This window comes from Nicotiana tabacum, chromosome 13 (assembly GCF_000715075.1).
Source record: "Nicotiana tabacum cultivar K326 chromosome 13, ASM71507v2, whole genome shotgun sequence".
Lineage (NCBI taxonomy): Eukaryota > Viridiplantae > Streptophyta > Magnoliopsida > Solanales > Solanaceae > Nicotiana > Nicotiana tabacum.
The window spans coordinates 22,602,303-22,671,011 of NC_134092.1; the positions used below are offsets into that span (position 1 = coordinate 22,602,303).

At 36.9% G+C, this 68,709-nt stretch overlaps 5 protein-coding genes and 1 non-coding gene across 6 annotated transcripts; 2 read left to right on the forward strand and 4 right to left on the reverse strand.

Moving 5' to 3' along the window:
* Positions 1-2,350: 2,350 nt before the first annotated feature.
* LOC107793422 (uncharacterized) lies at positions 2,351-6,892 on the reverse strand. The gene is made up of 4 exons (XM_016615766.2): positions 6,457-6,892; positions 5,338-5,594; positions 4,135-4,583; positions 2,351-2,708 (listed from the first exon to the last, which is right to left on the reverse strand). The coding sequence occupies exons 1-4, from the start codon at positions 6,573-6,575 to the stop codon at positions 2,451-2,453; spliced, it is 1,083 nt and encodes a 360-aa protein (XP_016471252.1). The 5' UTR covers positions 6,576-6,892; the 3' UTR covers positions 2,351-2,450.
* A 7,918-nt stretch (positions 6,893-14,810) lies between these two features.
* Positions 14,811-14,882, reverse strand: TRNAN-GUU (transfer RNA asparagine (anticodon GUU)). Its single transcript has one exon. It is a non-coding gene; the product is annotated as a tRNA-Asn (tRNA).
* An 8,466-nt stretch (positions 14,883-23,348) lies between these two features.
* Positions 23,349-24,549, reverse strand: LOC107777951 (uncharacterized). The gene is made up of 3 exons (XM_016598124.2): positions 24,267-24,549; positions 24,137-24,183; positions 23,349-23,660 (listed from the first exon to the last, which is right to left on the reverse strand). The coding sequence occupies exons 1-3, from the start codon at positions 24,445-24,447 to the stop codon at positions 23,529-23,531; spliced, it is 360 nt and encodes a 119-aa protein (XP_016453610.1). The 5' UTR covers positions 24,448-24,549; the 3' UTR covers positions 23,349-23,528.
* A 2,048-nt stretch (positions 24,550-26,597) lies between these two features.
* LOC107777952 (uncharacterized) lies at positions 26,598-29,743 on the forward strand. The gene has a single exon (XM_016598125.2). The coding sequence runs from the start codon at positions 26,617-26,619 to the stop codon at positions 29,695-29,697; it is 3,081 nt and encodes a 1,026-aa protein (XP_016453611.1). The 5' UTR covers positions 26,598-26,616; the 3' UTR covers positions 29,698-29,743.
* A 938-nt stretch (positions 29,744-30,681) lies between these two features.
* LOC142168017 (uncharacterized) lies at positions 30,682-31,692 on the forward strand. Its single transcript, XM_075228667.1, has 2 exons — positions 30,682-31,014; positions 31,135-31,692. Exons 1-2 carry the CDS (start codon positions 30,682-30,684, stop codon positions 31,690-31,692), a joined length of 891 nt encoding a protein of 296 aa, XP_075084768.1.
* Positions 31,693-36,881: 5,189 nt separating this feature from the next.
* On the reverse strand, positions 36,882-39,999 carry LOC107777954 (uncharacterized). Its single transcript, XM_016598127.2, has one exon. It carries the CDS (start codon positions 39,997-39,999, stop codon positions 36,916-36,918), a length of 3,084 nt encoding a protein of 1,027 aa, XP_016453613.2. The 3' UTR covers positions 36,882-36,915.
* Positions 40,000-68,709: the final 28,710 nt, after the last annotated feature.

Genomic DNA, 68,709 nt, shown 5'->3' on the forward strand with positions numbered 1-68,709 from the left:
ATTGATATTTTCTTTAAAGACATGTAAAAGAGAAATACGACAAATAATTTAAGATAGGGGAAATATTTATTAGTAATCAAGACTCAAGAATTAGTAATCAAGACTCAAGAGCCTTTAAATAGGTAGAAAGATGATGCATTATTAGTGTTATGAAATATTTAGTTTAACAACAAAAACGTAACTCCAACCAAACAAACAAATTAGTCAATGTCAGAAATCTCATCAATTGGTAAATGTTATAATTATGGATTATTAGTACAAAAGTCACAGTAATCAATAAAGTCACAAAGTTTACTAGCAAAATTAATTAAGTTTTGGTTGGTGGAATTGTATTTTCTAAAAGTTGAACACAACAAATTTTATTGGTATTTGTCCTAAAAAATAGAAAAGAAAAATTTTAACTCACAAAATTAAAACTCTGTATTAAAATTATTCAAAGTCGCAAGTCGATCTATATTTTTCTAAATACAAGAGGACTAAAAACAAATAACATTGGATCTTTGATTAATATTAATTACTATGTATATATTGTTTTCGTCAACAACTAAAAAATACACATGAATCTATCTATCTATATATATATATATATATATATATAATAATAATAATAATAATAATAATAATAATAATAATAATAATAAATATATATAAATGTGTTATGTAAATTGAAATAGAGGAAATAATATTTATATAATTTTTTAAATAATTTAACACTCACTGATATATATACACGCGCAAAGCGCGTACCCTAAAGCTAGTTGTTTAGCTATAACAATCGTGTGTCACGAGCTTTTTGCATTCAACTTGTTTTTCATCTTGTACAACAACAACATACCCTGTAATATCCCACACTGTGGGATCTGGGGAGGATAGTGTGTACGCAGACCTTACCCCTACCACACTGTGGGGTCTGGGGAGGGTATGACTTCTTGTAATAGAAAGATATATAGATATATTTTTTATGACTTGATATTGTAATAATCATGCTTTTTGGACAAAAATCTACTAATAATCATGCTTCACCCGGGTCAAAAGGTACTTTAAAAAAAAAGAATTTATTGAAAATACAAATACTCCTTCATTATCTTTTTGGACATAAATAATGGTGACTAGTTAAAAGAATTGGGAAAGAGACTGCTACTTATGTTGCTTTTTTATGATGATGAAAAATTGTCAAGAGTGGAAATAATGTAGGAGTTAAGTTATAAAAGATTTCTTACACGATCAATCTAATTTAATCAATTGTAGCAGGTCGGTTATTGTTTTTTTGAGGTTACTCATGAAATAATGTTTAATGATAGAGGTTTATCACTAATTGCTTTATAAGTGATATGATAATGTAGATTCTTTTGACACAGTCGTAGCAACAGCAACAACATACTCAGAGGCAAGTATAGTCTCGTAAGTGGGATCTGGGGAGGGTAGAGTTCACGTAGACCTTACCCTTGCACTTTAAAAAGGCAGAGAGACTGTTTCCGGTAAACTCTCGGCTCGGGAAGAGGAGAGGGGAGGGACAATCACAAGCAAGCCGATCTGACAACAGAAGCAAAAATACAAAACTAGCAATAGGTAATGCAATCAGAAAACCGAATTAACAAAAGACAACAACAAGTAGTAACAGAAGACTAGGGATAGGGCTGTGCATGGATCGGATTGTATCGGATTTAGCACATTTCGGATTCAGATTTCGGATTTCGGATTCTACAAAATACAATCCGAATCCGAATTAATATCGGATCGGATCGGATCGGATTTTCGGATTTTGGATCGAATTTTAAAGTTTGGATCGGATCGGATTTTCGGATTGAATTATTATGCCTTAAAGTTGCAAACTCATATGTATATTTTCTTTGTAAAAGAGGCGATACAATAAGAAAGATTCATGTTTTTGCAATTATGAGAGTACTATGGTGCCAATATAGCTAAATCCAGCAATTGTAAAGGTAATAACTTGGAGAAAGATGTAAAGGAAGTATTGACTATCCGAAATTAAAGTTTAATATTTATATATGCCCTAATAATTTCGGAGTTCAGATCGGATCGGGTTACAATTATACCAATCCGAATCCGATCCGAATATCCGAAATTTTAATAAACACAATCCGAAATCCGAAATTGAGCTGATCGGTTCGGATTTCGGATATCCGATCCAAATGAATAGCCCTAACTAGGGGTACGAAAGAAAAAAAAAACAGTAAAACTTAAATTCAACAATAAATTGCAAACTGTAATATATGTTTACTAACATTCACAACAAGCAGAGGATAAGTGAGGAAATGTAGGTTGCAGAGCCCCACAATGTAGTACAAGAACAGAAAGAGGAGATCAAAGAGAAGAATAAGACCTCATGTAATTGAATATAACATATTATTAACAACTATGATGTTTACAAGGGAACTAGCTAAAAGAATACATGTTAAACCTGCAGATAAAACACAAGTTTATGAAAGTTAAGGTAGTAAACCAAGTTGTCTCCGAGTTCTTCCAACGAATAAATCTCCAGATTTTATCATCCCTGGAAGGCGTCCAATCATCGATAAACAGTAAAACTGAGCTACAGCCTCTCTTCTGCCTAGAGCAATTAATGACAATGGCAAAGCCGGCTTATATACATTCAAGTTGTTGTCACTTGGATTCTTCATTAATAGTCTGATGTTCTTGGCAGCTACCACTGCGTGTCGTTGAGCCAAATATCCTAGTTTAAGTTCCTGGATTTTCAACACTACTAAGTCAGAATCTCTTATTGTAATAAAATGTATGCATGATATAACAACAAATACAAGTCATTCTCATTTATATTGTAGACTCACAGTAAACCAATGGAAAAATGGAAGTAAGAAGCAGTAAGTGAAATTGTCCTAATCGACCCTTCAAGTTTATACCATGTTTCTTCCCATTGCTTCTCAATTATAATACAAAGCTGGTTTTTGCATGCAATAAAGAGATAACATCAAAACGAGATATAGGTAAGCGAATCTTGGTGAGAAAAATGGACAAAAGCATAACAAGAGCTCTCTCCTAATATAGGACTCACTGCTTAAAACCAGAGGCGCACCCAAGATTTTAACACGACAGGGGTACCGGTATTCTGCTCCACTAGTACCCCTAAAGGCTTTTAGTGTTAAGGGTGTCAAGTAAGTTGAATTAACCAGTTTCAAGGTATACACACGCATATATATGTATACCAGTTAAGGTCTCGTAAGATAGAGTGACCTTCCTAGATCATGGAACCAGCTAGGACTGGAACGACTATCGACCAAGCTTAAGTTAGCTCCTTAAGTTCGTGCCTCTCCCCGAGATTCACTCACTTCCGGACAGACTCAGATTTCGATTCGCTGTATAGGGAGGGAAAGGAAAGACAGAAGGTTACATATATATATATATATATATATATATATATATATAAAAAGATTTTTAGAGAAGTTTACTAGGTCTGGTGACCCTTAAGCTTACAAATAGGTCCGCCTCTGCTTATAAGATCTAAAAGAAATTATGTACCACAAGCTGGTAGGTTGTGCAAAATGGAGATTATTTACAGAGGATGCATACATGGTGGCTCTTCGACCAATGTTTTGCTAATCCATTACGTGAGCGTACATATTCAAGAAAAAAGGTATAATGTAAGAAAAAAAAATGAAGTCTTCTGCACATAATGCAGAATAGCTCAAGTCATGACTAAAACAAGCATGAAACCATTGATTCCTTGAGAACAACAACAACAACATATCCAATATAATCCCATATAATAGGGTATGGGAAGGATAGTGTGTAAGCAGACTTTACCCAAACCTTGTGGGGATCGAGATACTGTTTCCAATAGACCCTCGGCTCAGTAAAGCAAAAGCGCAACAGTAATAAAAGGAAAAACGGGATTCCTTGAGAAGGATCTCGCAATATTTGGCACAAGAGCTCAATATAAACTCTTTGGTATTTCTTGACATAGCATTACCCCCAATCTGTTCCGGTTTCTACATTATAATCAGCTGTTTAAGGAGTGAGCTAATTTCCAGGGCAGTAAGGGAAACATGTTTCATTTTCTGTTACCATTATCATTTTATTTGTTAAAATAGTATCACAATCACAAATATGAGTTTTCAAATACAAAAGGGATTAGAGAAAGGCTTGAAAACTTACAGGGATATCAGTAATATCTCCGATACCAAAGACATTGCTTCGACCCTTAACTCGCAAATTAGAATCAACCATCAACCTTCCATGAATGTCCAAACTATCCTTCAACGCAGTTTCTTTTATCCATCCCGAACCAATTGGCTTCCCAATGCAAATAAAATGACACTCAGCATCTATAGTTTCTCCACCTGATGTTTTATAAACATGACCATCTTTTACAGAATTTACATCTACAGATTGCCCAAGAATGATTTCAACATTCCTTGATTTTAGCCAATTCACTACCTTTTTGCTTGCCCTTTCTCCAATAAATTCCAACAACATTGATCCCCGATGCACAATAGTTACCTTCTTATCGGGATAATCCACAACAATTTCAGCAGCTAGTTCTATGCCTGTTTGTCCTCCCCCGATTATTAATATGGAGCTGGCAGATTTTATCTTTTCATGATCTGTTAACCAAGAAAAACGAGTAAAACTGAAGCTGTTCATGAGCCCTGTAACCAGGAAAGAACAACAGCAACAATAACAAATACAGTGGATTTCCACAAGTGAGGTGTAAGGAGGGTAAGATGAACGCAGCCTTAACTCTACCCTGAAAGGGTAGAGATGCTCTTTCCAATAGACTCTCGGCCAAAAAAAGGATGAAAAGAAGTAATGGCAACAAGTAATAACAACAACAAGATAACAATTAAACGATAGGTAGTACTAGCAATCTAAGAATAAAAATATATCATACTAACACTAATACTATCGAATGAGGAAGACAAAGGGAAATGCTCTATTACCTACTAACTTTTACCCTAATTTTTGACCTCCACATTGTCCTATCAAAGGTAATGTCCTCAGTAAGTTTCAGTTGTGTCATGTTCCGCCTAATCACCTCTCCCCAAGACTTCTTTGGCCTACCTCTACCCCTCCTCATACCCACCAAGACTAATCTCTCACGCCTCCTAACTGGGGCTTCTGTGTTTTTCCTCTTAACATGTCCAAACCATCTCAACCTCGCCTCTCGCATTTCAACAGGAAAGGTACACAACAACTAAAACTCAATCGCAAACTATTCGAGTTTGATTGTATGAATCCTCTATATTCATTTTGCTTTGTTCGGATTCATTTGGTTCCATTACTAGCAAGGTTTTAAGGAAATAAAAGATCATCATGCAATCTATATATACAAGTATATCAACTGATCCATGACGTTACCTGTTTGGTATTGACTGAACTTCTCATCTTTTGTATAACCACCAACTTCTGAATGACCAGTAGCAATCACAACATAATCATATGCAACTCTGTCGCCTTTTGCAGTTACTACCTCCTTATCTGTGATGTCAACAGCAGCAGATGTAATGACATTTCCATGGGGAAGGTATTCGGAGTGACTAAAAATTGCTCTTTTGGCAAATGAAGGATCACACATTGACCTTAAAGCTGCCCAAGGAATCTCAAAATACTCCTTCCTGTTCACATTTCTTGCATTTAGTTAATTAGAACACACAACAACTAATAAATTAATTAACCATGTTATTTTTTTAAAGAAAAACGCCAATAATTGCTTCAGTTGGTAAAGTTGATTACATAATAAGCTGTCTATTAAGAAAATGGACCTTGCGCTTAATGCAACTCCAAAAACTATCTCATGAGGTGAGGATTGTCCAAGACCATATAAGGTGACGACAGATTATTCTCAACCAATGTAGGACACTTAACTCCTACGCAAGCCCAGTGCTGGACATTTGGAGTGGTGAACAACATATATGAGGGCTTAACATAGGGTAAATCGGCCCAACATAGGGTAACCCAAGAATAAGAATGGACCTGTTCTAATACTAAGAAGATGGACCTTAATTAGGCCTAACTCAACCCAAAAAATTAGCTCATGAGGTAAAAAATGCCAAAGATTATATAATGAGACAAACAACTTATTCCTTCAACTAATGAGGGACACATAACCCTATCGATCATTAAAAGAATACACAATATGTCTCAATCCCAAAATATTTTGTGTCGGCTGTATAAAATCCTTTGTATATAAAAACATACAATAATCAACTAAGCCTCAATCTCAAATTAGTTATAATCAGCATTTACCTGATGATAGAATGACCAAGGCTTATAGTCAGTTTGTATCTATTGGAGTCTCCTATACAATAAATTTAGCAGTGAGATTTGAACCTGTACTTCTCTAATATCAAGGGTATTAGAGAATGCCACTGAGTATATATGTGGGAGTCTCTAATTTTTTTTCCTATTTGCTAGTATAACTTTACGCGAAATAATAATAATGATAGAATGTGGAAAAAAGCAGAAAAGAATGCTCACGTATCGATGAGAAAAACATTGGCCTCGTCTTGAAGAGTTTTTGCAATAAGAGAACCAGCAACTCCACCTCCAATTATCACTACTTTTTTCTTCTCTCCCCCAGTATCCGCCATGCTCATGAATTCGTAAATACAGCATATAAACTAATCAAGCAGTATAATACCCAAATACCCAATACAGTTTTAAAGAAGGAACTTATACAAAATGGCCTCCAAAATATACAAATAACAGGATAAAGTTGAAAAATTTCCTGGCTTTTTTTTATCTCGGGGATGAGAAAAGACAGCCAGGAAACGTAAAAAAATCTTTGGTACCTAGATTTTTTTTGTTTCTGCTTATGAAATGGTTCTTGTTTTTATTTTTATTTTTGTAAGGTAAAGAAATGGGACACCGGCGAGGCTATCGCCGATACCACTGCTTTTTGTAGGGGGGTGAAGGATTGGAAGATAGATGAATAAATAGCGGTATAGATAATAGAGGTAAAAACGAATGTAATGGTAAAGAGTAGAGCGAGGGCCGAGGGGGGTGTTTGGTTTTGCATGGCAGGTCTTGCGTATTTCTCGGTAATGGTTTCATACCCACACAAGTTGTTCATCGATCCTTATTGTCAATCATCATTTCAATTTTATTTTATGGATAATTCTTGCCAAACCTTATTGATGAGACACAAAATCATGATAAAAACTTAACGTGCCTTGTATAATAATAAATTAAGATAAAGATGAGTATTGATTAATTATGTATAATAATAAATTAAGATAAAGACCCAATTCTCCCTTCGTAAGATGTCGTGACGACACCTAGTCTCTACGACTAGGTAAGCCTAACAAAGATGCGGAAATAACAAAAAATGGAAGCAAAACTTAACAACTAACTGTAACAAATAACTAAATAACTGATAACAATGCCGCTTGGCATTTACAACAACCAACACTCTAATAATACACATTATTCCCCAAACCCGAAACATCATAAGTCACAAGTTACAGTAGAAAAACTAGTATCTCTATACACCATAGTCTAAAAAAAAATAAGGAAGGTAAATGACATAGGAGGGAATGGAGGGGGACTCCGAGGTCTGCGGACGCGACAGATATACCTTGAAGTCTCCGTACAACGGCAAGCACTCTCAACTAGTAGCGGGGATAAGAAGTACCTGGATCTGCACACAAAACATGTGCAGAAGAGTAGGATGAGTACACCACAACGGTACCCACTAAATGCCAAGCCTAACCTCGGTAGAGTAGTGATGAGGTCAGGTCCGGGCCCTACTGGTATATAATAATAATAAGACAGGCGCTATAATAAACATGAAGTAAAAACGGAGAAGACAACAACAAGTATTCACAAAGCAATAACAACACCGCACAATGATATAACAATAGAGGCGCTCCCGAGATATCGTCTCGTAGTCCCAAAAGTAAATATACAGGGAGAACTCTCGAGGTACCGCCTCGTAGTCTCAAAAGTAAATATACAGGGAGAACTCCTGAGGAACCGCCTCGTAGTCTCAAAAATAAATATGCAGGGAGAACTCCCGAGGAACCGCCTCATAGTCTCAAAGTAAATATGCAGTACAGGGGGATCTCCCGAGTAAACGCCTCGTAGTCCCAAAGTAAATATGCAGTACAAGGGATCTCCCGGGATACCGTCCCGTAGTCCCAAAATAAATACGCAACTCAAATAAATGAATATAACAGTTACAGCAAGAAAACCTACAATTTAGGCTAAGTACAAGTCAAGAAAGAAATAGGACTTACTAAACATGCTGCAAAGAGTTCAAATAGGCAATTAGGACACGTAGACATGCTATTCTAGGCTAACAAGATAACTACACATGCTAATATACTCAGATAAGATGAAAACAGGCTATTACTCAATAAAAATCAGGGTTTTTCACAAATAGCCCGTGTATGCACTCGTCACCTCGCGTACACGACGCTCACATATCGTAACAACACCAAATCCAAAGAGAATTTCTCCCACACAAGGTTAGGCAAATCACTTACCTCGAACCAAGATTAATCAATCCGTAAAAATACCCTTTCCTCGATTATCTGACTCCGAATGGCCCAAATCTAGCCAAACACAATTGCATATCATAAATACAACTATAATAGGCTCATCTAATTAATGAAATCAATACTTTAACAAAATTCTGAAATTCGCCCTAAAAGTCGACTCAGGTACACGTCTCGAAATCGGGTAAAAATTATAAAATATGAACACTCATTCACTCACGAGTGTAACCATATCAAATTTACTAAAATCCGACACCAAATGGTCCTTCAAATCCTCAAATCAAACTCTCCAAATCCCTAGTCTCAACTCCCAAATTTCACCTTAAATACACATTAACTAGGTGGAAAAATAAATGGGAAGCAAGATTATTGATGAAAAATAAGCACAAGGGACTTACCTCAAGAAATCCCTCAAAAATGCTCTCAAGAAATCGCCAAACCCGAGCTCAAAATGTTAAAAATGAGCAAAAATCGCGAACCCTTGCATTTAAGTATTTTGTCCAGAAGTCTCACACATGCGGCCCATAGTCTCACATGCGACGCCCGCTCCTACGGAATTCTTCCGCTTCTGCGATCCCTCACGCCCTGGCCCCTTCCGCTTCTGCGCTCCATTTTCCACATCTGCAGATGCGCAGATGCGGTTATACCTCCGCACCAACGACCTCTGGCCTCTTCCTTCCAAACCGCATCTGCGTCCATTGGCTCGCTTCTGCGGGCTCGCACCTGCGGTCAATATTGCGCAGGTGCGATTACACAAGGTGCAACAACTTCAGTTATTCTTCCAAAACCAAATTTGATCCGTTATCCATCCAAAATCAACCCGAGGCCCCCGAGACCTCAACCTTACATACCCACTAGTCCTAAATCACCACACGGACTTAGTCGAGCCCTCAAATCATATCAAACAACGCTAAAAACACGAATCACCCTCCAATTCAAACTTAATGAACTTCAAAGTTTTGAACTTCCACAACCGATACCTAAATCTATCAAACCACGTCCAATTGACCTCAAATTTTGCACACAAGCCATATTCGACATTACGGACATACTCCAACTTCCGGAATCGGAATCCGATTCCGATATCAAAAAGTTCACTACCGGTCAAAATCTCCAAAAATTCGACTTTCGCCAATTCAAGCCTAAATTAGCTACATACCTCAAATTCACAGTCCGAACATGCTCTCAAGTCCAAAATTACCCAACGGAGCTAACGGAATCGACAGAACTATATTCCGGAGTCGTATTCACACAGTTCCGACTACGGTCAAAATCCTAAGACTTAAGCTTCCGTTTTTAGGGACTAAGTGTCCCAAGACACTCCGAAAAAAAAAGACCTCCCGGCAAGTCATATAAGTAGAAAAAGGTACGAAAAAAATAGTAAATAGGGGATCGGGGCTATTACCCTCAAAATGACCGATCGGATCTTTACATGATTTTAGTGAGAACAATGCACGTGTGATATATTCATTGAGCTGGTATGTGCAACAGACAAAAATTTTCTCATGAATTATTCCCCTAGGTCGTTTGGTACATGAAATAAGAATAATAATTAATCCAGGATAAAGTTTGGAATTAACTTTATCCCAGGTTTAGTTTGGGGTATTAGCTAATCTCAGGATAACTTTTATGCTAAGGGGTCGTTTGGTACGATGGTGGGATATCCTGTAGTGGGATATCACATGAAATTAGTTATCCCACCTTCTATATGAGATAGTTAATTCCATAATTTTACACCCACAATTATATCATGACCCCTTGCATGTTAATTAGCATTAGTAAAAGCTTATTCGCATCTAGTATTTACTTCATACCAATTGATGCAAGACAGATGTATTGCATATGCACATTTATTACTTCACCATAGTCAAAGGCAGATTCAGAATTTAAATTCTATGGGTTTACACCACTAGAAATCCGGGAAAAGCCGTCCACACAAAACTGACCCAAATAAGTCGGTAATGGCCAATAATCGTCCAAAACGCGACCATTTACATGTGGTCGGTAGTTTGAAGGTCAGAAGAGCATACCGACCACAGTCGGTCGGAAATTACCGACCAATATTGGTCGGTATGCTCTACACGACCATCTGGCAATTTAATTGACTTACTGACCAATATTGGTCAGAATGTCGGTGTTTTAAATATATTAATTTTGCTTACCGATCAATTTTGGTCGGTATTAAATATATTTTTTTTATAAATAATTACAATTTATAAATACCGACCAACGTTGGTCGATAATTTGGACAGGGCAGCCAACTTACCGATCAAAGTTGGTTGGTAATGTTGGATTTCTCGGAATTTAATGTGCATTAACCGACCCACATTGGTCAGTATTTTGCATTTTTTTTATCAGTTATCGACCAAGGTTGATCGGTTTTGTGGGATTAATTGTGGCAGAAAATGTTTGTTTTGGTAGCTACACCACATGTCAAATAAAAACAGCATACCAATACCCCCAATTCACTTCAAATAACCACCAATTCACCACATGCAACCCCTAATTCACCACAAATCTAACCAAACATCCAATTAATACTTTAAAACTAACAAATTAAAGTCCAATTAAATATCACAGTCCAAAACTAAGCAAAAACTAAGTAATTACAACAAGTTCAAAATTGTTCAATCTAATTCAAAACTAGTTCTATTAGTCTAGTTCAAAGTATTGGTCAAGGAGTATTTTCTACACCATCATCACCATCTGATGAACTTTCATCTACAAGACGGTATAGAGAACGATCTTGTAGAGGACGGGAGGAACGATCACGTGGAGGTCGAGCCTCTGGCGATGACTCACGAGACCAGGGCAACGGAAAAGCTCCATATAATATGAGGAGCAGAACTCATCGACACATATAGCCTCTTTAACCTAGGTATAATAGGCAAATAATGCATCGCCTTCACAACGACCATATTCCCGCTGGAAAGCCTTTTGAAACGAGGCTTTTCGCAGAATTTACAACTTTCTAAATTTGCATCATCTTTATAATATAACATGCAACCATCTTCACAACAATCAATTGTCATCGACGAAAGTCCTAACTTAGAAACCAATCTCTTTGCCTTATATAAATCACCAGGTAAGCTGATATTTGGGTCAACTAGTTCACTCATAAGGTCAATGAAAGAGTCCATGGCCGTTTGAGAAATATTCCAATAAAATTTGATACTTAGTAATCTAACTGCAACAGACAGCTCAGAGTGCAGACTTTCTTCACGTAGTGGACGACTAGCTTCCTCTAACTGTTCATAAAAACGTTGTGTATCATTATTAGGAGTTTGTTCAACATTTTCATTGGGCTCACCTCCGGAGTGCATCCCAAAAGCATCCGCAACCATATCCTGAATTCTAAAATCATGATTTCTATTCTCCACCAACCTACTACTTTCACCAACAACCATGTTATAAAATATTCCACGGCTACCATCGATCTCATGATTAGTCCACACAAAGTAATTCTCTATAAACCCCTTCCTATAAAGATGAAACTTAACTTCCTCCGATTTTTTAAACATCACACAATCGCACTTGACACAATGGCACCTGATTACTCCTTCAATTTGGTATGATGAATGTGACATTGTATGTCTAATAAAATCATCAATCCCTTATACAAAATCCTCCCACAATCCCCGCCGATTAGGATAATTTCTATTGTACATCCAAGTACGATGTTCCATCTATACAAATAAAAAAACAATATTGAGATATTTCCATAAGTATTAGAACTACTTAATTTATTTTACAATTATAAATTAATTAAATTATTTTTAGTTAATTAAGATAATTAATTTTTACTAATTACACCAAAATTAAATTAGAGTAAATACAATTAATTATGATTTATTCAATTTAAACATAAACTATAAGTTCAATTCATACCCAAAAGATTTAATAATTATCCCTAAAAGTTCAACTCACATCCAAAATGTTTAACCATTACCCCTAAAAGTTTAATTTATATCCTACAAGTTCAACCCATACCCTAAACAATTCAACTAATACCCTAAACAATTCAATTAAACTCACACAACATAAGCTCTATCCAAAAAGTTCAACACTTGCCCCTAAAAATTCAATTCATACCCTAAAAGTTCAATTCATAAGAACAAATCCTAAAAGAACAATTCAATTCAAAGTTAAACATTCAACTCCTAACTAAACTACTCAAGTCAATACAAACTTAAACATTGAATTTACACCCTAGTAATCAATTCTATTCAATTCAATTCAATTTTAACATGACCTAAACCCTAGATTTCAATAAAATTCAAATTTAAACAATCAATTAATTAATTCATAACGAAATAAAAAAAATATTAAAATTATACAAACAATGTAAGTTCAAATCGAAACCTATAATTTTTAGGAGGCGGAGGGGCAGTGGCGACAGTGGAGGCAGTAGCAACGACAGTGGCGACGATAACGACGGGAGGGGGGGACAGTGGCGACGTGGGGTGGGGAATGAGATTTGTGTGAGGGAAATAGAGAAGGAGTGGAGGAAGGGTGTTGTGTGTGTGAGGGAGGAGAGAGCGGGGAGTTGGAAAATTTTAAGAAGAGATTAAGAGAAATGAGGGGGAAAGCCCGTATTTGGGATCCGAAATTAGAATTACCGACCGACGTCGGTCGGTACACTTAAGTGACCGCGCGTTGACTGTGTTTGACCATTAACCGAGTCGGTCGGTTATTTTTTTTTAAAAAAATATATTTTTTGTGTTATTGTTTTTTAAAATATTATAAAATATAAATAATTATTATAAACTATAAGCATTTATTTTATTCTCTCTTTCTCTCTCTCACACACATATATACTATAAATAATTATAAACTATAAGCATAATTTTTATAAATAATTATATTAACTAATTACTTTTAATAAATTATAAGCATATATTTTATTCAGACACACACACACACATATAAAGGTATATATATGAGATGTTTATTTTATTCAAATTTCACATTTCATCTTATATATTCATTCGTTTTATAACTAATTACAAATCACATAGATTAATAAATATCGGTCAAGACGTTTTACCTTTTGTATTCATCTATCTAAGTTAATTTTCTAAGTTATAATTAAGTATATGAGTAATTTCACATACACACACACACACTATATTGTAATTGATGATCAATCACATACATTACTACGTACGAAAAATTTATCAATTGATGAATTGGTAAACCAATATTATTCTATTTTAAATATGTTTAGTCGATTGTTATATTAACTCATTTACTTAATGCTAATAACTTCTTTCGTTTCTTTAATTTGTGATCCATATATACATGTCAAAGAAGTTTAGTATTCTTCTATATTTCATTCATTCATCACTAATAATGCATGACATAGATTAATCGATATAGGTCGAGACATTTTGTTTTTAATATTCATCGATATAAGTCGAGATGTTTTGTTGTTAATATTCATTGATGCATCTAAGTAAGTTATAAGTTGATGAATTAATTTACAAATAGATATATTTGATGATGATCAATTATATATACTAATTAGATTATTGCTTCTTCACAAGTCTATCCCCAAAAGAACCCGACCTTGTGGCCCTAGCGCTTCACGTTTTTAGATGCGGCTATACCAATATATATACACACACACTTCGTTGTACTACTTTGACTATATATAGCTTGTTATAGTATATGTTAGTGTATTCGTTATTTGTATTAAAAAATAAAGTGTTAACAAATTATATTTATATTATTTCGATAGTAAATATTAATGCGATTCAAAAGTTTGACCATGTTTGACCCATGAACCGACCGAAATTGGTCGGTTATTTTTCAGAAATTACATCAATCGACCAAAGTTGGTCGGTCAAATCTTCCCCTGTAATAACCGACCGACTTTGGTTGGTAAATTCAACTATAAATTTTTATAAAATATTTAAAATAATAATATAATTATTAAAATTTAAAAATATGGGTTCACATTACCGACCGATGTTGGTCGGTAATCAAAAAGTTGCTTGACGAAGCAAGTCTGACCACTGCGGTCAAATGTTTGATCAATATACCGACCAATTTCGGTCGGTGTATAATTTAAAAAAAATATAAAATATTTTTTTGGTAGTTTCTGTCCGTTTTGGAAGGTGATTAACATCTTTTTGCCACTATCTTTCTTTCCGAAAAATGCAGCCCCTACCATTAGTCGTCTATGGAGATCTGGAATTCGGTATTGAATCAATCCAATTTTTTGTTCGGTCACTTCAACAGTCATAAAAAAAAATCTAATTCTATTGAGTACTCTTAACGAGCAAAGCGAGCCCCTTTATTCTGAATTTTGTAATTCAGAATCAATCAAATCTCCCCAAGTAGAATTTGAACCTACGACCAATCGGTTAACAGCCGACCGCTCTACCACTAAGCTACTGAGGAACAACATGTGGTTCTTATGCCTACTTGACGAAAGGGAATGAATCTGAGATTCTCCTTTTCATTTTCTCCAGTAGGGAATGTTCTCTCTTTATTCTCTTGAGAGACAAGAAAACATCCAGGTACTTGATAGGAAAACTACCATTTTTTTATTCCTCTTCAATGATCTGGAATTTCTGTGAGGAGAAAAAACTAGAAAAAAGAGATGTCACGACCCAAAAATCCATTAAAGGTCGTAATGGCGTCTAACACCACTGTCAAGCAAGACAACAATAATTGATCGACTTAATTACTCATTTTAGTATTTTTGAAATCATAATTTCCTTCAATTAAATAATATGAGATAAAATTTACAGAGTAAATAAAAATGTTTTCGCAACTACGATACCGAACAACCCATAAATACCCCCAAAATCCGGTGTCACCGTGCATGAGCATCAACTAGGATGTAAAATAAAATACAACATCTTTCCGGAATACAAATTAGACAGGAAAAATATAAATAACTCTGAAGGAGACTCTGCTGGCTGCAGATCATAACAAGGGATGCAACTCATCTAAGTTCCCGTAATAACCGCGTATCTGCGCTAACAAGGCCACTAGACATATATGTACCTGCACAAAAATGTGCAGCAAGTGTAGTATGAGTACGTAAATCAACGCGTACCCAATAAGTATCCAGTCTAACCTCAAAGAAGTAGTGACGAGAGGTCGACTCCGACACTTACTATGAGCTAACAATAAAATACTGGTGTCATAATTAAGCATGGATTTTCATAATATAACTGAAAACTCAATAACCGAAAATAATAAACAATCCTCTTACTAATAAAATTTCCGAATCTTATTTTCATCATTTAACAATTTATATCTCAAGCAAATGAAGCAATGTCAAGTATTATTAGTTCCAAAGAGTTATCATGCGCAAGTCATGCCGAGGTCGTACGGTCCGATCCAACATAAATAATTAAACTGTGCACTGCCGATGGTCGAACGACGCGAACCATAGATGTTTTTATTAACCTGCCGAGGCGAACGGCCCGCTCCCATGAGAGTAGTAAAAATTTACCCTGCTAGCGGAATATAATTGCACCACGGTTGAACATAAATTTCTCAAGTTATTATAATATTCCCCAATTCTTTTCACAATACGAAAATCAAATGAAAACTTTTCAAATTTCGAAATCCTTAATTTCAACTCTTTTCAAAGCAATTAATAAGCATACTCAAATCTCAACTCTTTTCAAGGCAAATAACAAACATAATCAAATAACGGTATCAACAAGGCATGGTGTAAACCTAAAACTATCCGGACATAGGCATAATTAGTAGCTACGCACGGACTCTCATCACCTCGTGCGTACGTAGCCCCCGCAAATAAGAGCACCCATAAATTCAATTCACTTATGGGGTTAATTTCCCTCTTACAAGGTTAGAAAAGAAACTTACCTCGCTTCGAAATTTCATAACCGGCTCCAAAGCCTTTCCAACAATTCAAACCGATGCCTATCGCTCCAAAACTAGTCAATAGATTTGCAAATCCATAAATATATACTCTAATACTTATTATAATTCAATTTACAAAAAATTTCAACTACGCTAGAAAAGTCGAAAAAATCACTTTCGGACCCACGTGCCCGAATTCCAAAAATTTTCGTAAATAATCATTACCCATAGCACCACGAACTCCTAAGAGATTTCGAACTATTTCTGATTGTCTGTTTTAATTAGCAAGTCATAAGCTTAACTGGAGCCACTCTCAATGAACTATAGTATAACGGAAGTTATCTGCTTCTAAGCACAGGTCTACATAAATACCAAAGGAAGGAGGAAACAATCTGATTAGGACCCAATTTCGGGCATATTAGCTGAAGCAATTCCTTGGGGATGCTTTGCCTCAAATCACTCAGAATGATTCAGCCACCAATTAGATCATGGTTTTTCTTTTTTCAAAAAAAAAATATACGCTACTTTATCGATTGCATATTTTTGCTTGAGTGATTTATTTGTTAATGATGTAAAGCTACTCATGAGATTCATTCCACAGGAACACAGTATTTGCTAAACAAAATGTTGGATTCCTCCCGATTGATTGCCTTAAAGAAGAGCACCAGGAGTGGTTTCCATCGTTAGCAGTCAATTGTGGATGCAGAGACGGCGGTAGCGGCAACTTCACTTCCTTCTTACAGGAACAGAGTGGAGGTGAAGGAAGGAAGTGAAAAGTGTTGAATTTTGATACTTCCATTAGTCTTCACATGAGAAAGAGCTGCTGGATTTGAGAGTTTGAGAATGGGAAAATGGGAAATGGGAAATGGGCGGTGGCTGTTTGCTGTTAGAGAGGCTTACGGGGTTAGATTAGAAGATCACAACCTTCTTTAATAAACGCTGAAATGCTCCCGGACGATCCGAACATACGCCATGTAATATGGCCAATATTTTGGCTAACGAAGTCCATCTCACATAAGCATAAGCATCTTTGCAAAGTGTAGACTTTGTTGGCAATATTCTTTGGGACCCAAAAATATTGCATTGTGTGGTAGACATAATTTGCACAAGTTGTATATCTTCTTTTACACCTAAGAGGCTAAGACTTTTTTGCCTATAAAAGGGAAGGCCATTAGTTCATTGTAAACACACCAACAAGACTTGACTCTTCATTTCTTGTTTCTTCCTTTCCTCCTTTATTAAGAGTGTTTTGTGTGAGAGTTGAGTGTTGGGAAGCACTTGTGTGAATATTTTTTTTGGAGTAATCTTGTGAGGTTATTCTCTTAGGGTATTTGGGATTAATTAGAGTGTTTACTTTAATTTTATACTCTCTTTTGTACTTTTATTGGTATAGTAAAATTGTTGCTCTCCGCTTGTGGACGTAGGTCACACTGACCGAACCACGTTAAATTTGTGTCTTCTTTATCTGCTTTAATTGCCGTTGTTATCAACTTCCATTGTCTTTGTTATTGTCATTATACCGTTATTTGGCTAAATTTCGCACTACTCGAGTTCCCGATCCTAACAAATTGGTATCAGAGCCGGATCTAACCAAGTTAGTTTCAATAGCCAAAATGACTCTAACAAAGACCTATGTTGAGAAATTTGACCGAAGTGCAAATTTCGGTATGTAGCAATTAAAGATGGAAGCTATCCTAATTCAGGATGGCTTAGACTTAGCGTTGCAAGGAAAGGAGAAGAAATCGGATAAAATGACGGACGAGCAGTTTTCCATGATAGATAAAAAGGCAAAATCAGGTATCATCTTAAATCTCTCAAATGGGGTTTTATGTGAAGTTTCTGTAGAAACCACAGCCAAAGGCATGTGGAAAAAATTGAAAACCTTATATATGAAGAGGACGGTGGAAAATAAATTTTACCTGAAGCAGAAGCTTTATACAATTTGTATGGGTGAAGGTACCTATATTCTCTCTCATCTTGACACCTTTGATTCCATTCTTATGGATTTGAGTAATATAGATGCTGAAATTAAAGATGAGGATCAAGCCGTGTTACTGCTTTGTTCTCTACCCCCATCTTTTAAGCATATAAGAGATACTATACTTTATGCAAAGGATAATATCTCTTATAAGGATATTAAATCTATCTTAAAATCAAAAGAACAGATAGATAGTGATATTACTGGGGAAGCTAGTGGAACTCAAGCGGAAGTTGGCTTGTTTGTTAGGGGCAAATCCGACTCCATATCCAGATACAATAATTTAGAGTGTCGCTATTGTCATAAGAAATATCACATTATCTCCGAATGCTATAAGCTGAAAATTAAAGAAAAGCATAAGGAAAGGAAAGGAAAAATGAGCACAAAAATATTGACACTGCCGAAGCAAGTGTAACTGTTGATGAGATTGAGGAAACTATTTTTTAGCAACTAATAATAGTTTCAAATCTAACAATGAGTGGATTTTAGATTCGAGTTGTTCCTATCATATGTGTCCAAATTGGGATTTATTTACCACATATGAATCTATTGGAGGTAGAGTTGTCTTGATGGGCAACAATTGGAGTTGTCTTGATGGGCAACAATGTTGCCTGCAAAGTTTTTAGAAAAGGTACAATCCGAATCAAAATGTACGATGGTGTGGTGAGAATTCTCACCGATGTTAGACATGTTCCTGACTTAAAGAAAAATCTCATCTCTTTGGGCATTCTAGAATCTCTTGGGTGTAAGTACACAAGTGAAGGTGGAGTTCTGAAAGTTTCTCATGGTGCTCTTGTGATTATGAAAGCACACAGATCTGGTTCGTTGTATACTTTATTAGAATCCACTGTTATAGGCTCTACTACAGTTTCGGTATCAGATAACTTGAGTGATTTTGATGGCGTTAAATTTTAACATATGCCCATTGGGGCTTTTGCGCAGATGGTGGAGCAAATTTACTATATCAGCCAAAATTAGGCTAAGGTGGAGATTTGTAATATGGCGAATATTTTGGCTAATGGAGTCCATCTCACATAAGCATAAATATTTTTGCAAAGTGTGGACTTTGTTGGCAATATTCTTTGGGACCCAAAAATATTACATTGTGTGGTGGACATAATTTGCATGAGTTGTATCTCTTCTTTTATACCTAAGAGGCCAAGACTTTTTTGCCTATAAAAAGGAAGGCCATTAGTTCATTTTAAACACACCAACAAGACTTGAGTCTTCATTTCTTATTTCTTCCTTTCCTCCTTTATTAAGAGTGTTTTGTGTGTGAGTTGAGTGTTGGGAAGCACTTGTGTGAACCCTTTCTTTGGAGTGATCTTGTGAGGTTATTCTCTTAGGGTATTTGGGATTAATTAGAGTGCTATTTACTTTGATTTTGTACTCTCTTTTGTACTCTTATTGGTATAGTGAAATTACTGCTCTCCGCTTGTGGACGTAGGTCACACTGACCGAACTACGTTAAATTATTGTCTTCTTTATCTGCTTTAATTGCCGCTATTATTAACTTTTATTGTCTTTATTATTGTCATTATACCGTTGTTTGGCTAAATTTCGCATTACCAGGGTTCCCGATCCTAACACGCCAAAGTCCGAAATCGTCATACGAACCTGTTGGAACCTTCAAATCCCGATTCCGAGGCGATTTACTCAAAAGTCAAACCTTAGTCAATTCCTCCAACTTAAAGCTTCCGAGATTAGAATTTTCTTTCTAAATCAACTCTGAACTTCCCGAAATTCAATTCCGACCATATGTACAAGTCATAATACTTGAAGTGAAACTACTCAAGGCCTCAAACCGCCGAACGACGCGCTATGGCTCAAAACGACCGGTCGGGTCGTTACAAGAGACCTGATTTTTTTCAGTTTCTGATTCCAGAATGTCTGCATCTATTGTTCTTGTTATAGATGAACTACATCTCCTGAATTACATCCCTCCTTGCATGCATTTGTTGATTCACTTCCCTCGACAACGAGAATTTAGAGTATATTGTATGGCCGCATAATATTTTATGATTTTTCAGAAATCTAAATAGTTGTGGAAGAGGGCGGAAGATACTTTATTATATACGAGGAACTCACGAAAATCTCTGAGGCTCAAGCATCCAATCAATTGAAATGAGGGTGAACAAAAAAAGAATAGGATCCCACCTTTCTTCCGAAAAAAGAGAAGGAGAAGGATAAGGATCTTCTTCGGTGGATCCCTCTTGTTCCTGTTTAGTCCCCTTCCAATCTTTTCACAATTACAGTTCACTGCGCCCGCGCGCTTTGACAGTGAGCGAGATCTTTTTTTGGTCGCTTTTGTTGACCGACCAACGTTGGTTGGTATTGCTCGGTCGGATTTTCCCTAATTTCTAGTAGTGTCAACTTTTAAGGTTTTAGTATTGAATCAATTTTGTTTTAAGGTTATGGGTTCATATCTGCTATTTTTACAATTTTAACGAATTGTTACATATAAATTTTTACTTCGCATTAAAAGTTATGAGTTCAATTGAACTCGTTATTGCACACTACATCACCCCTGGCCATGTTCATTGGTCAAATGATGTGTGCTCTCACCCATATCCTTTAGATAATCAAGGATCGTACCATCTTTGCATTTTTCACATTGGGCACAGTCAATGTATTAACAAGCCAGATTTTGATGTTTACATGAAACTATATCAATTTATCATGATTAAGTAAAAAATATATATGTACATATACATGTAACTTTGTATGGTTTAGTGTAAATAAAGGACGCAGATAAGTTTTTACTTGACTTACCTAAAGTTGAAAGTATCTACCCCAAATTTGGAGGTGTCTAATCTTGATTGCTGCGTGAAAAGACATAATTAAGCGAATTACTCTGTGAACGTACTTTTTCATCTTGCTTCTTTCCCTTTTGTTTTTCGGGGTGGAAAGATTGTCTGGCATGTGACTTTACCAATTTTTGGAGCTGATAATGTTGCTTTTTATTTGTTAATAAATACTTATCACTCTATAAAGATTACAGAATTGTTGAATATGTGCAAATGACTTCTGATTTTGCTGTAAAAAGTACCATTACATTAGCTGGTAAGATCATTAAATATGGTAATATTTCTAGCAGAAGTAGTTCCTAATTTGTTCGCTTGTAGTTTCTAACATTATTTTACTCGCGCTAAGAAAGGATATATGTTTTCTTTTATGCCATATTAACAGCTTATAAATTCATTAATTTTTTTAGTCCAAAATGAATTTTTAAACAATTTATAAACCATATGCTTGCATAAATATGCAAATTGAATAACAACTTTTGTTGATACGATGTTATGATTCATAAAAGCACCCACATTTGAATACTAGTAGAAGATCTTAGAGCTGCTTAACTCAAATTTGGAGGGAGAACATCATTCAAAACAGTATAATGGATTACAATTTACAAGTATGAGAATGAAGATTCAATTAGCTAAAATGGACATCTACATTCTTCCGTGTCTTTCTAGGAGTTTAATTTCTATTATGTAAGTGTACATTTCTTTTCCAGTAGCTGAATTACTATGGAATTTGTAGAGTTTCCACTAATGTTCTTTATATTAATGCTAAATAAAAGGAAAGTCAGCCGCACTAAGCTTCTTTTATGTTCGGGGTCCAAAAAATGGTCAAACCATATTGAGTCTATTATATGCAGACTTACTTTGTATTTTTGTAAGACGCTACCTGTTTCCCAGGCTTGAACCTTGACCTCGTGATTACACAGTGACAACTCTTACTTTTGCGCCAAAGCTCCCCTTCACTGGTAGACGCATATCCAAAATTAATCCTTAAAGCTTCAAATTGGAATGATCTTGACCTTGTTATGCTAATGAATTATTGGCTTTAGGCCTGTTCATGGATCGGATTGGATTGGATTGAATTTGGCATATTTTGGACTATAATTTCGGATTTGGTAAATTGCAATCCGAATCCGAACCAAATTAAATTCGGTTCGGATTGAATTTTGATATTTGGATCGGATAAATATTTCGGATTACGGTTCGGATTGTAAGGCTTATATATTAAGATGCTAAAATAAAAGACTTTAAGTATAGCTAGCTATAACTAACGAGTCATACATAACATTCCATATAATTACTCAAATCTTTCATGATAAGGAAACTATGTAAGATCACAAAATACTTGGATTGAGAAACAGACAAAAGCACACCCGTTTCAACCATCACATACCCAGCTAGAACAAAAATATAAGGACATGATTAACCTCACTTATGTTTCTCAGCAAGAAAACTTAGAGAAACAAGATATGTCCAAATTTCTTACTAATTGTTTCCAAATAATAAAATATATTTTTGATGCTCTTACTGTTTAAACTTCTCCTATTATTTTGCACAAGACAATCAACATGAAGTGTTGTTGCAAGCTTCTCAACTAGACAAATGAGCCTTCTCTTCTGTCGATATGTGTTCTTCATGAAAGAATATGAGAGAAATAAGATAAATGAAACCTAGATTTATATGATGGTACCCTCATTTTTATATGTAGACCCTATATTTCGTATTTCGGATCGGTTCGGATTTAAATTAAGCCAAATCATATCCTATCCAATATCCAAAATAATTAAATCTTTAATCCGAAATCCGATCCAAAGAGTTGAAATCCGATCCGAACCAATCCGAATAACACGGATCGGTTCGGAGTTTCACCCAAATAATGCATAGCACTAATTGGCTTGCAGCAGTATGAGAGAAGAGTATGTCACTAAATATTATTTTGTATAACTTCCTTTCAACATTGGAGACATGAAAAAAATAGCTAAACAATATTAAGAGAAGCCTCATCTCATCTCATCTCATCTCATCTCTCACTTATGTTGTGTGGATTCTTCATTTGTCTCAACATACGTATACGAGTCCGAGCAATATAGTCTGACACAGTGGAAGTAGGAAGGATGGAGAAAGCAGGATAAAATGGTAAAAAGCCTTACGAAGCCCCCCGAATTTGTCTCGAATTACCAGTCACACGCCTGTACTTTGCAAGAACCTATTAACCCCCCCCCGAACATGTCCGAATTGGTACTATTACAGCCCTGAAATGCCACGTAGCACAGAGAACTTTACACAAATAGTTTCAAAGTAGTTTAATAGGGTTATGAGAGGAAGAATTTGATGCTAATATAGTATCCAGTTTATACAATTACTACACCAAAAACTTTCTATGATTTGGCTTATATATGCCTTCACAACCAGTTTGAGAGATACTCATTTGTTGCTTTCAAGCCACTTAAGAATGCCTTGCTCTGATTCAGTGAGTTGCTCTTTCCTTTGCTTCAGGTCACCTTCTAGAAAGCCAAAATAGTCTCCATAGTTGCGCTTATAGTAACTGTCCAATCTCTACATAGAAGAAGCGAAGGTAAAAAGCAGTAAATATAATTAAAACAAAGCAGAGGATGTAGAAATGATATAACTGTGCAAATTGTAGAAAACCAAACAAAGAGAATGAAAATCCACAAATATTTTGACCTTATGCACTTCAGAAATTCCTTTAGCAGTATGTCAACAGATCTATATACGATATCTGGATTTCCTTATATACTAATGTATTTTAATGTTTTCAGGTACTAATCCCACCTTTTATATGGACGGTTAGTGACGGAGCTAAAATTTTCACTAAGACGTGTCAAAATATAAAGAATTAAACATACGAAAAAGTCAAGGGGAGTAATCATATAGTAATATAAACATATAAAAAAAATATTCCAAGCTACACAATGTGAATGATACTCCTTTGGATAAGGTGGCTCTGCCACTAGTTACATGTATCAATTTACACCGTCAATATATATATAATTTTAACTCATGATATTTACCTCCTTATCATTCTTGGCTTTGTTCTCTTCTGACTTCTTGAGATATCCTAAAAGGAAAATTATTTTCAATTATTGTGATAAAAATTGTGACCATTAAAGATTAATGAAATGTGAAATCAAAGCAACATACTTTTGAGAAGCTCAGTTTTAGAATCATTAACTTGGACAGCTGCAATAACTGTTGAAAATAGAAGCTCTCTTCTTCCATGCCATGTCTCTTTTTTTGTTGTCACTTTAATTTCTTTGGTGTCAGCTGCTTGCACATAAAATCTTGATAGAGAATAAGCACTACTTCCAGCAGTTAAGGCCATAGAGAAGACAAGTAATTTACTTGTTATTTCTCCATTTCAAAGGTTGGTATAGAAGCTAAAATCTTATCTTTTGTATGTGAACAACTCCTTTAAAATATCCATATAATGTGGACCCCTTGGGGGACTATTATTCTGATAACATGGCAACCAGGTATATGTTTTAGTAATTTTATAGCCATGTAAAGTCTAATTAGCATATTTTTTACAGCAAAATACCCATCGACCTCGCAGTGAAATTCCTATTACTCACCTTTCGTTCACGGAAAACCTTTTACACATTCAATCTTTTAAAAGTGTGTCTAAGACACACCACTTTTGTACTTAACCAATTTTTATAACGTGAAAGTCACGCCCTAATAGGATCGTGACACGTGTCATTGACTTTAAAAAGAAAAAAAATTATTAGAAATTACAATTAAAACCCATCTTCCCATATTTTATCTTAAGCACCATTGTTGCTGCCACCATGGTTATTTGTGAAAAAGTTTCCAACTACACCAAAAATTTAACCACACTATCTAAACAACAAGAAAAAGTTTCCAACTACACCAAAAATTTAACCACACTATCTAAACAACAAGCCGAAAATAATCGAGCAACAAATTGAGTTCAACAACCCAGTTATCAACTAGACCCAATTGAATTTTCAAGCTTTTTTCGATACCCCAATAATGGTGGATTCTAGATTTTTTCACCAAACATTAAATCTAGTGGTAAAGTTTTTAAATCTATCACAATTAAATAGTTTTCATAATATTTGGACCATAAACTAACAAAAACCAACAAAAATTCTATCCAGAGAAGAAGATGAGGGGGAGGGTGGTCTGAGGAAGAAGACCAGAGGAAAGGGGAGGGGTTCCTGTGAGGAGGGGAGACAAAAAATGGGATTTTTTATGGGCTTCACGTGCTTCTTTTTGTGTGTAAACACGCAAGTGCTATCTGGTCAAAAGTAGTGCGTCTTTGACACAATTTTGAAAGGTTGAGTGTGTAAAAGGTTTCCCGTGAACGAGAGGTGTGTAACAGGGATTTCGTTGCAAGGTTGATGGATAAACTATGTATTTTGCCTTTTTTATTCTTGTTGATTTTTCTTTGATAACACGTGTCTGGCCAGCTTGTGCGGATCTCTACTATTCCATCAAGTACATGTTACATTCCACCAGCATAGACATCGAGTAACTTTGACCATCAAGACTTTAGAAATGAGAAGACATCACTTAGAAATCATCTAGTCTTTGTTTCTCTATTGCAATTTGATCCCTAGTCTCCCATCGTTTTTTATTCATAATTACTTATCCAAAGTTGTGTTTTAATAACATTGATAATTTTACAATATCGTACACTACAAGTTTTGACGTACACTGCAAAACACAGGTTGAGAAACTAGTATATATAAAAGGAGACCAGATTTAGTGCTTTTAGTTTTTGATAAGTGATATTTCATTACTTTTTTTTTACCATGTATTCCTAGTCCATTGGCTTGACTATTCAAATTTGGCGTCAGACACACAACTAAAGACGGTAAAGCGCTCCTTAACGGACTGTTGTTCCAGACCTTTGATTAAAGATTGAGAGATATCAAAAGTATGTAATATAAAAGGCCTCTTAGAACTAAAGGTGAAAAGATGATTAAGACACTGTTCATTTATTGGATTGAAGAAGTAATTGCATTATATTATATTACAAAAAGCAAAAGCTACTCACTTGTAAAAGGCATGGAAAATGACCACACATAGTTTTCAACACCAATGGCATATAAAATGATATATACTAAAATCAGATATATCAATTTTTCAAACCTAGAAGAGATGTGATAGAGGACTTTGTCAAAGTAAAACACCTTCTCTTTAAACAATTTGAAAATTGCTGGTATTAACAGTGAAATGAAGACACCTTACAAACACTCTGTCCCATTTTTTTTCCTATTAAATCAAGTTTCTGGAGAATCTTGAATAATATAAATTAAGTCATTGACTGTAGAATGCAATCTTTTTCAATTCATTAGTAGAAACCTAGACCAAATAATGCTGTTTTATTCATGAAGATTTTCAAAGAAAGAAACTTAAGAATAATATAGTTCAACTTCAAGTGTTTAGCTAGACAATAAGCATTTAACTGGTATATAAATCTTAACACTTGACAACCTAGGATATTGTTCATCATCTTGAAGCTATGTGGACCCTCAAAACTTTCCTTGTATTTGCTACTTTATTTAATCAATTTTCGATCGTTTATGGCTGCCATGAAACTGAAAGAGCAGCTCTACTGAGCTTCAAATCAATGCTGACTGATCCATCTGATCGGTTATCTTCTTGGCTAGGCGGAAACTGTTGCAATTGGGAAGGAATCAAATGTTCAAGTTCAGGACATGTTGTAGTTGTCAATCTCCGGAATCCTAATCCGGATGAATTCATAATCAATGCCAATAAGGAACTTTTTTCAGATCCTAACAACACATCAAATGCCCTCAATGGTACTATATCTCCATTGCTCTTCACTCTTAACCATATGCAATATCTTGACCTGAGTTTCAACAACTTCATGCTCTCTAAACTACCTCCTGAGATATCAAACTTAACAAAGTTGACTTATCTCAATCTCTCAAATGTCATGTTTCAAGATTCCATCTCCACACAATTTTCAAACCTTACATCTCTAAGGTCACTTGATCTTTCGTGTGCTAATTTAGTAATTGATTTATCTTCTATTACTATTAGCTTGACATTACCACCAAAGTTGGATTTTGGTTCAATGTCATCTTTTATCAGCTATGGTCGATTATATAGTCCAAATCTAAGGTGGTTAGAAGGAATCCGAGGCCTCAGATATCTTGTATTGACAGGTGTTGATCTATCAAAGGCCTCCGAATCATTTCATTGGGCTAAACCAATATCAGATCTTTCTAATCTCATGTCACTTCAATTGTCCTACTGCAAAATTTCAGGAAGAATTCCGACAGGGCTATTACTTAACCTCACTAATCTTTCTACTCTAGAAATGAGTTCTAACACTCTAACATCCTCGATACCTGATCTGCTATCGAACCTCACAACCCTCTCAACTCTTGATTTTAGTGCCAACGATTTACATGGTCATATCCCTTACCTTCCTCAACTTGAGGAACTTTATGTTGCTGGTAATCCTGCTATGATCATCAATCTTGTTTCAATGTTTTCAGTCCCATGGTCAAAGTTGACATTTCTTGACATAAGTTTCACAGGGGTAGGTGGAACGATTCCTCCTTCATTAAGCAACTCAACTTCATTAACCTTTTTCCGAGCTGATGGATGCTCGATCCAAGGGTCGATACCTTCTTCCATCACAAACCTCAAGAAATTAAGTGTACTGATGCTCAATGACAACAATATCACAGGCCAACTTCCTGTAACCATGTCCAGTTTAATAGGTCTTCAATACTTATCTCTGTTCCAGAATAGATTACAAGGGCAAATTCCAATTTCAATTTGTCAAATCCCCTCCCTTGAGTACCTGAATTTAGAATGGAATGAGCTAACAGGACGGTTTCCCTCGTGCATACTTCAGCTTCCTAAGCTTTCATATCTTTATATTCAGATGAATAAGCTGAATGGCAATATGCCGTTGTCTTTGTTCCAAAACTCTAGATTGGATCAAATTAGTATAGGTGCTAGTGGATTGTCATTGGAAATTGACGATCAAGATCAACCCTTTGTGCAAACTTTTCAGCCCGTGATTTTGGAATTTACATCTTGCAACATGAGAGGAGAAATCCCAGATTTCTTCTCAAATTTGACGAACCTCACAATCTTGAATTTGGCTAACAACAGTCTATCAGGAGCCATACCATACTGGTTGTTCAATCTCCCTTCCCTCTCTGTACTAGATTTATGTATGAATAACTTTGAGGGAGTTATACCTCCAACGATTCAGCTGAAATCTTCTCCTTTTCCAACAATAGTAAATTTGGCCAGTAACAACCTTCAAGGTCCAATCCCTTCTCAGCTCGAGAATGTCAATGTCATCGATTTGACACTCAACAACTTCGTAGGCTTAATACCGACACAGATAGGAGAAGTTCCCGGTATCAGGTCCATATCCTTATCCGGAAACAAAATTCATGGTCCAATACCTGAATCATTTTGCCAAGCAACTAATATTCTCCAAGTTCTTGATCTCTCCAATAATAGCTTGTCAGGCACCATTCAACGTAATCTTGGAAACTGCAAGTCTCTCATTTACCTTAATCTTGGACAAAATAAGCTTACTGGAAGTGTTCCAAAAGAACTTGAACGCGTTACAAGCCTTCGTTATTTGGACCTGAACGGGAATGAGTTTGAAGGATCTTTTCCAACAGTGATTGAAAACTTTCAAGATTTGGAGATTCTGAACTTGGCAGGCAATAAATTTGAAGGAAGGATACCAAAGTTCATCGGCAACCTACACCACCTCCGTCTCCTCGTGCTTGCATCAAACTCTTTCAATGAATCTATCCCAGAAGGGCTAGTGAAATTAGAAAATCTACAATATATTGGTTTTTCAAGGAACAATCTATCTGGCCCCATTCCTGAGAATCTTGATGGCTTGAAAACGATGATGAAAAGACAAAATGAGGCAACCATCTTAGGTTATGTTTACTCCCTCAAGTTCACTGGTGCTCAGCTAGAAATAGTCACCAAAGGACAGACACAATGGCTTGAGTCAGTGTATTCCTACAACACTGGATTCGATGTCTCGAGCAACACTCTAACTGGTAAAATCCCTGAGAAAATTGGCCTTTTAAGTGGAGTTCCATTGCTGAATCTCTCACATAATAATCTCACTGGGGTGATCCCAAAGACTATTGGTGAGATGATTTCCCTCGAGTCGTTGGATCTGAGCTCTAACCAATTAACAGGAGAAATTCCAGTGACATTAACACTGTTAGATTTCCTTCAGGATCTCAACTTGTCTTATAACAATTTGAGTGGAAGGATTCCAAGCGGTCTGCATTTTGACACACTGTATCAAGATGGAACAGCATATATTGGAAACAAATACTTATGTGGTGCACCTGGTGGGATGAATTGCAGTAACAATGGTCCATCTATCACTGAAACTGTAGATAACAAAAATGATCAAGAAAATGTCCTTTTTGTTGTAGTTATATTCTTGGGCTTTGTAACAGGACTTTCTGGAGTATTTCTACTCTTATACTTGATAGATGACAATTGGAGGAGCATGTACTGGAGGGCAGTAGACAGAATTGTGTTGAAAATAGTAAACAGTGAATCATGATGTATATACACTATATTTTGTTTGAAGTATAAGAAAATTTAGTATCTGCATAAAATTCCGTAGTACTTGTACAATGTTTGGTTTCCAACATATAATCTGCATAACTAATATAATACAAGAGTAGTTTGTGCAGCTCTTGACATCTCTAGTTGTATGTATCAAAGAACTAAGTATAGCCTAATCTAGTTGCCACCCATTCTGGGAAACGCGAGAGAGAATTCCAAGCATAGGCATTAGGGAAGAGGCGGAAACATGATTTGAAGCTAAGGTATTAAGGGATCTAGACTTTTTACGTTATTGAGTTCTAAATTATAATTTGTACATTTTTAATGAACTTTTTGAGACAAATATAAAATTTATACCAAAGTTATAGAGTTTAGCCAAACTCGTAATCAGCATGGCTCCACCCCTTGCATCGTGAGCCTTGTATTGAGGGCCCCAACTAGGAGAGAGAAAATATATCATTAATTTAGACAAGTGTTAATATGACGCTGACACAAGTAGCGACCTACGGTTATAACGGTTAGGTTGCCGATTTTCTAAATATATCGCTGGAAAAGAAGCAATTAATGGAGATTTGTTGAAGAGTGAAAGCTGTTAGTTAGGAAGTTAGCAATCAGTTAGTTATTTAGTAGCGACAACTGTACACAACTGGTAAGTTAAAGCAGCAGTAGCAGTTAGTGGTAGTTATATATATGAGTTATACATTGTATTTGTATAGAGATCAATTTAGTGAAAAACAGCTCATTTTCTTCTGCTCATTGTTCTCTCCGTTTTCCATCATCTTCTTCCTTTGATCAATGAGAGCTTGCTCTAGATTTGATCATGGTATCAGAGCTTGAGATGTAGATCCGAGCTTTGTTTCTGCTTCTTCACTCTGAATTCAAGTGTTTTTGACAAGTTTGGTGTTCAGTTTCTCTCAACTCAATTCTAGGGTTGAGCGATTGAATTTATCGATTCCGATTTTCTCTCTTATCTTCATCAATGGCGGTAGAAGACAGTAGCTCTGGCTTGAATGCAGGCATTGGATTGGATACCAGCTCTGCACCAGCAGCTGATCGAGTCATTCCAACAGTGGATCAACATCATCCACTATTTCTACAACCTTGTGACACTCAAGGTAGCTCTTTAATCTCGATCAAACTCACTGGTCCCGAAAACTATGCTCTATGGAGCAGCTCTATGCAAATTAGTTTACTCGGAAAAAGTAAATTAGGATTTGTTGATGGTAGATATCCTAAGTCAAAATTTGATCCATCACTGCATGACTTATGGGAGAAATGCAATGCAATAGTACTCTCCTGGATAATGAATTATGTTAGTAATAAACTCCTAAGTGGAATGGTTTATGCTACGAGTGCTCATAAAGTTTGGACAAACCTTAAGGAGAGTTTTGACAAGGTAAATGGTTCTAGAGTTCTATTTCTACATTGACAGATAGCCAGTTTGTCTCAAGGAATCTCCTATGTGTCCAGCTATTTCTCAAAGTTGAAGGAGCTTTGGGCAGAATTTGATGCCTTAATGCCTTGTCCTAGGTGTGGTTGTGAGGAGTCGAAAAAATATGCTGAACACTTTGAATCTCATAGACTTTTGCAGTTTCTTATGGGACTAAATGAGTCATATGCCCAGTCCAGTAATCAGATTATGATAATGTCCCCCACTCCTACCATAAACAAAGCCTATGCTATGATTATCTCTGCGGAGAGTAGACGATCATTAACAACCTCTACACATACTGTTGACAATCAAGAGAAAACTTTGTTCAGTAGTGGCAACAATGGAGCTTACAACCTTTGCAACATAGCCTTGTTCAACAGTAAAGGAGGTTCTAACTCAATGAACAACTTTAGGACAAGAAAGAACACTTTGTACTGTGACTATTGTAATTTCAAAGGCCACACCAGAGAGACTTGCTACAAGCTACATGGTTATCCACCAGACTTCAAGTCAAAGAAGAAGTACAACCCTGCAGGGAACTTTGCAAAAGACAGTTAAGGTGTACATACTGGGAGCGCAGTTAAAGCTTCAAACCTTGGGCCAACATGAGGAAACTTTGGAGGTACCACAACTAACTTTGCAGGAAACACCTCAACTACTGGAGAGTCATCTTATAGTCAGAATCAGAGTAACTCAGTGGGAGTGCCTCACTTCACACCAGAACAATACTCACAAATTCTGCAGCTCCTAGGAAAAGGAAGTGAAAGCAATGAAGCAACTATGGCAGCATGTATGGACAATGATCTACAAATGTTACTGATGTCACTGATGGGGCCGTTAAATTCACTAAATGGATAGTAGACTTAGGAGCCTTTAATCATATGGTTAGAAGTTTGAATTCCTTGACTGAATCTAACCCCTGTGATAAGTTCAAAGAAGGAAAAGTACTCCTACCATATAGAAGTCTAGCCACTGTTAAACACATAGGAACTACCTATATCTTCCCAGAACAGATGATAACTAATGTCATGCATATCCCAGAATTCAAGTACAACTTACTATCCATATAAATATAACAAAAGAGTTAAAGTGTTTAGTCTGTTTCTTTTCTGATTTCTGCATTTTTCGGGATCTATTCAGTGGCAAGGTGAAGGGGATTAGTAAGGAAGATATTGGACTATATGTGCTCACTTCTAACAGTAGACTGCAATCTGTGAACAGTTTAGGAAAGGACATTTCAACATCACTTGTTGTAAATACAATAAAGGAGAAGGATGGTAGAATAAATGTAGCCTTGTGGCATAAAAGATTAGGCCATGTGCCAATTGATGTTCTAAAGAAATTATCTATGTTTCAAACTATTGATAGTGCAAATTCTGATAAACATTGTACAATAGGCCCTTTGGCTAAACAAACAAGGCTACAATTTCCTTTGAGTACTACTATTTCTACTAGTTGCTTTCATACAGTTCATGGTGATGTTTGGGGGCCATATAGAGTGCCTACTCATGATGGAAAAAAGGTACTTTCTAACTCTGGTAGATGATCACTCTAGGTATATCTGGATTTTTATATTACCTTCTAAAGCTGAAGTCATTTTTGCACTCAAAAATTTCATCCTTATGGTTGAGAATATATACTCCTCCATAGTAAAGATTATAAGAACTGACAATGGGTGTGAGTTTTTTTAACTTTCAGATGACAGACCTACTACAGAATCTGGGCATAGTTTATCAGAGTTCCTGCACCTACACTCCACAGTAAAATGGAGTTACAGAAAGAAGGCACATACACATTCTTAATGTAGCTAGGGCCTTGAGGTTTCAAGCAGCTATTCCACTCAGATTTTGGGGTGAGTGTGCGCTCACAGCAGTATATCTTATCAACAGGCTACCTATCAGCTCAGCTCTCAAAGATAAATCTAAGACTCCTTTTGAAATATTGCATGGTAAACCTCCCAGCTTAGATTATCTAAAGGTGTTTGGGTGCCTAGGTTATGTTACTGATCTGAGGAAGGCAGATAAATTCTCTCCTAGGGCAGCCCCTGTTGTGTTTCTTGGCTACTCTATGACACAGAAGGGGTATAAGATGTATACTATTCACTCCAGGAGCTTTTTAGTCAATAGAGATGTGGTGTTCAAGGAAGATGTTTTTCCTTTTCAATACCTGGACACTCCAGTTACATCCTTGTTTCATGTGCTAGACCTTTCTACTCTTCCTAGTCCAGAGTACATGCCAGATATCCCTAATTCAACTACATCTCCTACCATAGCAACCAATGAAGAAATTATTGCACCCTCAGATATGCATGTCCCTTCTTATGGAAGTTCACCAGTTGATTTTATGGATGCAATGCCCAATGGAACTGTGCACAATGCTCCCACACAGCCTGCACCAGACACAGAAAGAAAGTCAGTTAGAATCAGCAGGCTACCTCTTTGGCTGAAAGACTATGTTACTCAAGGCAAAGAGAGTGTCAATTGTTGCTACCCTATGTCCAACTATGTGAGCTATGACCATATCTCTGCTTTATTCAATACTTCCCTAACTGCTTACTCTTTTATTGAGGAACCTAAAACCTATCGTGAAGCAGTCAAAAATCCCAACTGGATTGCAGCTATGAAATCTGAGATTGCAGCCTTAGAGAAAAATAAGACATGGAGTATTGTTGATCTACCTGCTGGCAAGGTTCCAATTGGCTGTAAATGGGTGTTCAAGGTCAAGTGCACAACCTCAGGAGCAGTAGAGAGATACAAAGCTAGACTTATGGCTAAGGGGTACAATCAACAAGAAGGCCTAGATTACACTGAAATATTTTCACCTGTGGCAAAAATGGTGACTGTTAGGTCTGTGGTTGCTGTTGCTACTGCTAAACACTGGCCTATATTTTAAATGGATGTACACAATGCATTTCTACAAGGAGATCTTCTAGAAGAGGTATATATGGATATCTCTCAGGGGTTTGCTAGCCAGGGAGGGTATCATAGAGTCTGCAAACTACATAAACCTCTATACAGACTTAAGTAGGCTCCAAGACAATGGAATAAGAAGCTGATTGATACACTACTACAACTAGGCTTTACTCAAAGTCACTTTGACTATTCCCTGTTCACAAATCACATACATAATGAGTTGGTTGTGGTGTTGGTCTATGTAGATGATCTCCTTGTAACTAGAAGTTGTAATAAGTTGATTCTGAAGACAAGAAATGACCTGAAGCTGAAGTTCAAAATGAAGGACTTGGGAGAGCTTAAGTTCTTCCTTGACATAGAATTTGCCAGATCAGACAAAGGGATTGTCGTGAGCCAAAGAAAGTATGCTTTAGAACTAATTGCAGAAATGGGACTTAGAGGTGCTAAGCCTGCCGGTGCACCACTGGAAAGTAATGTGAAGTTGGCCTCTAGTATGATTCATTTCTCAAAAAAAATGAAGCTACTGAGGACAAGTTACTCACTGATGCAGGTTCATACCAAAGGCTTGTTGGCAGACTACTGTATTTGACAATGACTAGAGTTGATATTGCCTTTGTAGTGCAAGTGCTTAGTCAGTTTATGCACAAGCCCAAGTAGTCACACATGGAAGCTACCCTAAGGGTAGTAAGGTATATTAAAGCTGCACCTGGACTTGGCCTTCTAATGTCAGCTGAAGGATCAGACAAACTACAAGCTTTTTGTGACTCAGACTGGGGAGGATGTCTACAAACTAGGAGGTCTGTCACTGGCTATCTAGTAAAGTTTGGCAATGCTCTAGTGTCCTGGAAATTTAAGAAGCAAGACACTGTTGCTAGAAGTTCAGCTGAAGCAGAGTTTAAAAGCATGGCTTCAACTGTTGCAGAACTAACCTGGCTGACTGGTCTGTTTAAGGAATTAGGAGTAACTGTACAGTGGCCTATAGATCTCTACAGTAACAGCAAAGCTGCCATTCAGATTGCAGCCAATCTTATATTCCATAAAAGGACAAAACATATTGACATTGATTGTCAATTTGTCCGGGAGACAATAGTTCAAGGAATGATCAAAACACATTATGTGCCTACCAAAGAGCAGATCTTCTGACTAAAAGCTTAGGAAGCTACAACATGACTCTCTTGTATCCAAACTAGGGTTGAAAAATATATTTCAACCATCAACTTGAGGGAGGGTGTTGAAGAGTGAAAGCTGTTAGTTAAGAAGTTAGCAGTCAGTTAGTTAGTTAGTAGTGACAGCTGTACACAGTTGTTAAGTTAAAGAAGCAGTAGCAGTTAGTGGTAGTTATATATAATGAGCTATACATTGTATTTGTATAGAGATCAATTTAATGAAAATCAGCTCATTTTCTTCCGCTCATTGTTCTCTCTGTTTTCCATCATCTTCTTCCTTTGATCAGTGAGAGCTTGCTCTAGATTTGATCAAGATTTTTGGTAGTTTTCTTCCATTAAATGCAAGTAGTAATATCCAGACAATTGGAGATTTATAAAATTTTCTATTCTTTAAGGAAACTCAAGAACATCAAAGTCTTGAAATCCAGAGTTTGCTAAAGAGATAACCCCACTTCTTCATTTTTATATATTGTGTTTTATTAAGCTTCTATAATATAATTATGGAACAAAATTGGGGTTTAAACTATAGATTAGAGGAACCATAGAAATGAGTCTTGAAAATGATGATTTTAAAGTAAGAGATGATGAATAGTGAGATGTTGATACAAATGGAGTTGTTCGGTATTTCTAATTTGATATTTGGGAAAGTGGGTGACTTTGAAACTAAGTATACAATACTTGAATGATATAATTGGTGTAACTTTGTTGTTGTTGATGAATAAACATCGTATTGTGACTTCGCGTGATAATTAAGCAAAGTTGAGTAACTTTGCCATCACAAAAAATAATTTAGCAACTTTGGTGTAATAAAGTAAAAGTTAGTGATTATTTGTAAAATTATTTATAAAATTAGTCAATCTATGATAGATATATACTTTTACAATATGGTTTGTCTCATCTTCTATATCTCCAGGTAGTTAGAATGAAAATATACATATACATGTCTTTTGGTTGTGGCGTTGGATCAATTAATGTATCCCAAATAAAATCGTGTATAATATAATAGTGTTTAGTTGGCCGCATAAAAAAAAAATTAATCGCTACATAACTAATGCATCATTTGGTTGGGGGTATTGAATAACAGTTGTACAAGTTATATGAAAATTACTGTATTATTTTATGCCAAATAAAATGTCGAACAAGAATACATCTATTAGAAACGGAATTAATATATCAAAATACTCTTTTAAAGTTAGTAATTCATGTATAATAATCTCCTCATTATTAACCTCTTCATATAATTCATTCATTATTATTCACCCGCATAAGTAGTATGTAAACCCAAACCACTCCATGCAGTTTTGGAGAAATATACAATAGAGAAAAGATCATCCTTTACAATTTTTGTTCTTGTAACTCCAACAAAACAATGTTAAAAGCTAAAATACCATTTTGAAAGAAGCACATCTTTAGCATTATTGGGAATATAATATATAAACATCTAGACCTAGCTGAGAAAGAAAACAGAACTTTGTAATCTGATTATAAGAGTAGGACTATATAACTGCCTCTTCAGTACTACAAGAATGGCTTCTCTTTCCTAGTGCTCAGTCCTTATTTCCATTTTTGGAAAATAATTTCATTTTAACTTCTCTGGCTTTTAAAAAAAAAAAAAAGAGAAAAAGAATATTGATGGTTGCTCCAGCAGCCAAACCTTTAAAGTGAAAACTGAAAACTGAACTCAATGACTGCTGTCATATATCTCATGATTCACTGTTTACTATTTTCAACACAATTCTGTCTACTGCCCTCCAGTACATGTTCCTCCAATTGTCATCTATCAAGTATAAGAGTAGAAATACTCCAGAAAGTCCTGTTACAAAGCCCAAGAATATAACTACAACAAAAGGGACATTTTCTTGATCATATTTGTTCTCTACAGTTTCAGTGATAGATGGACCATTGTTACTGCAATTCATCCCACCAGGTGCATCACATAAGTATTTGTTTCCAATATATGCTGTTCCATCTTGATACAGTGTGTCAAAATGCGGACCGCTTGGAATCCTTCCACTCAAATTGTTATAAGATATGTTGAGATGCTGGAGAAAATCTAACAGTGTCCATGTCACTGGAATTTCCCCTGTGAAATGGTTATAGCTGAGATCCAACGACTCGAGGGAACTCATCGCACCAATAGTCTTTGGGATAAGTCCGAAAAGATTATTATGTGAGAGATTCAGGAATGGAAGTCCACTTAAAAGTCCAATTTTCTCAGGGATTTTACCAGTGAGAGCGTTGCTTGAGACGTCGAATCCAGTGTTGTAGGAATACACTGACTCGAGCCATTGTGTCTGTCCTTTGGTGACAATTTCTAGCTGAGCACCAGTGAACTTGAGGGAGTAAACATAACCTAAGATGGTCGCCTCATTTTGTCTTTTCGTCATCGCTTTCAAGCCATCAAGATTCTCAGGAATGGGGCCAGATAGATTGTTCCTGGACAAACCAATATATTGTAGATTTTCTAACTTCATTAGCCCTTCTGGGATAGATTCATTGAAAGAGTTTGATGCAAGCACGAGGATGCGGAGGTGGTGTAGGTCGCCGATGAACTTTGGTATCCTTCCTTTAAATCTATTGCCTGCCAAGTTCAGAATTTCCAAATCTTGAAAATTTTCAATCATTGTTGGAAAAGATCCATCAAACTCATTCCCATTCAGGTCCAGATAATGAAGGCTTGTAACGCGTTCAAGTTCTTTTGGAACACTTCCAGTGAGCTTGTTTTGTCCAAGATTAAGGTAAATGAGAGATTTGCAGTTTCCCAAATTACGTCGAATGGTACCTGACAAGCTATTATTGGAGAGATCAAGAACCTGGAGAATATTACCTTCTCGGCAAAATGATTCAGGTATTGGACCATGAATTTTGTTTCCGGATAAGGATATGGACCTGATACCGGGAGCTTCTCCTATCAGTGTTGGTATTGAGCCTACAAAGTTGTTGAGTGTCAAATCGATGACATTAACATTCACGAGCTGAGAAGGGATAGGACCTTGAAGGTTATTTCTAGCTAAATTTACTATTGTTGGGAAACGAGAAGATTTCAGCTGAATCATTGGCGGTATAAATCCCTCGAAGTTATTCATAGACAAAGCTAGTATAGAGAGGGATGGGAGATTGAACAACCAGTATGGTATGGCTCCTGATAGACTGTTGTTAACCAAATTTAAAACCACGAGTTTCGACAAATTTGAAAAGAATTCTGGGATTTCTCCTCTCATGTTGCAAGATGTAAATTCCAAAATCTTGGGCTGGAAAGTTTGCACAAAGAGTTGATGTTGATCATCAATTTCCAATGACAATCCACTTGTTCCTAAACTTATTTCTTCCAATCTAGACTTCTGGAATAAAGACAATTGCATATTACCATTCAGCCTATTCCTCTGAATATAAAGTGATGAAAGCTTAGGAAGCTGAAGTATGCACAAGGGAAGACGTCCTGTTAGATCGTTCCATTCTAAATTCAGGTACTCGAGAGAGGGGATTCGACAAATTGAAATGGGAATATGCCCTTCTAATCTGTTCTGAAATAGAGATAAGTACTGAAGGCTTATTAAACTGGACATTGATACAGGAAGTTGGCCAGTAATGTTGTTGTCATTGAGCATCAGTACACTTAATTTCTTAAGGTCTGTGACAGAAGAAGGTATCGACCCTTGGATTGAGCAACCATCAGCTCGGAAAAAGGTTAATGAAGTTGAGTTGCTTAAAGGAGGAGGAATTGGTCCAGCTACCCGAACGAAGCTTATGTCAAGAAATGTCAACTTTGACCATGGAACTGAAAACATTGAAACAAGATTGATGATCATAGCAGGATTGCTAGCAACAGAAAGTTCTTCAAGTTGAGGAAAGTAAGGGATATGACCATGTAAATCATTGCCACTAAAATCAAGAGTTGAGAGGGTTGTGAGGTTCGATAGCAGATCAGGTATCGGGGATGTTAGAGCGTTAGAACTCATTTCTAGAGTAGAAAGATTAGTTAGGTTAAGTAACTGCGATGTTGGAATTCTTCCTGAAATGTTGCAATTGGATAAACGAAGTGACATGAGATATGAAAGACTTGATACTGGTTTAGCCCAATGAAAGGATTCGGAGGCCTTTGATAGATCAACACCTGTCAATACAAGATATCTGAGGCTTCGGAGTCCTTCTAACCACCTTAGATTTGGACTAGATATACGACCATAGCTAATAAAAGATAGCAGTGAGCCAAAATCTAACCTTAGTGGAAATGTCAAGCTAACAGAAAAAGAAGAAAAATCAGGTACTAAGTTTGCACATGAAAGATCAAGAGACCTTAGAGATGTAAGGTTTGAAAATTGTGTGGAGATGGAATCTTGAAACATGACATTTGAGAGATTGAGATAAGTCAACTTTGTTAAGTTTGATATCTGAGGAGGTAGTTTAGAGAGCATGAAGTTGTTGAAACTCAGGTCAAGATATTGCATATGGTTAAGAGTGAAGAGCAATGGAGATATAGTACCTTTAAGGGCAAAATTAGATGTATTGTTAGAGTTTGAAACAACTTCCTTATTGACATTGATTATGACTTCATCCGGATTAGGATTCCGGAGATTGACAACTACAACATGTCCTGAACTTGAGCATTTGATTCCTTCCCAATTGCAACAGTTTTCTCCTTGCCATGAAGATAATCGATTAGATGGATCAGTCAACACTGATTTGAAGCTCAATAGAGCTGCTCTTTCAGTTTCATAGCAGCCATAAACGATCGAAAAATGATAAAATAAAGTAGAAAATATAAGAAAATGTTTCTTTAACCACATGGCTTTCAAGATGATGAACAATATTATCCTAACTTGTCAAGTGCTTTTATACCAGTTAAATGCTTATTATCTAGCTATACCAGTATACCACTTGAAATGACTTATTCACAAGTTTCTTTCCAAGAGTGTGAAAGGAAACATTGGAGCAACGGTAAAGTTGTCTCCGTATGACCTATAGGTCATGGGTTCGAGCCGTGGAAGCATCCACTAATGCTTGCATTAGGGCACCCTTGTGATGCGGCCCTTCCACGGATCCTCCGTGAATGCGGGCTGACTTGTGCACCGGGCTGTCCTTTTCTTTCCTAGAGTGTCTTCATGAATTAAAAAAAAGCATTATTTGGTGTAGGCTTTTACTACTGAATTGAAAAAGATTGCATTCTACAGTAATGATTTAATTTAAAATAATCAAAATCCTCCAGAAACTTGATTTATTGGAGAAAAAAAGGGACAATGTGTTTGAAAGGTGTTTTCATTTCTCTGTTAATACCAGCAATTTTCAAATTGTTTGAAGTGAAGGTGGTTAAATTTGACAAAGTCCTCTATAAAATCTCTTATAAGTTTGAAAATACAACATACCTGCTCGACAATATATCATTGTATATTTCCAAACCTTTTACCAATGTGTAACTTTTTGCTTCTTGTCATATGAATGCAAATACTTTTTCAGGCGAACAAACTGAAAATTGTCTCAATCATCTTATGACTTTCATCGCATTAAACTATATACGTCGTTTGGTTGTATCTTTTGTTTCCTACAAAAGTTATGCAGGAATTTATGCATTATTACATAAGGCTCTGCATAATTTGGTAAATACCGAATTACCGTACCGAAATCGAATATTTTAGTATTTGGTATTTGATATTTTGATATTCGGTATGGTATTTGGTTTAAGTTTTAAAAACTATTGGTATTAGGTATGGTATATGGTATTTTAAAATAAAATGCCGAAATACCGATAATGTACCAAACAATATATTATATTACACAATACACATATTATAAATTATAACAAAAATATAAAAATCTAAAATTTTACTTTCCTTTATTCTCTAAGTTTATCAATTAACTCTAAGCAAGTAACTTGACATTTCTAATGATCAAATTTATTCTTTTATGCACAGTTTTCTCTCTCTGGGTTGATATTCACTAGTTTTGGACAATTTTTTTGTCAACAAATATTTTTAGTTTTGTACTTTTGAGTACTTTAATTTAGAATATTACAGTCTATGACTCTATCTATGCACTAGTTAGTATTCAAATCGAATAAACCGAAGTTACAAAACCGAATAAACCGAAACCGAAAGGAGAAAAACCAAATCATACCAAATTTAATTAGGTACGGTATTAGTATTGCATTTTAAGAAACCGAATACCGAAAATACCGAACCGAAATGTCTAAATACTATACCGTACCGACCGACGAACACTTCTATTATTACATGAATTAAAATAAATAAAAATTAGCAAAAAAGCCGTTACGCTATTTAGATTTATTTATTCTTTTTCCTTGAAAACATCCAATCAAATAATTTATACTTTAAAATCCTTGCACTACTAATTACATTATAGTTCTTGAATTTTTAATCCCTGCATTATTGTAATTCCTGCATTATTAGTCTCTATATTACGATCTCTGCATTATTACATTATAATTCTTGTATTACTAATCTATGCATAACTTGTCGTTAATCAAACGACTCTTAACGTTTAAGTACATCCTTAATGTATCCTCATTACTAAAAGCATCCTTAACGTTTTTAAAGTAGTTTTTTTTTTTTCATCTGTACCTTAAGCGAGTTTCTTTTAAGAAAAGGGGTCACGTGAACGCAAGCCCCCACTGTCACAAATTATGATGTAGGCTCAACCACTTGGGCCTATCTTAGGCGGGCATCCTCCCAAAGTGCTATGGAGGTCACCAACCTATGCCAGATTAATTGTAGAAAAAGACAAGGAGCTCATTGCAAAGTTGAAGGGAGATTTGTCCAAGTCATTTGAAATGAAGGACTTGGGCCCATCACAACAAATTCTGGGGATGAAGATAGTTCGAGAACGAACAACCAGAAAGTTGTGACTGTCTTAGGAGAAGTACATTGAACGTGGTACTGGAATACATGAAGTGTGATAAGCCACTCACCACACCTCTTGTGCTAGTCATTTGAAGTTGAGCAAGAATATGTATCCTAAAACAAACGAGGAACAATGGAGCATGACTAGAGTTCCTTGTTCTTCAGCAGAAGCCTGATGTATGCATGGTAAGCACCAAATCGATATTGCTCATCCAGTTGATGTTAGTAGTAGGTTTCTTGAAAATCCTGGAAAAGAATACTAGAAAATAGTCAAGTGGATAATCAGGTACCTGAGAGGTACCTCAGGAGACTTCTTGTGTTTTAGAGGATTTGATCCAATCTTGAAGATCTATACAAATGCGGATATGTCAAGTGACCTTGATAACAGAAAATCCACTTACTTTTTCAGGGGGAGATATATCATGGAAATCAAGCTTGTAGAAGTGTGTCGCACTTTCTACAACTGAAGCCAAGTATATTGCCGCTATTGAAGTTGGCAAGGAGATGATATGGCTGAAATAGTTTCTTCAAGAGCTTGGATTGCATCAAAAGGAGCATGTGGTCTATTTTAAAAGCCAATGTGCAATAGACAAGGGCGGCTCAAACACTTGTGTAGCCTAAAGCCAAAGTTTAATGTGAGGCCTAAATTTTTAAAAGAAAGTTGTGATATATATTTTTATTTGAAGTCTATTTTTCTATCTTTTCGAGATGCAAAGTTGTTAATAATTTTTTTATAATCAATTTTCTCTAATAATTCCTTTTCAATTGATAATGTAGCCAACCTATTAAATCTATCTTGAGACATTGTTAATATTAGGTAAGATTTTATCTATTTTAATCTTGAAAACTTCTTTTCTTTGAGGCTACTGTTATAAAAAAAACTCTACTTTTGTATGAAAAGTATTAAATACTAATTTTTGTAAATACCTATAAACCTATTATTTCTGAAAAAATAGGCCCCCCAAAATTTGACGGCCTAAGTCAAAAGCCTTACTTGGAACAACGTTAGAGGCGACCCTAGCAATAGACCTGAGCAAAAATACCATGTATCATGCAAGAATAAAGTATATTGATGTGAGATATCACTGGATTCGGGAAAAGATAGAGGACATATCTATGAATGTTAAGAATATTCCTACAAATGAGAATCATTCAGATATGCTGACAAAGGTGGTACCAAGAGACAAGTTCGAGTTGTGTAAAGAACTTGTCAACATGCACTCAAGTTAGAATTCTGGTATTACCTCATTCAGGTAAATGAATATAGAGGGGGAGATTGTGGGGTCTATAACGAAAAATAAAAATAATAAAAATAAAGGAAGTCAGATTCCAAAATCTGTTATGACCAAAGTTGGTTTTGGTAACAATTTGCAAGTATGCAAATTAGCAAGTTGCAACAACAATTTGCAACGTAACAAGCCTTCTGATTGGCTGAAATGGGTGGCCATTATTTCTATAAATAGAGAGCCTTTTCCCTCTCATTGAACACACCAAACTCAGATAGAAATATATCTGAGAGCATAGAGAGCAGTATGAAGTATTCAAGTGGTATACTTTGTGAAAAAAAATAGAGAGTATGAATGATATTGTAGTGATGTGAGAATCTTAAAAGAGGGCTATTTCTTTTGAGTGTATAATGATCCCTGGAGTATTTTACTCGGAACTACTGAGTGTAAATTTTTTTATTATAGTGGATTACTTTGCTCCTCTCAAGCCCATAATTTTTCCTCGTGCTGGCAAAATGATCCCATATTTTGTCAACCCGCCCAATCTACCCATATTTTAGTGGGTTGGATGAGTGATATTTAAGTTGGGTAAAATTTGGGCTTCAACCCATATTCAACCCGTAGAAATATGGGTATTCATGGGTAAAATATAGGTTAGCCTAGAGGGTTATTTTTCAACTTTTGCTCACTCAAAATACATGATATTTTTAAACTGAAAATGGTATAACGGTATTCCAACTCCCCTTCCTTCGTAAGTTTCTTCTCACTATAGTTGACTGTGTGAGTATTTTTTTTTCTTCTAAACATTATAAGTATTGTTTGCTATTGTTTAGCGTTGTTCTTTCTAGATGAATACTTGAATACCAAAAATAGTTTAAGAAGTAAAAGCAAATTTGTATAGTTTTTCACCCACCCCACCAAACCCCCATCCATCCTAAATAGAAATATTGTTAAGAGTACGTTCTTTTCATGTTCTAGATAGAGTACTTTCTTTTTTATTTTAACAAAATGAGTAATTTATTTTCATGATGTAAAAAAGTATTTTCTTTTATTTTAATAAAAAAATATTTTCTTTTCATGATGTAAAAAAATATTTTCTTTCGTTTGAGTATTTTCTTTTATTTTAACAAAATAAATATTTTATTTTCATGATGTAGAAAAAAATCACTTTTTCATTTCAACAAAATGAGTACTGTCTTTTCATATTGTAGAAAGAGTACTTTCTTTTTCATAAAAAATAGTATTTTTTTTTAGTTATGGAGCACAAATTTTAATATTGTCTTGCGTGAAAAAGTAAAGCTGATATGAATTTTTTAAAGAATAATTAAATTCTTGAAGAAAATAAAGTCTTAAAAATATTGGGTATTTGGTGTGTGTGTGTGTGTGTGGGGGGGGGGGGGGAGGGGAGGATACATGAAACATGGGGATTTGAGGGAGGAGAGTAGCATAAAAAATTATTTTCCTAAAAAATATTTTCTACTCTCTAACTAAATACTAGAGAATATTTTCGAAAATATTTCACTCACCAACCAAACTAGGAAAAAAAGTGATAAAATCATTCATTTTTCAAGATCCTACCAAACACACCCTAAGAATTTGTATTTTCCCCTTTTATTATTATTATTATTATTATTATTATTATTATTATTATCAAAATAATGTAGATTTTTAACAAAATGAATATTTTCTTTTCATAATTTAGATAAAGTATTTTCTTTTCATTTATTATTAGTGATTATTGCTTGAAGTTCATTAAGCACATTTTCTTCCTAAAAAAAAACTGTCATATTTTGTAGAAGAGTAACTTAAGTTTACAATATGATAGTCAAATTTGAATAAATTTAATGAAGAAGAGTATATATTATTCTAGTAATGCTTATGTCACTAAATAATTTGAGCAAAAAAACAATTATAAATTGAACTTGAAAAAAATATTATATTTATATAATATAGGTTAACCCATATTTAACCCGCCCTTTTGTCACCCAACCTATTTTTTACCCTCATGAAATATGGGTGGGTTGAGACCCAAACCATTTGTTAATTTGAGTTCCCGTATGGATTACTAAAGAACTTTGTTCTTTATTGTGTCCCTTAAGCATAAAGTAAACAAGCAATAAAATGAACACAACAATTTTACGTGAAAAATCATCCGGCTCAAAAGGTGCAAAAACCACGACCTACCACGTAGGAGTTTTAACTCCAACTCCACTAGAACAATGAGCCAAAATGTATCAATTACAAGACTGTAATTAAATACTCTCCGGTACTCCTACTACTCCTATTTGATTCACAAGTTACTCTAACTTGTAAAGCAAAATACTCACTCCAACTCACTAATTATTTATGACACTTAATTACAACTCAATTTCCTAAAACACGTTCACTAGATTGACTCAAGAAGAATACAATGCAAGTACTCGACTCAAGTAAATGACTTATGGCTCTTTAGTTGATGTGTGAACGGATAGTTCAGAAGTTCAAAGTTGATCATATTTAAACGCTTCAATTTGAGATCTTCTAGGAGTCCTATTCATAGTCAGCTTCCTCTTTGATAGGACTCATACTGTTCCAAGGATTACACAAGCTTTGGGACTTTTGTCTCTGACTGAATTATCCGTATCTTCTTGAGCAACGACCCTTATCACTTATAGTAGCCTTCTTCCATCAAACTCGGACCTGGGTAATTTTGAAATAAAGTTACTGTCTTGTACAGACGTACAAGCATCAACATGAGGAGCTGATCTTTTCTCCTCAGGAGCTGGTTTTTCAGAACAATTAAGCAGTTACGTTGAGGACGTGGTTCTTTGAACATTTAGTCATACTTTGTTAATCATCAAAACTTCAATACTGAACAAATTCCTCCTTTTCAATGATGACAAACTTTGTACACAACAGAACCGGATAATCACACCAAAGAACCAGATAATCACTATTGACAGACATGTATGTTCACAAAACAATAACCTTCCAACCTTATATTCCTTCTTTCGGCATCATCGAAAACCAAAAAAATGTTAGACATTAAACACAGATAATGTAAGATTCAAGGCCAAACATGCTACAACACAAGCTTAAGAAAAATCAAGGCAAATAGACTAGGCTGATGATCTAATATAGTACCAAGCAGTAAAGCAGAGCAAGAGGAGACATTAAGTAGTGCCAAAAGAATCCCAGGGCCTTGTCTTCATCATTAGAAAAAAATAAACTATGCATACTGCAAACTACTCAGACTAAGACAAAAAATAACAAAAGATAAGGCATCACTGTAATAGCGAAAGAACTAAGGACACTGGGAAGGAACATGTTCATGGGTGAGAAGCAGAGGGGGTCAAAGCTTTCACAAGGGTGGAAATCTATTGGGCATGAGCCTCTCTATATCTTTTGAGCTCTTCCCTGAGTTGCTTTGTTTCCTTTCTCAGCTCATTATTGTCTTTACGAAGCTTGTCATTCTCTTCAACAGCCAACTCCAACTTCTTACTGAGCTCTGCAGCCCTACTGCTCCCAGGTAGAATAGCAAATCTTGTGGGTTCTGTAGCCTTGATCTTCTCATACCCACACTTCTTCAAGGTAACGACATCCAAAACGTCATTGTGGTTCCAAACTTAAGCTCAGGTAAGGCAATGTTGAGCTTGTCAAACAACTTAGTCAACATGAAACCATAAGGCATAACATGCTTGGGTTTGGAAGTGTCTGCAGCTCTTACCATGTGCTAAATTATCATGCTAGGAAGATTGATGGGTCTACCAGTGTCAAGCAGCTCCCTCATAGACATGTACAACAAAGTATCTTCATGCCTTCTCTCAGACCTCTGAGGAATGCAGGAATTGACAAAATGAAACAATAATTTGTGGAAGGGAGTCATATCAGTATTGTACACTTTCTGGGGAGCATCTAGTTCAAACGTTTGGGAGAACTTCCTTGTGACCACAATGCCAGTGTAAACATCACTGTCTATGGCTGGCCACTTTTTCTTCAACTAATTGTTAAATCCCAAGGAAGATATATTCAGAAGCATCCCCAGCTCCTCAGCATCAAACTCCATTTCAAAGCCCCCTACCTTACTCTTGACGACCTTCCCATTAATGTTGAAATTTGCATAGAACTCCATCATAGCAGGAACACATACTGGGGGGGGGGAGCTTTGACAAACATGTGCTTCCACCCATGTAGCTTAAGTTTTTTAACCAGTTGAGCCATTCCCTTCTTATTAGTGTTCGTAAGAATCTTCCCTTTTAGCACTTTTCTATTCTTGAACTCCGTGAGTCGTTCAACTGCAGCTGACACATTCTTTCTTATCTTACCCCTACTGGCCCTTGCAGAACAGGTAACTGGTTTTGTAACTTTGGCACCCTTTATCTTTAGTGTAGAAGACTTGGCTAGCAAGGCAGAGTCAAACTTATCTTCTCCATCCACCTCAATAATAGGTTCAACAATTGAGACCTTCTTCTTTGGCTTCTTTGCACTTCTAGACTCCTTAATTATTTGTACATCAACAACCTTTCTTTTACTCCATGTAAGAGGAGTTATGGCAGGAGGAGCCACTCCTTTCCTTGTTGAGATTGCTGACTTTGTAGATTTTATAAGGGCCTTCCTGTATTTCTTCCCTACCTCAGATACTGGCATATCATCTTTATCACTGCTAAATTCTTTATCTCCAGTGAAAGGAATTAACAGAGACCCAGGTTCTTGAGCCCTTGTCTCTTCTCCAGTTTCTTCTGAAGGGGCTATGACAATGTTCCTAATTTTCATGGAACCTTCATATTCCTCACTCACAATCCCATCTTCTTCCCCACTATCTTCATCACCTACTTCACTCTCACTTACCTTTTTTTGATCCTCACCCTCACTTTCAGAGTCCTCCTCTTCTTCACTATCATTTTCTTCTTCTGTAGAATCATGACTGTTCACAACTTTTTCTTCTTCTTTTTCACCCCCATCATCTTCCTCATCCTCAGTCCAACTAAAAGAAAGGCCATCAGAAGCCTCTTTTTGCACAGGTTCTTCATCAGAAGCCTCTTTTTACACAGGTTCTTTACTTCATTCCCCCTAAACTAGAGGCTTCATAGCTGTAGTATCTACCTCTTTCCCTAGATCCCCTACACCCTTTTCTATAGTGAATTTCTCCACTGCTGGCTTCTCACTCGTGGGTGGGAGAGTATCTAGGGGTACAACATCTATAGAAGACACCAAAATATCTAATTTGGAAGGAGGATGTTGTACCTGATCAATAGCGACTGACACTGATTCCCCTGAACCACAGATTCCTTAGCTATATTGTCACCCTGCGTAGCAGCATCAGGCACTTTCTTGATAGATTTTCTTGGAGTGGCCTTGACCTTTGTTGACTTAGAGGTATTTTTCGCATTAAGCTTGGGTGCATAGGTGGTTGGTTTTGGAAGAGGGGATATAGTGGAGGTGGGAATGATATGAACATCAGGAATAATAGGACTATAAGATGATGATGTAAGTATAGTGGAGGATATCGAAGGAGAAGGAACATGTGTGGGTGTGGGTTTCCTTGATGGCTTGACATTTTTCTTCGATTTGAGCTTCATGATTTTGGGTTTTGCTTCAGCCTTGGTTGATGATTTGACTTTTGAGGGTGTTTGACAAGCTTTAGGCATGGTAATCAGATGAGAGACTCGAAGAAGAGAAAGAGAGAATTAGTTCTTGATAATTGATTTTGATTCTTGCTTAGGGTTTGAGAGAAATACTAAGGTTTGAGAAGCTGATCATAAGATCCTTTTAAAGACGTTACTCCTGATTTGACTGAAAGAGAGAAGGTGACCGAATTTGAGTTCTAACGGGACTCTTATAATAGTTACTTTGAATGTTAGGATTTCAGGAGTAATTGAACTCTAATTTCACTAGGATTCTCCCTTACTCTTTGACTAGAAGACGATTAGAAGTGATGCCAACAGAATTAGAAGTCTGAGAATAGCAATAATTTTAGGATATAAAGTACTAGTGACTTAAGACAATATGGCACGTACCTGAGTCAAACACATTGTACTTAATTAATAACATCTAATTATGCATTTTCTAGCCAATCACTAGGATTCAACTAAGTGGGAGGAGTTGATTAGACCTAGTTCTAGTCTATTCCTTTCAAAGTGATCCCTACTCAGAGCTTTAGTAAAAATATTAGCAATTTGATCTTTAGTTTTACAAAAGTTAATTGAGGTATTCCCCTTTTCAACATTGTCTTTACGAAAGTGATGTCTAATGTCAATGTGCGTGGTTCTCATGTGCTGACATAGATTTTTAGCAATGTTTATGGCACTGGTGTTATCACAGAAAATGGGAACACAATCAACAAATATACCATAGTCCCATAGTTTTTTTCTTATCCATAGCAACCAAGCACAACAGGATATTATTGCCACATATTCAGCCTCAACTGTAGATAAGGCCTATGAGTTTTGCTTCTTGGTTCCCCAATACACCAGACAAGAACCTAGCAAAATGAGTTGTTTCTGACGTGCTTTTCCTGTCAACATGAAAACCTACCTTGTCAGCATCAGTATAACCAATTAGATCAAAGTTATACCTTTGGATACCATAGAGAGAGGTAAGGGGTCCCTTTGAGATATCTTAGTATCCTTTTGACAGCCTTCAGGTGAGATTTCTTGGGATTTTCCTGAAATATTATACATAATCCCACATGAACACTATATCAGGCTTGCTTGTTGTGAGGTACAACAATGACCCAATCATTCCTCTATATAGTTTTTGTTATACACTTTTCCCTTATTCATCAAGGTCCAGCTTTGTTGCAGTTGCAATGGGTGTGTCAATGGACTTAGAGGAAACCATGTTGAACTTCTTCTGATATATTTCTCCTGATGTATCATGGTTCTAGTGGGTGTTTGCTTGATTTACAGCCCCAGAAAGAAGTTCAATTCACCCATCATGCTCATTTCAAATCTATTTTCCATCATCTCGGCAAATTCCTTGCACGTTGCTTCATTGGTAGCTTCAAAGATAATGTCATCCAAATACACTTGCACAATTAGAATATTCTTCCATCTTCTCCTTAGAAATAAAGTGTTGTCCACCTTTTCTCTTAAAAAGTTATTGACTAAGAGAAATTTTGAGAGCCTTTCATACCAAGCTCTTGGAGCCTGTTTCAGTACATAAAGAGCTTTACCCAGTTTGAGCACATAGTCAGGAAATTCTTCACTTTCAAATCCAAGAGGTTGTTTGACAAACACTTCCTCCTTCAGGTAACTATTAAAAAAGGCACTCTTTACATCCATCTGGTATAAAGTGAACTCCATATGGGCAACAAAGGCTATCCGTATTCTTATAGCCTCCATTCTAGCTACATGTGCAAATGTCTCATCATAGTCAATGCCCTTCTCTTGATTGTATCCCTGAACCACTAGTCTGGCCTTATTTCTTGTGATATTTCCTTGTTCATCCAACTTGTTTCTAAACACCTATCTGGTACCTATGACAGTTCTGTTCTTGGGTTTCAGTACCAAGTGTTAGACCTTGCTTCTCTTAAACTGATTTAGCTCTTCTTGCATGGCTATGATCCAGTATGGATACTTTAGAGCTTCTATGATGGTCTTAGGTTTAACATGTGAGAGGAATGTTGTGAGTGCACATAGATTTCTTAGAGAAGACCTGGTTTGCACCCCTGCATTTGGATCATAGATGATATTCTCAAGAGGATGTGCGCTTTGATGCTTCCATGGTATGATCTGTATACTTAGAGAAGATTCACCCGATGAGTGACCCAAAGGAGCAGGTCCAGTAGATGTAGCTTGATTAGTCTGGTCAGTAGTTAGAGTAGTTCTTTATTCTTCTTGTTCCTCATGATCACTGTCAATTTCCTTGTGGTTTTCAGATCCATCTTCACACTGAGGTTCAGATTTCTTTGTATCTCCATCACCAGTGAATCCTATGTCATAAACTTCATCCTGCAGACCTTTCTCAGCCAAATTGTTAGATCATAAAAAATAACATGAATATTTTCTTCCACACACATAGTTCTTTTATTAAAAACCTTATAAGCCTTACTATGTGGAGAGTAACCCAAGAAAATTCCTTCATCAAACTTACCTAGATCTTCTTTCCCATTATTATGCACAAAACATTTGCACCAAAAGGCCCTCAGGTGAGTGATGTTGGGTTTTCTTCCTTGAAGTAACTCATAGAGATTTTCTCAAGAATGAGTCTGACCATGCATCTATTCAGCAGGTAGCAAGCAGTATTGATTGCCTCAGCCTAGAAGCTCTTAGGCAATCCACTAGCAATCAACATGGTCCTCCCTATGTCTTATAAGGACCTATTCTTTCTTTCTACAATCCCATTTTGTTGTGGAGTTCTAGGTGTAGAGAAATTATGGTCAATACCATGTGAGCCATAGAACTCAAAGAATTTTGAATTTTCAAATTCAATTCCATGGTAAGTTCTTATTATTAATACATTGCACCCTAGTTTTTATTGAATCATTCTGACAAATACACAGAAAATATCAAAGGTTTCATCTTTGGATCCCAAAAATAAAGTCCAGGTATACCTGGAGAAGTCATCGACAATCACAAACACATACCTCTTACCTCCTATACTCCTTATTCTCATTGGTCCACATAGATCCATGTGAAGGAGTTCCAGAGGTTTAGAAGTACGTACAAACTTTTTAGATTTAAAGGATGACCTTACATGTTTCCATCTAACACATGCATCACACACCTTGTCAGAGGTGATCTCAATTTTAGGTAGCCCAAGGACCAAGTCCTTTGCTGCCAACTTGTTGAGTTGAGAGAGACTTGCATGTCCCAGTCTTCTATGCCATAGCAATGGATCATCTTCCACTGCACTTAAGCATGTGTGCTCACTTTGGGAAAGTAAAATAATTTATATCTTGTATACATTGTTATGTCTCTTACCATTTAACACAATTTCATTAGTATCAAGCTTAGTGACAGTGCAAATTTTGAAATTGAATTTTACCTCATTTCCTTTGTCGCACATTTGTGATATGCTAAGAAGATTGTGTTTAAGACCTACCACATAATACACATCTTCTATAGCATGATAGAGTGACTTTCCAACCTTGCCAATACCTGTTATCTAGCCCTTTTTCCCATTTCCAAATGACACATTCCCTCATTGGAAGGCTGTTAGTGAGAGGAAGTTTTTCTTTTATGTAACGACCCGACCGGTCGTTTTGGGTATTACAACCCCATTCCCCCATTTACCACTCAATTTGTGCCTTACAGTTTTATGTGACTTACCGAGGTAATTGGTTCGGGTCCGGTGAGGTTTTGGAATGAATTGGAACAATTAGTTCCAAGGTTTAAAGTTTAAGTTGAAATAGTTAACCGGATGTTGACTATGTGTAAACGACCCCAAAATAGAGTTTTTATGATTCAAATAGCTTCGTATAGTGATGTTGGACTTAAGAGCATGTATGGAAAATTATTTGGAAGTCCGTAGTTAAATTAGGCTTGAAATGGCCAAAATAGACATTTAAGTTTGGAAGTTTGACCGGGGAGTTGACTTTTTGATATCGGAGTCAGAATCCGATTCTGAAAATTAGAATAGATTCATTATGTCATTTATGACCTGTGGGCAAAATTTGAGGTCAATCGGACTTGATTTGATAGTTTCAGCATCAAATGTAAAAGTTAGAATTTTTTTAGTTTCATTAGGCTTGAATTAGGATATGATTCATGTTTCTAGCATTGTTTAATGAGATTTGAGGCATCGACAAAGTTTGTATGATGTTTTAGGACTTGTTGGTATATTTGGTTGAGGTCCCGAGAGTCTCGGGTGAGTTTCGGATAGTTAATAGATCAATTTTTAGACTTAAAGTGTTGCTGGAAATTTTCTGATATCTGTATCTGGTTTCCTTCTACGCGATCGCATGAGAAGGTTTGCGATCGCGTTGGCTTAGCTGGGGCAGTGGAGAAATTATACTTCATGATCGATTGAAGAGAATTACGATCGCGTGGCTCTGGGATTTTGTGATTTGCGAACGCGTGGCTAAGGTCACGTTTGTGTAGAGGAAATAGAGCAAAAGTGAAGGTCACGCGTTTGTGCTTCGCGATCGCGTGGACAAGTCCGCGATCGCATAGGTCTGTGAAGTTGAACTTCGCAATCGCATGGACAGGTTCGCGATCACGTAAGGTTAAAATTGGTCAGGGGCAAACTGTGCTTCGTGATCGCATGAGATAGTCCGCGATCGCGTAGAGTAAATGTCTGGGCAGAGAGTTTAAGTTCTCAAAATGGGACTTCGTCTCATTTTTCATTTTTGATGAATTGGAGCTTGGAAAGAGGTGATTTTGGGGAGATTTTCAAGGAAAACAATGGGGAAAGTGTTCTTAACTCAATATTGGTCAAATTACTCGAATCCATAATTGTTTTTAACATTTAAATGGCGATTTAAGTTGGAAACATTTTGCAAACCCTATTGGTTTAATTTGAAGATTTGAGGGTTGAGTTTATGTCGGAATTTAGTAAAATTTGTACCGTTGGACTCGTGGTTGAATGGGAGTTCATATTTTGTAACTTTTGTCATGTTTTGAGATGTGGGCCCCCACGGGCGATTTTTGATTTAAATTTCGGATTTTGTTGGAAAATTAGTATTTTCATATGGAATTAATTCCTATAATTTATATTGACTGAATCGAATTAATTATGACTAGATTCGAGGCGTTTGGAGACCGATTCGCGAGGCAAAGGCATAACAGAGTAAGGAATTACACGAGTTGAGGTAAGTAACAATTATAAATTTGGTCCTGAGGGTATGAAACTTCGGATTATGTGATATGTGATTGGTTTTTGAGATGACACACGTGCTAGGTGACGGGCGTGTGGGCGTGCACCGTAGGAATTGTGACTTGATAAATTCCATGGAACTATGTGGTTGAATAATCTGTCGATATCCATACATTTTTCATGTATTAGAGAAATCAAAATATAAATCATGTTTAAAACACGTGTTCACACTGTAGCGACCCACATAGGTCGTGTATATGTTGAATTGTCTGCTAAATTGCTATTTTTCACTTAGTCATAGTTTTACTTGCACATTACATCTTAGTCTCTTTTATTATTGATGCATCATATCATTGTTGTTTGGGTTGTTTATCATGATTTCTGAGAGCCCGAGAGATTGGAGAGGTTGATGACCAAGTGAGGCCGAGGGCCTGATTGTGAGGATATTATGGGATCGGGCTACATGCCGCAACATATTTCATTAATTTATGCCATGATTGGCCTGATATATCGCTTGGGCTGAAGTAGCCCCTCCAGGGTCTGTACAGCCCCCTAGTGAGCGCAGGTACCTACTGAGTGCGAGTGCCGAGTGTCGGGTGCTGAGTAATTGAGAGGAATGAGTGACTGTGAGGAAAGAGTGATTGTGAGGTTGGAGTGAATGGGAGGACTGAGTGACTGTTGCTCTGAGAGAATGCATTGATTTCATTATTGTTGCACTTTAACTATCATACATCACTGTTTTGGGAATTTATGAAAGACATTATCTTCTATTTCAGTCGAATTTGATATGCAATTACTGTTTGAGTTGTAAATATTGAACTTGAAAGAATGTCTACCTTCTTATGTTGGAAATTGCTGTAATTGGACTTAGCTGTGAAGCTCGTCACTATCTTCAGTTCTTTATTTAGTATTGTTACTTGCTGAGTTGGTTGTACTCATACTACATCCGGCACCTCGTATGTAGATCCATGTACCTCCGGACACGGCGGTTGCTAGTTTTTTGGAGCTTTATCTGTTGGAGACTATCGAGGTAGCTACTTGACGTCCGTATATCTTGACTGTCTCTATTTCCAGTTTTTCTACTGTTATATATATTTTCAGATAGTGTTTTTATTAGTCAGACTTTGTTATCATTTAGATGCTCATGTACTCAGTGACACCAGGGTTTTGGAGTGTATTTATATCAGTATATATGGGGTTTTATATTAAATTTAGATATTATATTTTCAAGCTTAAAAGAAATTATGGTTTATTGAGGATGTCGGCTTGCCTAGTATTAAGATAGGAGCCATCACGACAGGTGTGATTTTGGGTAGTGACAAGTTGGTATCAGAACCTGTGTTACATAGGTCTCACGAGTCATGAGCAGGTTTAGTAGAGTCTTGTGGATCGGTACGAAGACGTCTGTACTTATCTTTGCGAGGCTGCCGAACCCTTAGGAAAATTTCACTTTCTTGTATTTTATCATGCGAATTTGTTGATTCCGAAAACTAAATTTATGTTATTCTATTCTATCACAGATGGTGAGGACACGTACTACCAGATCGGATGGTCAGCTACCAATGCCACCAGTTAGGGCCACGAGAGGCTGGGGTCATGGTAGAGGTCAGGGCCGGGGCCGAGGTAGAGGTCTAGGTGTAACTCGTACAACAGTTGGAGCATCACCTATAGCATCACCAGTTGCTCCAGCTCAGGAGAAGATTCCAGATATAGTTGAGCTGGCGGGACCAGCTCAGGCACCAACTGCACCTATTGTGATTCTAGGCCTTCAAGAGGCTCTAGCACAGATATTGATAGTTTACACTGGCCTTGCTCAGGTGGTTTCGGCTCAGGCCACACCAATCACTTCTTAGGATGGGGGAGGTACTCATACCCCTATTGCCCGTACTCCAGAGCAGGTAGTGCAGGGAATTCAGATACCGGGGGCACTACCAGCCCAGCCGGCTGCAGCTGCTCAGGCCCCGATAGTCCCTGTTATGGCTGATGATGAGCAGAGGAGACTTGAGAGATTTGGGAAGCTTCGACCTCCATCATTTAGAGGTGCTGAGTCAGAGGATGCTCAGGCATTTCTGGATAAGTGCCAGCGTGTGCTTCAGACAGCGGGTATTCTGGAGACCAGTGGGATCTCGTTCACTACTTTTCAGTTTTCTGGGGCTGCCTTAAGATGGTGGGAGGCTTAAGAGAGGCGCAGGCTAGTCGGTGCAGTACCACTTACATGGAAGGAGTTCTCCGTTCTATTTATGGAGAAGTTCGTGCCGTAGTCTCGCAGAGAGGAGCTGCGCAGATAGTTTGAGCAGTTACGTCAGGATGGCATGTTTGTGACACAGTACGAGATGACATTTTCTGAGTTGGCTCGTCACGTAGTTTGGTTGGTTCCCACTGATAGAGAGAATATTAGGAAGTTCATTGATGGCCTCACATACCAGCTGCGGTTACTTATGACTCGGGAATGGGTATCCAGTGCTACTTTTGACAAGGTGGTTGACATTGATCGGCATATAGAGATGGTCCATAGCTAGGAGCGAGGAGAGAGGGAGGTCAAGAGGCCCCGTGGATCGAGTGGTTTCAGCGGTGTTTCTTCAGGGGGTAAGTATTACCATGGCATGGGTCATCCTTACAGACACGCTCAGACGGGTCGTCCAGTTCACCGTGGTGCATCATCCATCCATGGTTCATATAGTTCTTATCAGTGTCAGTCATCTCTTAGTGCCCTTCCAGCCAAGAGTTTGTCCCGTGCTCCTTCAGTTCAGGGTTTATTTGCACCGGGTGCTTCTAGCGGTTATTTTGGTTCTCGGGGCCCGATTCAGTCCTTACCACCACCAGTACCGGGGAGTTGCTTTGAGTGTGGGGAGTTTGGGCATATGTGGAGGTAGTGTCCACATCGCCCGGGAGGTTCAGACTATGACTTCAGCACCAGTTACTTCGCCACCCGCCCAGCCAGCTCAGGGTGGGGGTCAGTCAGCTAGGGGTCGCCCAAGAGAGGGAGGCGTATCAGGTGGCAGCCATGCCCAATTCTATGCTTTTTCTCCCATACCATATGTTGTTGCCTTAGATGCAATGATCACATGTATTGTCTCAGTGTGCCACAGGGAAGCTTCTATATTATTTGTCCTTGGTTCCACTTATTCGTATGTATCATCGTACTTTACTCATTATCTGGATATGCCTCGTGAGTCCTTAGTTTCACGTGTTCATGTATCTACGCCAATGGGCGATACTATTATTGTAGATCGTGTATATCAGTCGTGTGTGGTAACTATTGGGGGACTGGAGACTAGAGTTGTATCTTATTGCTCAGTATGGTTTATTTCGATGTAATCCTGGGTATGAATTGTTTATCTCCATGTCATGATATTCTGGACTGTCACGCAAAAACTGTAACGTTGGCAATATCTGGGTTGCTGAAGGTCGAATGGAGAGGTTCTCTAGATTATGTTCCCAGGAGGGTAATTTCTTATTTGAAGACCCAACGTATGGTTGGGAAGGGGTGTTTGTCCTATTTGGCCTTTGTGAGAGATGTTGATGCAGTCACTCCTACTATTGATTTTGTACCGGTAATGCGAGACTTTTCAGATGTATTTCCTGCAGATCTTCTAGGTATGCCACCCGACAGGGATATTGATTACGGTATTGACTTGGTGACGGGCACTTAGCCCATTTCTATTCCTTCATATCGTATGGCACCAGTTGAGTTGAAAGAATTGAAAGAGCAACTTTAGAAACTCCTTGATAAGGGGTTTATTAGGCCTAGTGTGTCACCTTGGAGTGCACCATTCTATTTGTGAAAAAGAAAGATGGTACTATGCGGATATGCATTCACTATAGGCAGTTAAACAAAGTTACAATCAAGAACAAGTATCCTTTACCGCGTATTGATGATTTATTTTACCAGCTTCAGGGAGCGAGGGTATTCTCTAAAATTGATTTGAGGTCCGGGTATCACCTGTTAAAAATTCGGGATTCGTATATTCTAAAGACGACATTCAGGACTCGTTATGGTCACTATGAATTTCTCGTGATGTCTTTTGGGCTGACCAACGCCCCAGCAACATTTATGCACTTGATGAATAGCGTATTCCATCTGTATCTTGATTCATTTGTTGTGGTATTTATTGATGATATCCTAGTGTACTCACGTAGTCAGGAGGAACATGTACACTACTTGGGTATTGTATTACAGAGGCTGAGAGATGAGAGACTTTATGCCAAATTCTCTAAGTGTGACTTCTGGCTTAGTTCGGTGGCATTATTGGGGCACATAGTGTCTAGTGAAGGTATTAAGGTGGATCCAAAGAAGATAGAGGCAGTTTAGAGTTGGCATATGCCATCTTCAACTACTGAGATTCAGAGTTTTCTCGTCTTGGCCGGTTATTATTGTCACTTCATGGAGGGTTTCTCGTCTATTGCAGCGCCTATGACTAAATTGACCCATAAAGGTGCTCCGTTTAGGTGGTCGGACGAGTGTGAAGAGAGCTTCCAGAAGCTCAAGACAACTTTGACTACAACCCTAGTATTGGTGTTGCCTACATGTTCAGGGTCTTATATTATGTATTGTGACGCATCGCATATTGGTCTCAGTGCAGTGCTGATGCAAGACAGTAGGGTGGTTGCCTATGCATCCAGACAGTTACAGGTACATGAGAAGAATTATCCGGTCCATGACCTTGAATTAGCAGCTATTGTGCATGCCTTGAAGATTTGGCGGCATTATTTGTACGGTGTCCATTGTGAGGTTTATACTGATCACCGTATTCTACAATATCTGTTTAAATAGAAAGATCTTAATTTGCGGCAGCGGAGGTGGTTGGAGTTGCTTAAGGATTATGATATCACCATTCTCTATCATCCCGAAAAGGCCAATATGGTGGCTGATACCTTGAGTCGTAAGGCGGAGAGTTTGGGCAGCATAACATACTTAGCGGTAGCACAGAGGCCTTTAGCCCTGGATGTTCAGGCCTTGGCAAACCAGTTTGTCAGATTGGATATTTCCGAGCCGAGCCGAGTTTTGGCTTGTGTAGTTTCTCAATTTTCTCTTTATGATAGTATCAGAGAGCGTCAGTATGATGATCCACATCTTCTTGTTCTTAAGGACACGGTTCAGCACGGTGATGCCAAGGAAGTCACTATTGGGGATGACAGTGTATTACGGATGCAGGGCAGGCTATGTGTGCCTAATGTAGATAGTTTGAATGAGTTAATTCTCCTGGAGGCTCACAGTCCGCGGTACTCCATTCATCCAGGTGCCGCGAAGATGTATCAGGATTTGAGGCAGCACTATTTGTGGAGGCGAATGAAGAAAGATATAGTTGGGTAAGTAGCTCGGTGTTTAAATTGTCAACAAGTGAAGTACGAGCATCAGAGACCGGGAGGATTAGTTTAGAGACTTGAAATTCTGGAGTGGAAGTGAGAGCGTATTACCATGGACTTCCACAGACTTTGAGGAAGTTTGATGTTGTTTGGGTGATTGTAGATCGGTTGACCAAGTCTGCGCATTTAATTCCAGTTGGTACTACTTATTCTTCGGAGCGGTTGGCTAAGATTTATATCCGCGAGATTGTTCGCCTTCATAGTGTGCCAGTGTCCATCATTTCAGATCGGGGGACATAGTTTACATCACAGTTTTGGATATTAGTGCAGCGAGAATTAGGTACACAAGTACAGTTGAGTTCAACATTTCATCCTCAGACGGACGGACAGTCCGAGCGCACTATCTAGATATTGGAAGATATGCCACGCACTTGTGTTATAGATTTTGGGGGTTCTTGGGATCAGTTTCTGCCATTGGCAGAGTTTGCTTAAAATAACAGCTACGAATCGAGCATTCAGATGGCTTCGTATGAGGCTTTATATGGGAGACAGTGTCGGTCTCCGGTGGGTTGGTTTGAGCCGGGTGAGGCTGGGCTATTGGGTACTGATTTGGTTTAGGATGCTTTGGAGAAGGTTAAACTGATTCAGGATCGACTTCGCACGGCGCAATCTAGACACAAGAGTTATGCCGAACGGAAGGTTCGCGATGTTGCTTACATGGTAGGAGAGAAGGTACTACTGCAAGTTTCACCTATGAAGGGTGTTATGAGATTTGGAAGAAGGGCAAGTTGAGTCATAGGTATATTGGGCCTTTTGAAATACTTAAAAGAATTGGGGAGGTGGCTTATGAACTTTCTTTTCTGCCTAGTTTATCAGGTGTTTATCCAGTGTTTCATATATCTATGCTCCGGAAGTATGTCGGAGATTCGTCTCATGTTTTGGATTTTAGTACAGTGCAGTTGGATGGTAAATTGACTTATGATGTGGAGCCGATGGCCATTTTAGACCGGCAAGTTCGAAAGTTGAGATCAAAGAACATAGCTTCCGTAAAAGTGCAGTGGAGAGGCCAGCCAGCCAGAGAAGCTACCTGGGAGACTGAGCGGGAGATACAGAGAAAATATCCACACCTATTTGAGACTCCAGGTATGATTCTAAACCCGTTCAAGGACAAACGTTTGTTTAAGAAGGGGAGAATGTAAAGACCCGACCGGTCATTTTGGGTATTACAACCCCGTACCCCTATTTACCGCTCAATTTGTGTCTTACGGTTGTTATGTGACTTGCCAGGGTAATTGGTTCGGGTCCGGTGAGGTTTTGGAATGAATTGGAACACTTAGTCCAAGGTTTAAAGTTTAAGTTGAAATAGTTGACCGAATGTTGACTATGTGTAAACGACCCCAGAATAAAGTTTTGATGATTCCAATATCTCCGTATAGTAATTTTAGACTTAGGAGCCTGTCCGAAAATTGATTTGGAAGTCCGTAGTTAAATTAGGCTTGAAATGGCTAAAATAGAAATTTAAGTTTAGAAGTTTGATCGGGGAGTTAACTTTTTGATATCGGTGTCGGAATCTGATTCTGGAAATTGAAATAGGTCTGTTATGTCATTTATGACTTGTGGACAAAATTCGAGCCCAATCGGACTTGATTTGATAGGTTTCGGCATTGAATGTAGAAGTTAGAATTTCTTAGTTTCATTAGGCTTGAATTGAGGTATGAATCATGGTTTTACCATTGTTTGATGTGATTTGAGGCTTCGACGAAGTTTGTATGATGTTTTAGGACTTGTTGGTATATTTGGTTGAGGTCCCGGGGGCCTCGGGTGAGTTTTGGATGGTTAACAGATCAATTTTTAGACTTGGAGTGTTGCTGGAAATTGTCTAATATCTGTATCTGGTTTCCTTCTACGTGATCGCGTGAGAAGGTCTGCGATCAAGTAGGCTTAGCTGGGGCAGTGGAGAAATTATTCTTTTCGATCGCGTGAATAGGAATACGATCGCGTGGCACTGGGATGTGGTGATTTACGAACACGTGGCTAAGGTCGCGTTCGCGTAGAGGAAATAGAGCAGAAGTGGAGGTCACGCGTTTGTGCTTCGCGATCGCGTGGACAAGTCCACGATCGCGTAGGTCTGTGAAGTTGAACTTCGCGATCGCGTGGACAGGTCCGCGATCACGTAAGGTTAAAATTGGTCAGGGGCAAAATGTGCTTCGCGATCGCGTGAGATAGTCCGCGATCGCGTAGTGTTAATGTCTGGGCAGAGAGCTTAAGTTCATTTTTGACGAGTTGGAGATCGGAAAGAGGCGATATTTGGGAGACTTTCAAGGAAAATAATGGGGTAAGTGTTCTTAACTCAATATTGGTCAAATTACCCGAATCCATGGTTGTTTTTAACATTTAATTGGTGATTTAAATTGGAAAAATTGTGAAAACCCTCTTGGTTTAATTTGAAGATTTGAGGGTCGAGTTGATGTTGGAATTTGGTAAAATTTCTATGGTTGGACTCGTCGTTGAATGAGCATTCATATTTTGTAACTTTTGTCGGGTTCTGTACTAACTGAATTGAATTAGTTATGACTAGATTCGAGGCATTTAGAGACCGATTCGCGAGGAAAAGGCATAGCAGAGTAAGGAATTACACGGGTTGAGGTAAGTAACAGTTCTAAATTTGGTCCTGAGGGTATGAAACCCCGGATTATATGATATGTGATTGGTTTTGAGGTGACGCACATGCTAGATGACGGGCATGTGGGCGTGCACCGTAGGAATTGTGACTTGATAAATTTCATGGAACTGTGTGGTTGAATAATCTATCGATATCCGTATATTTTCCACGTAATAGTGAAATCAAACTATAAATCCTGTTTAAAACATGTGTTGACACTGTAGGGACCACAAAGGATGTGTATATGTTGAATTATCTACTAAATTGCTATTTTGTACTCAGTCATAGTTTTACTTGCACATCACATCTCAGTCTCTATTGTTCATTATTGATGAACCATATCATTGTTGTTTGGGATGCTTATCATGATTTCTGAGAGCCCGAGAGACTGGAAAAGTTGATGACTGAATAAGGCCGAAGGACTGATTGTGAGGATATTATGGGATCATGTTGCGCGCCGCAGCATGTTTCATTGATTATGCCATGATTGGCCTGTTATAGCGCTTGGTTTGAAGGAGCTCCTCCGGAGTCTGTACACACCCCTAGTAAGCGAAGGTACCTACTGAGTGTGAGTGTCGAGTGCTGAGTGATTGAGAGGCATGAGTAACTGTGAGGAAAGAATAATTGTGAGGTTGGAGTGAATGGGAGGACTGAGTGACTGTTGCTCTAAGAAGATGCATTGATTTCATTATTGTTGCACTTCAGCTGTCATATATCACTGTTTTGGGAATTTCTGAAAGATATTATCTTCTGTTTCAATCGAATTTGATATGAAATTACTATTTGAGTTGTAAATGTTGAACTTGAAAGCATGTCTACCTTCTTATGTTGGAAATTATTGTAATTGGACTTAGCTCTGAAGCTCGTCACTATCTTCAGTTCTTTATTTAGTATTGTTACTTGATGAGTTGGTTGTACTCATACTACACCTAGCAACTCGTGTGCAGTCTAGGTACCTTCGGACACGATAGTTTCTATTTTTTCAGAGCTTTATCTGTTGTAGACTATCAAGGTAGCTGCTTGACATCTGCAGACCTTGACTCTCTCTCCTTCCAGTTTTATACTGTTCTATATTTTCAGACAGTGTTTTTATCAGTCAGACTTTGTTATCATTTAGATGCTCATGTACTTAGTGACACCGGGTTTTGGGAGTGTATTTATATCATTATGTGTGGGATTTTCTATTAAATTTAGATATTATATTTTCAAGCTTAAAAGAAATTGTGGTTTATTGAGGATGTCGACTTGCCTAGTATTAAGATAGGCGCCATCACGACAGGTGTAATTTTTTGTCGTGACATTTTCTCCAGTCATATGTATTGAGAATCCATTGTCTAGATACCAGTCCTGATTTTTTCCTCTCACCTTAGCCTGCACCAAAATTCACAAGTTAGTTTTGGGAACCCAGACAAGCTTGGGTCCTTTTTTGTTGGAAAATGGATGAATTAGATCCCTTCTTGCCCATAAGGGGAGGGGATTAGGAGCTATTTTCTTGTTAACCTTAATCCACTTAGTATGGACAGGAGGATTAACCTTTGGATCATCGTCGTTCTTCACATTTTTAGCAATACCAAAAGATCTTCTAAACTGAGCATGAATTAAGACAAGACAAGTGTCTCTAAAATGTCCTACTCTTCCACAATGAGTGCACATGTTATTATCATAAATTCCTATATACTTTGGGTCAAACTTAGGGACATATTTTTTGTAGCCGATTCCAGATTTGTTAGAGCTACAGTTTTCATTCAGCCAATTCAAGGCATCAAAAGATCTATGCCATTTTCTTAGTCTAGAGAGTTCATAATTAGCCTTTTCTAGGTTTTCTTGCAGGACTTTATTTCCATATTCTGCGTCACAAAGATTATCATTAGCAATTTTCAATTCCTTTTCAAGATTATCTTGCAGATCACTCATTTTTCCTTTGCCATGTTTATCAGGAGACTTCTCATTCTTAGAAGTAAGCTCAAGAACCTGGTTCTTAAGGTCTTTGACCTGTTTCTCTAAACTAGCTTTGTGAGATTCAAGCTCTTTGATATCAAGTTTGACACAAGAAGGATTGCTTATTAACTGATCATTTCCAGTACTCATTTTATCCATTTCATTCATTAATGTCACAATTATGGCCATCAATTATTTTTTGAACATAACATGGATATTTTCTTTCAAGTCAGATATACTTACCTGGTTTACTTCAATCTTCAGTTTCTGAATCACTCATGGCCATCATTCCTATCACTTCTTCCTCTGTTTTGGATTCTTCAATCTCCATCAAGGACACTTTGATGTCTTCATTTCTAAAGTCAGTTTCTAAGGTCCTCCATATATCATGAGCAGAGATGCAAGAGGACACTATGAGGAGAGTGTTTCTAGACAAGCTTTTGTAGAGCAGATCCTTTGCTTTAGCATTTTTCTGAACTAGCCGACGATCTTTCTCATCGTATTCCTCTTCTCTTTTGTTGCACTTTTTACCTTCACTATCCATTTTGGTTGGTAAAATTGTTCCATGACTAAAAATTACCCATAGGTCAAGGTCAGTAACCTGAAGAAATGTTTCCATACGCAGCTTCCATTTATCATAGTGGTATTCATCAAATAAATGAGGTATTCCACTGTGCATTCCAAGCTGTACTGAGGGTTCTGTCTTCACGGCTTGGTATTCATCAATCACATCATAGAGACTTATAGCCTCATCCTCCTTTTCTTCATCTTGATTACTTCCACTTTCCTCATATGCTTCCAAGAATGCCTGCTTCATTGCTTTAGTAAATCTTTTGCCTAGGATTTTTCCTTTGTTGGAACTCTTTTCTCTCATCTTATCCCGTTTCTCTTTTTGCTCATTCTTTCCTCCGCTCAATTTCTCACATTGGGCAGTTCTTGACCATGTGATCTAGCTTGCCACACTTGTAGCACCCATCATAGTTAGCTTTGTCGATCTTCTTGGGCTTACTACTGGTCTCTCTCTTGGATGCACTTTTAGAATTCTTCATAAACCTCTTGAACTTGGCAAACATTACTAGATCAGGATCATCATAGTCATACTCTTCATCCTCAGACGCTTTAAGAAAGCAAGTACTTATCCTTCTTTGGTTCTTCCTTACACAGTTCTATCTTTCTCATTTCATGAGTTTTTAAGTTTCCAACCAACTCATCAAGTGAGATTTTGTCCAATTTCTTGGCTCCCTCGATTGCAGTAACTTTTGATTCCCATGAAGCTGGAAGGATTCTTCGAACTTTGCCAACCAACTCTTGAACCTAGTCATCATATCCTGGATGGGGTCAGATTCCTTCATGGAGAAAAGCTTATAGTTTCTCATGTGTAGCTCAATCCTTGATCTTCTTACTTGGTTTGTTCCTTCATGAGCAGTTTGGAGTGCATCCCATATCTGCTTTGCATTAGAGCACACAGAAATTCTATTGTACTCATCAGGACTAAGTCTACTGATAAGGATTTTCTTAGCCTTTGCATTCTTCTCCATCATTCTGAAATCTGCTACCACAAATTCGGAGGGGTACTTAGGAACTGTTTTATTTTGTGCATTTTGTTTAGTAGGAATCAAAGGACCTTGGTTCACTATGGTCCATAGTTCATAGTCTTCAGCTGTCAAGAAGTCTTTTATTCTTGCTTTCCACCAACTGTAATATTTTTCATTGAACAAGGGTGGCATGGTAGTTGATTGTCCTTCATTAATTCCGGGTGGAGCACTCATCTTGCTTCCAAGATCTCTCTAGGTGTTAGCCGTGTAAATGAGAGAACTTGCCCTGATACCAATTATTAATTTGAGTGCCTGTATGGATTACTAAAAAAATTGGCCCTTTACCGTATTCTTTAAGCGTAAAGTAAATAAACAATAAAATGAACATAAGGATTTTACGTGGAAAATCACCTGGCTCAAAAGGTGAAAAAATAACGACATATCACGTAGGAGTTTGAACTCCAACTCCACTAGAACAATGAGCCAAAATATATCAATTACAAGACTGTAATTCAATACTCTCCAGTACGCCCACTACTTCTATTTGATTCACAAGTTACTGTAACTTGTAAAGCAAAATACTCACTCCAACTCACTAATTATTTATGACACTTGATTACTACTCAATTTCCTAAAACACATTCACTAGACTGACTCCGGAAGAATACAATGCAAGTACTTGACTCGAGTAAATGACTTATGGCTCTTTAGTTGATGTGTGAACGAGTAGTTCAGAAGTTCAAAGTTGATCATATTTAAACGCTTCAACTTGAGATCTTCTAGTAGTCCTATTCATAGCCAGCTTCCTCTTTGATAGGACTCCTACTGTCCCAAGGATTACACAAGCTCTGGGATTTTTGTTTCTGACTGAATTTATCCGTATCTTCTTGAGTAACGACCCTTATCACTTATAGCAGCCTTCTTTCACCAAACTCGGACCTGGATAATTTGAGATAAAGTTACTATCTTGTACAGACGTACAAGTATCAACATGAGGAGCTGATCCTTTTTTCCTGAGGAGCTGGTTGTTCAGAACAATTAAGCAGATACGTTGAGGACCTGGTTCTTTGAATATTTAGTCATACTTTATTAATCATCAAAACTTCAATACTCAATACCATTTTTACTCAACCCATTTTTAACTCGCCCAAATCTGACCGAAACCGCCCATTTGCCACCATTAGTTTTTCCCTTATTCAGAAGGGTTTTTCACGTTAAAATTTTTGTGTCCTTGTTTTTTTTTTTATTCTTGTTGATTACCGTATCTCGGTACTACTCTATTATTCTACTGTTATTATCATAAATATTATTTCTGTCGAGAATTTATTCCTAATAATTTGAAGCAACTGTGATCAATTTTACGACCTCGATAAATTTTGAAAAAAGAAGATGGCGAGGAGCCAGCGAAAATTGTGTTTGTAACAAACTATGATTCTCAATAATTGTATGAAGTTTATATGGTATGTAAAGACTATTCTATCCTTATTGGTACAGATATACTTATCATCCCCTCATGCGATACAGGGTCTGAGAAAACACTGAGCTTGTCACGCAAAAACATCAGCATTGGAGAAGATTTTGATCCCAAGATGGTGATCCCTGATCTTTATTATTCCTAATTTTCTAGAATGTTTAATATTATATAGAAAACCAATCGCATATAGACAAAAATTGTCAATAATATATTGCTTTCATATATATGATTAATTACAAGAAAAATGGATTAACATTCTATAAGTAGTATTTTCATATAAAAAACAAAACACATCTCATAAGTACATTGTAAATGATATAATTAAGTCAGTATATTGTTTACACAACCTAGGGAAAAATATAAATTAAATTTTGTATAACATTCCTTACAAAATGATAACAACTTGTCAGCCTGTATGAAGTCTTAAAAACATGCATATTGGCTTGTAAATTCAATTCTTCAAAACCTATAGAAGGTAGAAAAGTAAATTCCCTTTAAAACTGTAAAGATCTACTACAAATAACTTTTCTGTCAATTTAAGGCTAATAGTGATTTAATCATTCACCTGTCAAATTCTATCAGCTATAGTTATATACACTTCAAAATTTGAAACGTTAATACAAAGGAGCTCTGAAAGTACAAATAGTAATAAATTAGAATGTGAAAAAGATGATGTTAGAGTAAAAGCTTATTTAAAACGGAGGAAAACTACCAAAAATTGCCACAAAAAACTAGTTTAATTTGGAATATTTTGATATCAGAAGACTAAGTTTATCAAACTCCTTGTAATTCAGATTTTGTTTCATTGGATAAACAAAAGATTTACGGATAAGGGTTTGATTTGCCCCTCTACTATCATAAATAGGCCTTATTTATCCTCCGTTTAAATTTTTTATCAAAAATATCCCTACAATTATACATTAGGTTCATATTTACCCTTTACACGTTAAAACGGATTACATTTGCCCTTCGTTATACTTTAAGATCATATTTATTCCTCTACTCTTCAAAAAGGGTTACATTTGCCCTTCGTTATATTTTATTGACATATTTATCCTTATAATTATACTTTAGGATCATATTTACCCCTCATCCGTTAGATCGCCATGTCCCACCTTTGTTTTCCTACATGGCGCCTATGTGGATTTCTTTTTCTTCCAATTTAAATATGATCACCTATTTAAGATAATTTAACCCGCCCACCTAGTTTAAATAAGATTTTATTAACTCTATTGTTGTGCAACTTCTCGTAATTTACTTTGGTTACTGCAATAATTATGAGTTGTATTAGATTAATGATTTTGAGTTCAAAGTTATTGTTTGTCAATATGTTGTCGTTGCTATAACTATTGTATTTCGCACAATCTTCATAAATGCCGTATCAGAAAATTATTTTTCGTAGATCAATCATGGTCAATTGACCCAGTTTAGACTTTACATAGTTGTATCTCTACAAACATTTCAAAACATCATTGAGTGATTCATGTCTCCTAACTCCTAAGTATTAAAGGGAAATGAATTAACATAAAAAAAAGGTAAAATAATTAAATAAATTAATTAGAGATAACACTATAGTTTCGTTTACTCACTGTCTAAAATTTTCTCGCTCTCCGAAAAATATGGAGCTGACCCGGAGAAGAGAGATGGACGAGTGGGTGGGTGGGTGTGGGAGGGGGTGTTATGACCCGATCGGTCGTTTTGAGCTCTAGCACGTCATTCAGAAGTTTGAGATCATGAGTAGCTTCACTTCGGGTATTACGACTT

Bases quoted from the DNA above. Each gene is read 5' to 3' on its own strand.
- LOC107793422 (XM_016615766.2), bottom strand. From the start codon at position 6,575: ATGAGCATGGCGGATACTGGGGGAGAGAAGAAAAAAGTAGTGATAATT. The intron at 5,595-6,456 runs GTGAGCATTCTT...AAATGTGAACAG, and splicing joins AATGTTTTTCTCATCGATAC to GAAGGAGTATTTTGAGATTC. The intron at 2,709-4,134 runs GTAAGTTTTCAA...TTGAAAATCCAG, and splicing joins GAGATATTACTGATATCCCT to GAACTTAAACTAGGATATTT.
- LOC107777951 (XM_016598124.2), bottom strand. From the start codon at position 24,447: ATGGCCTTAACTGCTGGAAGTAGTGCTTATTCTCTATCAAGATTTTAT. The intron at 24,184-24,266 runs GTATGTTGCTTT...TTTTCCTTTTAG, and splicing joins TAAAACTGAGCTTCTCAAAA to GATATCTCAAGAAGTCAGAA. The intron at 23,661-24,136 runs GTAAATATCATG...TCTTCTATGTAG, and splicing joins AAGCCAAGAATGATAAGGAG to AGATTGGACAGTTACTATAA.
- LOC107777952 (XM_016598125.2), top strand. From the start codon at position 26,617: ATGTGGACCCTCAAAACTTTCCTTGTATTTGCTACTTTATTTAATCAA.
- LOC142168017 (XM_075228667.1), top strand. From the start codon at position 30,682: ATGGCGGTAGAAGACAGTAGCTCTGGCTTGAATGCAGGCATTGGATTG. The intron at 31,015-31,134 runs GTTAGTAATAAA...CTACATTGACAG, and splicing joins TCTCCTGGATAATGAATTAT to ATAGCCAGTTTGTCTCAAGG.
- LOC107777954 (XM_016598127.2), bottom strand. From the start codon at position 39,999: ATGTGGTTAAAGAAACATTTTCTTATATTTTCTACTTTATTTTATCAT.